Source organism: Schistocerca serialis, chromosome 6 (genome assembly GCF_023864345.2).
Source record: "Schistocerca serialis cubense isolate TAMUIC-IGC-003099 chromosome 6, iqSchSeri2.2, whole genome shotgun sequence".
Classification (NCBI taxonomy): Eukaryota; Metazoa; Arthropoda; class Insecta; order Orthoptera; family Acrididae; genus Schistocerca; species Schistocerca serialis.
Genome location: NC_064643.1, coordinates 400,915,537 through 400,987,625, shown reverse-complemented (window position 1 = coordinate 400,987,625; position 72,089 = coordinate 400,915,537).

Sequence of the window (72,089 nt, the reverse complement as noted above, 5' to 3'; positions counted from 1 at the left end):
AGGTCATCAGTCCCCTAGAACTTAGAACTACTTAAACCTAACTAACCTAAGGACATCACACACATCCATGCCCGAGGCAGGATTCGAACCTGCGACCGTAGCAGTCGCGCGGTTCCGGACTGAGCGCCTAGAACCGCTAGACCACCGCGGCCGGCTAAGTAAATGAATGTACTGAACACGCTGCAATCCACTATAGGGAGCCTGTGTGTCAGAATTCTCATCCAGTGTGGCGCAACGGCGTTACGATAGAAAAATGAGTCACAGAGAAAAGGATTTGATGGTCTGTTGGATTGATGATAGGTTCATATGCATATGGTGTGGGTTCGATTCCATCTTCGGCCGACCATTTTTGATAGGGAGAGAGAGAGATTCTATTCTCTTCTGACTACGTCAAGTGAAGAAGGTATAATAGCATTGTGGGCTGAAATTCACATTAGACACGATATTTCTTCTCTACCAAGTAGAAGTTAGGATGGCCCACAGTGAATTTAGGAGTGGTGACATGTAGAAACTCTATCTCCAGAAACCTTTCTTATACTAGTTATTCATTTCTAGTGACGAAACAAACGCAATGTAGGGTCACAGGACACATATTTCATCTTTTATTTGAGCTTCTGTGTGTCGATAAAACTGGTTCTGAACTGGGAATGCAACTCAGACCGCCCTTAACGCGGAATTTGATCCTTTAGTGACAATAAAGTTCGACTACAATTTGTTGTTTGTTTAAAACTGCGTATTCCTCACCATCTCCACATATTGCGCGTGAATAGGTTCGAACCCTGGCCCGGCACTAACGTTTTCATTATGTATTATCAAGCTCTAGCATGAGAACAGCTATCTGCTGGTGGATAATAATTTTGATTTTTAATGTACTTTCATTTGTAGTCAGTACTAACGATATCTGACGTTTTTAACTTCCAGTGAGACACAGAACTATTTGCGAGATCACTGTAAGTTCAAGGATGTTATTCCGAGCTGTTGATAGAGAAAAATTCTATAGCTGACGTCTCTTTGTGTGTAGTCAACAACGATATGAGTGGGGTTCGATTCCCAGTCAGCACTGAACTCTTCGTCATATTATTTCTAGTTCAAACATGCTGATCTGTCGCTGCTGGTATAACAAACCCATATTTAACGTTCGTTTTCTCTAGAATATAACAGCGATAGGTGCTGGCTGGAGTCCTGGAAAGGAAATAATTAATGTTTCGTCTCGTCATTTCAATTAAAACAGGTAGCTACTGCAGAGAAAATCCGATATGTCACAGTTGATTGTGCTTCGATATCAATCCGATTAGGTTCTGGGTTGGAATCCCTGTCCAACGCAAAGCTTTAACTCACGGCATTTCAAGAAAGTTACTTTTAAATAAGCAATATTTAACATCTCTCGTAGTTCGTTAACAGGAGTGGCGACATGTAGAAACTCTATCACCAGTAACCTGGTAGGAATTAGCGTCCCTTAAAAATGCTTATGTTATGTAATTTAAAGTTGATATTTGCTAATCGATACCGTCAAAAATCGAGGTATTTCACTGTCTGTATGCCTAGTCAGGAATGACAGTTAGTTTCCGTCAGTCACAAAACCTTTGCTTGCTCTGCATAACGTGGGTTTGAAACCATATGCAGAACGAGACGTTTGGTCGTGTCATTTGAAGTTCATACATATTCTCAACTAGGTGCTCGTGAATAACTTCAATTTTTAGTATCATTTTGTGTTAAATAATAAGTACGGTATGTTACTTTAAAGAGGAAATCATGAATACGACCTTTTCGTGCATTACCTATCTGATGAAATAATGAGAGTGGTAACATTTCAGGTATGTCACTTATTATAATAAATGTGAGCTTATAAGGCTTAAGGACAGTCTTATCTGTGATAAGGTGTTCCCTGATATTTGTAGTATCGTGGTATTACTTTAGATCTTGAATTCTTGCGATACAGAGCAGTGTTTTCTAGTGGCGACTTGTTGGAACCATTTTCAATAGTCAATCGACTGTACTGGGGAGTGATTAGAGGTCCTGCTAGACAGCTGCGTTATGAGGGTTGCATGGGAATCAGGTGAAATGCAATTCAAGTCGTTCGGATACTTTTGAGCATGATTGTACATTCCGAAGAGATCATGCTTCTCTGAGCTTAGCTAGCTTGTGTTACCGTGTTGCAGGTTCTGAAAAACAACGGCATCTGAATCGGCCGGCTATGAATAATCATTTGTAATGATATATTGTTTTCAACAGTATTCACTACCGGAGACGCTGCAACTTTTTTTGCGCCAGGGGGCAGCAGAAAAACAAAAAAGTCTATCCAAGCCATAGAGTCTACCTTAGCGAAGCAGTGGGCAATAAGCTAGTGATATGAAGTGAGGAAAAATGACAACTACGATGCAAATTTGTCATCGAACCAATTACGATTAATTGCATATTACAAATTCCACATAATATTTACTTATTTATTTGATTTACTATTTATTTATATGATTTATTTATTTATTTATCATAATCCACTTTCTTGGTTTCAATAACGGGTCATTACACAGAGTATTAAATTAGACTGCATTTGAATTTTCATGGTAATAATAATCTTGTCCTATGTTAATAATTTTATTTATCATACAATTCCATTTCCTTGTTGCAATTTCTACGTGCTCGGTGAACAGTGAACAGTGAACGACCATTGTTCGTCCAGGTGCACAGATAAATACCTTTTGGCGGTAATCCTTCGAATTATTTCCTGATTGATTTTAATCGATGGCCATTAAGTGTTTTTATATAAATATATATACTTATTTATTTATTGCGCTACCTTGAGACAAACCGGCGAGCACCACTCATCCAAGAGTCCAAGGAGTTTGCCACATTTATTTTCTAGCGAAACTCGACTGTTGGTGTACACTAACAGTAACACATCATCAGCATTTCTGAGAACTCCTAACAATATCTGAATGCTGGCTAATCTATCTAAAGGTTGTTCTAAGTTAACTTCCCACAATTCGGAACTGGAGTTAGAGCCCTGAAGGCATCCTTCCATAGTATATTTGGTACCGCTGACAATAATAACTTCAAGCATTAATGTTTTGTTCTTTAACTTTCTTTTAGTATAATTATTGTTCTGAGAGCCACTAGATCCTTGAGTGTCACCACATCAGTGTGAACGCACATTGCCTGGTATTTATATACGGATACACTCGCGACGTATTACCGCTGAGAATTTGCAATGAAAGGATGAAGCTCTGAATGTTCTGAAACTACGAGAACATCATCACTTTATCGTACAGTCGTCGTAATCTTCTTCAGCATGATCACCACCAGCAGCAATGTAATGTTCCCGTCAGAGTCGGAACTTATGTGATATTGATTAGGTGTGACAGTCATTAGGTATAAAGATTCATTTTACTTACATATCTGTTTTCTGCTGATAAATATTGCTAATATAACTGGCGACACTTGAGATCGGTTGAATGTTTAACTTAATGTATTCTGTGTGTTAAAGTCTAAAACTTTATTGTGAGATTGTAGGGAAATTTTAGTAACCTCAGCATTTGTACTTCTATGAATTTGTTTGAAAAATTTTAGAAGTGAAGCAAGAAATACAGCGTTTAAAAGAGTTTTATTTTCAAGGCGTTCGCATCACCCTCGATCTTCTTATATGGTTTTTCTAAAATACTTTTCAGTTCTTCTACACATTTTGTCTGTCGGGCCACCTTTCGGAAGCACTTATGAAATCTTGGGCAAATACCAGTGGTTTTAGGCCTGTCGTCTTCTCTACGTTCAGAGAACAAGAACTCTTTGAGCGAAGTTGGATAAAGTATAATAATATTCTGCCTGTTAATCACTACTCTACAAAATCATGAAGCCTACTGATAGTTATTTTAGAGTAAGTGGAGCTCTGCAAATGAAACTTTGCTTTTTTTCTCAGTTGATCCATTGTAATGTCTACGTCAGAGGAAGCACATCGGATAGGCTATGATCTTTCTTATAACTATCACATACCGGATAAAGCTACTCTGTTTTAATGGTCTCTACAACGAATGAGAGCCATATTGCCATCGGTAATTACACCAGTGACAAAGACATTACAATGAGACAGACCATATTAATTTCTTGAGACAATGCATTTTTTTATATATCGCCTAATAAATTTTCTCAGTGGATAAAGAATTCACACTCTAACATGTAACCAAGCAATTTAACCTCATTACTCTTCTGCACCAGGTCTGTATGTTACAGAATGGTGCTGACACCATGGTGGTCTTCGTTCTATTCCTACAAATTCCCCTCTCACTGTCGTAAAGGTGTGAGATAATCCTATTTTCATGATAACAGCTACAGTCTTCAATTGGCTGATTATTTATGTGAATCATAGATCACGCCTTTATCGTGAGTTATGTTGCCGAACATATCAACTGAATAAATTATGCACACAATTTTTGAGAATGTAGAATTTTATTTATACGACCACATGCTGGTCATACACAGATTTGTAACTAGCTAGTTTTTCTACTCTGGAATTCTTTTACAACAGGGAAGGGATAGTTAAGTTGAAACACATTTAATCTGAATTCATAAACACTATTGCTTTCTGACAGAAAAACAGTTTATTTCCTTGACAAAGTTATCGAAGTTTTATATGTGAGTATTTCTCTCTGTTCTGCTTTAAATTCTCTAGACCGTACCGCTAAGTGTTACTTTTTCTTCTGGTACTATGCTTGGATATATCTCTGTTACTCAAATGGATTGTGGATAACAAATTTTAATAATTAATAAACGCACTGTGAGGATACTTGTCCAGAGGCTTGCAAAATGTGCCCGTATGAGTATCTCACACAATGCGGATTACTTCCTTTTGCACAACTAATCCTTTTTGCTCAATGAATAATTGCTCATAATATCCCAGTTAGTTCAAAGAAAGAAGCCATACAAAACATATTACTCGTTTACCTACAATTTTAAAATGATCTTAGTGGAAAAAAAGTTATCGCTACCAGTTGACAGAAGGGAAATATAGCGTTCGCATGTTTCTGTAGCCGTACTGAAGAAACCACCTACGCATATGACTCAAATGATTTGGAACAGCATTGGCAGTTCAGGACATAGTAAGTAGCACTGTATCAGTCTTTCTGAACGTAATAAAGAACTGCAAGCTTGTGTTATACTTTATCTTCCGAATATAAATTGAAAATATTTCATTTGTATATGTTAATATGCTTCAAAGTAATGTTATAGAATTGTTACTTTCGAACTGCTAATGACATTACTATAAATACCTTCATCTCTTTAAAAGTGACTCACTTGGTTTAATAACATCCTTTAACGACATTCCGAATCTTATTAATTAATGGTAGGCACATTTATTTACGTGATATAATTTAAGGCTTAGGACAGCTGTAGCACGGAAACATTTAAGTAAACAATAATAAAAAGTGTTCTGTTAACCGAACGTCTTCCAACGACAGTATGTATACCTAATGGTAACAAAGAGAAGAACTGAAATACAGGATGTGTCAAGCAAAATTTAACACCCCTTTAATTTAGTGTTCAGAATGTCGAAGCGAAGTTTTAACTATATCTATAAGAATATTAAGCATGTAAAAGTGTTTTACAGAAGTGAATTTCACCCTCGTCTGAGTCGAAGTATATGGAGTGTAAGAAAACGACGAGATTAAAGTGTTTATTGGAGAAAAAAACATTTATTATGTGATAAAATGCTACGAGTGCAGCGTTTTCCCGCTAGGATTCCACGAAGACTTTGGTACTAGTGATGCTCAAACTAGGTGTTCAAACTGTGACAGATGTTGTTTTAGAAATGTCGTCCATACACATTAACGCCTATCTCGCATTTGCGTGCTAATGACTGTCTAAGACGCTCGCAACAACCACCTCTTTCACGAATGAGTGCTGGAGGTTCATCCAAAAGGCAATCAACTCTTCTGGAATGTCTATTGATGTGTCGTACATCAAACACTTCAGCTCCCCAAAATAAGAAATACATAGGTGTGAGATCGGGAGACGTGGTGACCACGGTGCTAGGCTTCCGTCCCAACAGAAGAACTGGGATACACTTTGTGTGAATGATTACTGATATCGGTGGCAACGTATGGTTGGGTCCCGTCAGATTAACACATTAATCGCTGCCTAATTGCTAGCAGGATATCCTCCAACGTTTCTGGTAGTGCCGCACGGAGAAAGATACGGTTAGACAGAATACACAGCCGAATCAGATAGCCGTCAGCAATACCAGGCACAAATCTATGATAAATTTCTCTGTATGGTGTAAAATTCGAGTTGCCCTAAAATTTTTCAACTCCCAGACGCGGCTCTTATGGATCTTCAACTGTAAACATGGCCTGAGGAAAATCCAGCATCATGCTCTCCAAGAACACCCGGCACACAAACGGTGCGCGTATCACATTTGTGTCATATAACGGAAGTATTTCTCGACAAGTGCTACAGGATATTGGTCCTGACAGTGGACACATTTCGGTCTTCTTTCCACCTTTCCGCGCTGTAGAATATAACGTGTACAGGCCCTCAGAAGTAACAGTGATGCTTTTGATTGTTAATGAGTGCTGCAAAGTCTCTCCTGCTTTAACATCCTGTTTAACTGCTGTTGCTGTAGTACGTTGTTTCTCACAGGATTCCATAATACGAATTTTATTTGTTAGGGGGTGTGTAATGAGCCCGCCATGGACGCAACTCGAGTGTGGTGTCAGAGGTATTTGGAATGAGAAGGGAAGCCGTTTGTGCAGACACGTTTCTGGCTGTAGTACAAAAAGCTCAGAATACTGTGCTGGATATAGAACATGCAAGTCGACACAGTAGTATCTCAACGCCAACTAGTGAGTTACGAATCGCATGCAGCAAGGCACATCGCATTCTGGATGGCTCAAAAATACACTTGTGCCGCTGGCCGGTACAAAAAAAGACTTTAAGAGGACGACTAGGTCAATCTGCTAATCTTTTCTGAGCGGGTATTAAACCAACCTATTGAATTTCCTAAAGAGGAGGAGGAGATTAGTGTTGAACGTCCCATCGACAACGATGTCATTAGAGACGGAGCACGAGCTCGGATTAGGGGAGGATAGGGAAGGAAATCGGCCGTGCTCTTTCAAAGGAACCATCCCGGAATTTTGCCTGAAACGATCCAGGGAAATCACGGAAAATCTAAATCGGGATTGCCGGACGTGGGTTTGACCCGTCGTCCTCCCGAATGCGAGTCCAATGTGCTAACCACTGCGCCACGTCGCTCGGTTTTCTTAAAGACATTCAGCTCACAGGCAAGTCAACATTTTGCAGAACTGGTGTGTCAGATCATACTTCTGAACACTATTGGGCTACCCTGCAACCTCGCCGGCTGTGTGAGGTAGAACATCAACCTCGATCCTTCATCAGTTGTTCGGATGGTGCACTGCCTTTGGATGGTGCACACAACCACCGCACTGCACGCGATTTCTTATCCAGTAAAACAATAAGCAGGTGTAAAGATGTTCATTGGCTAGATAGGTCACCCGATCTGTCTACCCCGACTTCCATTCGACCTGTCTATATTCGACTTCAACTTCTGGAGGCAAATAAAGAGTATTTTTTACGGAGAACAATGTGAAAAACGTGAAGACATGAAAAATCCCATCAGGCAGCCTTCTCTGTACTTTATAGGTCACTTGGTATATTGTATGTAACAGCCAGTGTTGTTTATGACTACGACGATGTTGAGAACAGAAAGTTGGTTTGCTTGAATACCTAGAATAAGCGACTGACGCAATTAAACAGTGATTAATTTTTGTTCACTCTTTTTATGCTACCTTTTTTTTACTTTTATGTTTTCTTTTAGTTATGATTTTTGGCTTCTTTAGTAACTGTGGAATAAAGAAATACTGTTCATGCAATATGGACTGTTGATAGATCACGTCTCCACAACGAAGAGTCAATAATAAAGTAGAAAAATAAGCTTACTGTTACTTATGGAATGAAAATCATTTATAGAACGCCGGCCGTGGTGACCGAGCGGTTCTAGGCACGTCAGTCTGGAACCGCGCGACCGCTACGGTCGCAGGTTCGAATCCTGTCTCGTGCTTGGATGTCTTTGATGTCCTTAGGTTAGTTAGGTTTAAGTAGTTCTAAGCTCTAGGGACTGATGACCTCAGAAGTTAAGTGCCATAGTGCTCAGAGCCATTTGAGCCATTTATAGAACTTCCCTTTGCTAATAGGTAAATAATTTTGTACGTTTTTAATAATTTCACTTGCACTCAAAATGCAGTAACTTAAGTAAATCTAAGGTGTTTCTTCTACTTTCTGATATGCTTCCTTAATGCCAGATCTTAAAGAGTAACAATAAATAATATCGTGTTAGGGATACGGAAATTGCAACACCAGACCGGTCCATCAGATTGTACAGAAAGTGATACTGCATTGTGCTGCGTTATTATGTGGCTACGTGGACTGCTCCCCACCAGTCTCTAACGCAGTATGCGGTCACAACAGAACCGGAAAGATGGATAAACATTTGTTCGCCGTGCCTTCCTTGCTCCACTTGCCCCGCCTCGTTTGCCGCCGTTTTCCGCACTGTGTGCTACCGTCACGAAAAACTACTCTAACGAAATTAGAATTATAGTAATACCTTCAGCTGCTGACGGGCGCTGATATATATCAGCGGGGACAGGTGAAAATATTTGCCCCCTCCGGGACTCAAACCTGGGATCTCCTGCTTACATGGCAGACACTCTATCCATCTTTTTTTTTTTTTTTTTTTTTTTTTATAAAAACGTTACAGTCAGTGAGACTGGAACTGCGAACCGTAACTGACGCTTTTTCACCGGTCAGCACGTTACCACAGAGCTCTCTTTTTTTTTTTTTTTTCCCGGACCTCTTCCACTTCAGGCGTTGGCCCCTATCATCCATATCACCCCCAAACTCCTATCTAACCTTAAAAAAAAAAAAAAATCTGTTGCCACCGCCACTTGCACCCTAACTTAACATACTTTTTTATTTATTTTTTTTTCATTATTTTTTTTAAATAATATATAAAGGAACTGAATACATCTTCTTGCCGTGACAATCTGTCCAATACCCGTGAAACAGAAGAACACGAAATCAATCAAGCACTTCTGATGTGTTTTATGTTACGGCTTCTGGCAAAATTAGTTTTCCTGAGGCACTTTCACCTGCTGTACTATAACAATAAATAAATAAATGCCAACTTAATTATAATGAAGCACAAGTAGTATCAACTCTCTGTAGTGTTGTGCACCAACCCAAAAAAAAAAAAAAAAAAAAAAAAAAAAAAAAAAAATTACCGCTTCATTATGGCAAAGTGTGAAGTAAGAAATTTTGAAACAAAGCTTTGTATTTCCGACTCGTTTTAAGGTTGTGGTGCTCTTCCATTATATACTGTATGTACTCGTCTATACTCGCATGTGTATTCGTAACTGCATAATATGCAAACTGGCCGATAATCCAAACATAGCTGTTGTGCTTTGTTGCAGGAAAGAAATGCCAGTCTGGTTGAAGTACATCTTTAAGTGTTATAGCAGAGTCTGTGGTTCTAGTAATTATTGCGAGTTTTTTTCTAGTCCAGTTCCATATGTGGTATTGGTCGCGGCAGATGAGAATGTGTGCCAAGGTATCTACAGTATGGCAATGATCGCAGTACGAACTGTGCTTCATTTTGATGTTGTGCAGCTTTTCACCTGTGGGGACCTTCTCGTTCACAATGTCATACCACGTGGACACTACTTTGGAGTGGAGGATGGGATTGTTAATGTTTTTCCAGACGTTACTCCAGTTGACCGCTGGATATTTCGCTTCAATTGGGTTTTGCCTATGGTGTCTCGTGAGGTGGTAATAGGTCCTTCTGGTGTTAAGCAGCTGTGAAGTGTCTTGAATATAGCTCATTTCCAGGTAATAAGTCCGGACGTGATCGAGTTGAGCGCTGATGCGACCAACATCGACTGGGGCCTTTTTGCTCGTTGGGGCTAACCTGTTGAATAACGTTTTCGTAATTGTCGGATGGGGTGACTGCAGTATTTTGCGGATTCGGTCCATATATACGGCAGTGCATTGGTTCTTGATGTCTTTGACGCCCAAACCACCAGCGGCGCGGGTTAACACTATGGTTGGCATAGCGACTTTAAAGATGTTTCCGCTCCATATGAACCAATACGCTGCAGCTAAAAGCTTTTGCGCTGTATCCTTGGGTACTGGTAACACTGCTGCGATGTGATATATTTTGCTTAGCGCATAGCTGTTAATCAATAGAGCTCTCTGTATCCGATTGAGCGTTCTAGTTTTGTGTTCACGGAGAGTAGCCCTGAATATATGCAGTTTATGGTCCCAGTTGGCAACTGTCATCTCTCTTGGGTTGGCCATTAGAATCATACCTAAGTGGTTCGTCTTCTCTGTTCTTTGTAGCCATGTTCTTGGAATGGTCTCCATATGGGGTCCGACAGGTAAAATTTTCGATTTTTGTTCATTGAGTTTGGCTCCGGAAGAAGTGGCGTAAGCGTGGATTATTTGTTGAACGACTTCCATTTCTGAGTGCGTGTTAACTACTACACTGACGTCATCAGCATAAGCGTGACACACGGTTTTTGTACCCAACACCTGTAGACCTTGTAACCTGTGATGCAGGTTTAACAGTAACGGTTCTACGGCGATTGCGTATAGTGCCATAGAAAGGGGGCAGCCTTGTCTCACTGATTGCTTGATCGGGACTGGTGAACTTAGCTGACCATTAATTTTGATTCGAGAGGAAGTGCCGACTATACATTTGCGTATGATCTGAATAAAATGAGCACTGAATCCCATCCGTTGCATTACAGTTAGTAGAAAGTGGTGGTTGATGCGGTCAAAAGCCTTATCGAAGTCTAAAAACATGAGACCAACATTGCATTTGCATAGCCACGACAAATATATTATGTCTCTATATTCACATAATGCATTCGACATTGATCTCCCTGGGACAGCACTCATTTGATAAGGGCCAAGTACTTTCGGCAGTACCGTCTTCAGTCTACAGTTTATGAGTCGGGTGAAGATTTTATAGTCGGAATTGAGGAGTGTTAGGGGTCGAAAATCCTTCAGCGTAGCGCTACGTGGTTTTTTGGGGATCAGTACAATCATTCCTTCGGTAAACTGAGATGGCATCTGCACGTCTCCCAATAATTCATTGCATATTTTGGTGAATTCCGGTCCTATGATGTGCCAAAAACAAGCATAAAATTCTATGGGTAGGCCATCTAAACCAGCAGATTTCTTTGTAGGCGAGTCTTCGATTATGGCACATACTTCTTCCTCAGGTATGTGGGCTACAAGGTCGGCGTTGTCAGTCGGATGGACCGTGGATTGAATATTGGATAAAAGCGGCTCACTTGCCGTCGCGTCAGTCGCCGATGCGGAGTAAAAATCTGTATAATGTTGCACCACGTAGTTTTTAACTGTGACTTGTTGATCGTATTCGTTCCCCTGTTCATCACTGAGAGTGTGGATTAACTTTTGTTTACCTCTCTTGGCTTCCCGTATCACGTGATATACGGACGTATTCTCCTGCGTCAGTTCAATCGGAGGACGCGATCGAACTTTTTTCCCCTCTAGTGATTGTCGTACCAACGCCGTTATTCTTGCTTTGGTGCGTTTTATTCTAGAGCTGTTTGCTACTAATCCCATGGGGTCATCATATAGTTCGCGGAGGCAAAGAAAGTGATACTCCAAGGTGCGTTTTCGCCAGTACGCTTTCATGCGACCATATCGTGCGATGCATTTTTTTATCTGCGGTTTCGCAGACTGTAGCCACCACATGATGCGTGTAGGATATCTGGATTGCATCCGAAGACAACGCTGCCATGTAGCATGGACCTCCTGTTTCAGTACTGCGTCCTCCAAAAGTGACACGTTTAGCTGCCATACGCCCCTTCCCAGGAATGTTTTTTGTTTAGTATGCTTCGCGGTTATATGAAATGCGCAGTGATCCGAGAAGTTAAGAGGCCAAATTTCACAGTCAGTTACATTATGGATAAAACCTTTCGTTACATACAGCCTGTCTAGTCTGCTTGCCGAAGTACTGGATACGTACGTGTATCCTCGGGTGTGCGGGCGAAGGTGGCACCAAGCATCTATCATATCGAGCCCGTTAATTAACAGCAACAGCTCCTCACAAAAGTTGAAGTTCGGGATTTGATCTTCTGGACGCAATACGCAGTTAAAATCGCCACCCAAAATTATGTGCAGTCGAGGATCCGTTATTAATGGGACAATTTCGTCCCGGAACAGGTTGCCCCTTGCTCGTTTTCCGCTGGATCCAGAGGGAGCATATATATTAACAAGAAGCAGATCAAATATTTGTGCAGTTATGCCTCGTCCAGATTCAAGTATTGCTTTTGCTGTACATGGTATGCCGTGTTTGAACAATATTCCTGTTCCACATTCATTGCCTATGTTTAAGATCGCCTCATATCCGTACACATCCGCTATTTTGGTTGTAACTACCTCTTGTAACATCGCTATGTCAATGTCGGCGGCATATAAGTAGTCCTTCACAGATTGTAACTTTACGTCCGAAACTATTCTGTTTACATTGAGCGTGGCGATTTTATACGCCTGCGTCATTCGGTAGTCCAACTAAGCGCATTCGGTGTCGTCAGACCATGCTGTCCCCGTATCAGTTCCGCAGCGGTCAACAGTGTCCATTGGTTCTTCAATTGGAGGGGCGAGGTTCATCTGTACGTCCTCATTCGGGTTGGGGATGTCTGGTTTTCCGATGTCTACCACGCCTTGCTTTCCGCTTCGATCTGTTTTAAGAATTTTTTTGGTACGGGAGAGTTTTTTCTCCAGTTCTTGAATCTCTTCAGGGCTCTGTTTTCGTGTTTGCCGTTTAGGTTTCACCGGCTGCTGTCTGATGTTGTCTTCCTCAGCATTCTTCAAATCTTCTAAGCGGGTGGTGTTTCGAGCTAAATTGTCGACCGTGCTGTTGGTGGATGATGGTGTCAATAGAGAAATCGGTTCACTATGAGGTTGCTCATTCCGGGATGGTTCTTGCATGTCATTCTCAACAGCGGAGGAATCGGATAATTTGCTGTGGCTCCCAATATCTTTCGGTGGCTGTTGTGTTGAAACCGTTACAGCTGCCACGATTTCCTTAGGTTCGGGTGGTCTAGCTTCTGTTGTGTCAGTGGTGGCAATCTGGGCTTCTATTCGAGTGGGATGGTTCTCCGAATTCACATCAGGGCTTGGGGTCAAGACTTGGCCGCGGGCAGCCGTAGCGTAAGTCGCTGGCAGCGCAGTCATAGCCGGCGGTCGCGGCGCCTCGCCAGCCGGCAGCTGCGCCACTCGCCGCTGTAAACACTCAGCGCGGACGTGGCCGGGAGAGTTGCACGCCGCGCACGTCCTCGGCTGGCCGTCGTATATAACGATACCTCGGTATCCACATACGCTGATGTATGACGGTACATGTTTGTGCAAATCGACCTTTAATTGCCTCACTCCGTTGAGAACTTGGAATTTGCGCGCGTTGGACCACCGTTCGGCAACATTGCTGAGAACTTTACCGTACGGCGCTATCACTGCGTTTATTTGTTCCGCCGGTACTTCGAATGGTAGTTCGAATATCCTGATAGTTCGTATTCCAAACCCTGCATGTGTTACGGTGACTTCGCCTACGTTTCCATCACAATGCTTAAATTTCATACTTCCTCCGCAAGACTCAACTATTTTGTCACATAAGTTAGCATTCCTCAATTTCACAAATACAACGCTGCTCACTATCGAAAGATGCATTCCAATGACATCCTCTGAATCAACTTTCACTTCGTATTCCAACCAATCTTCGATTTCGTGTAGTTTAGGTCGGGCGTAATTACGATCAAACGAGAATTTCAAAGTATCTTGTCTGTTCAAGTGGGCCATCACGGATTCATATTTCAAATTTCAATATGCGTAGAAGTTCTGCAACGATGCAAGACGCACTGCGACTTACCACGCCGAAGCACAGCAGACCGCGGCGCACGAAACTCAGCACACGTCCGCACAGCACGGCTGACGCGGCGAGACTGGGTATTAAACCAACCTATTGAATTTCCTAAAGAGGAGGAGGAGATTAGTGTTGAACGTCCCATCGACAACGATGTCATTAGAGACGGAGCACGAGCTCGGATTAGGGGAGGATAGGGAAGGAAATCGGCCGTGCTCTTTCAAAGGAACCATCCCGGAATTTTGCCTGAAACGATCCAGGGAAATCACGGAAAATCTAAATCGGGATTGCCGGACGTGGGTTTGACCCGTCGTCCTCCCGAATGCGAGTCCAATGTGCTAACCACTGCGCCACGTCGCTCGGTTTTCTTAAAGACATTCAGCTCACAGGCAAGTCAACATTTTGCAGAACTGGTGTGTCAGATCATACTTCTGAACACTATTGGGCTACCCTGCAACCTCGCCGGCTGTGTGAGGTAGAACATCAACCTCGATCCTTCATCAGTTGTTCGGATGGTGCACTGCCTTTGGATGGTGCACACAACCACCGCACTGCACGCGATTTCTTATCCAGTAAAACAATAAGCAGGTGTAAAGATGTTCATTGGCTAGATAGGTCACCCGATCTGTCTACCCCGACTTCCATTCGACCTGTCTATATTCGACTTCAACTTCTGGAGGCAAATAAAGAGTATTTTTTACGGAGAACAATGTGAAAAACGTGAAGACATGAAAAATCCCATCAGGCAGCCTTCTCTGTACTTTATAGGTCACTTGGTATATTGTATGTAACAGCCAGTGTTGTTTATGACTACGACGATGTTGAGAACAGAAAGTTGGTTTGCTTGAATACCTAGAATAAGCGACTGACGCAATTAAACAGTGATTAATTTTTGTTCACTCTTTTTATGCTACCTTTTTTTTACTTTTATGTTTTCTTTTAGTTATGATTTTTGGCTTCTTTAGTAACTGTGGAATAAAGAAATACTGTTCATGCAATATGGACTGTTGATAGATCACGTCTCCACAACGAAGAGTCAATAATAAAGTAGAAAAATAAGCTTACTGTTACTTATGGAATGAAAATCATTTATAGAACGCCGGCCGTGGTGACCGAGCGGTTCTAGGCACGTCAGTCTGGAACCGCGCGACCGCTACGGTCGCAGGTTCGAATCCTGTCTCGTGCTTGGATGTCTTTGATGTCCTTAGGTTAGTTAGGTTTAAGTAGTTCTAAGCTCTAGGGACTGATGACCTCAGAAGTTAAGTGCCATAGTGCTCAGAGCCATTTGAGCCATTTATAGAACTTCCCTTTGCTAATAGGTAAATAATTTTGTACGTTTTTAATAATTTCACTTGCACTCAAAATGCAGTAACTTAAGTAAATCTAAGGTGTTTCTTCTACTTTCTGATATGCTTCCTTAATGCCAGATCTTAAAGAGTAACAATAAATAATATCGTGTTAGGGATACGGAAATTGCAACACCAGACCGGTCCATCAGATTGTACAGAAAGTGATACTGCATTGTGCTGCGTTATTATGTGGCTACGTGGACTGCTCCCCACCAGTCTCTAACGCAGTATGCGGTCACAACAGAACCGGAAAGATGGATAAACATTTGTTCGCCGTGCCTTCCTTGCTCCACTTGCCCCGCCTCGTTTGCCGCCGTTTTCCGCACTGTGTGCTACCGTCACGAAAAACTACTCTAACGAAATTAGAATTATAGTAATACCTTCAGCTGCTGACGGGCGCTGATATATATCAGCGGGGACAGGTGAAAATATTTGCCCCCTCCGGGACTCAAACCTGGGATCTCCTGCTTACATGGCAGACACTCTATCCATCTGAGCCACCGAGGACACAGTGGATAGGACGACTCCAGGGACTATCTCACGCACGCCTCCTGTGAGATAGTCCCTGCAGTCGCCCTAATCACTGTGCCCTCGGTGGCTCAGATGGATAGAGTGTCTGCCATGTAAGCAGGAGATCCCAGGTTTGAGTCCCAGAGGGGGCAAATATTTTCACCTGTCCCCGCTGATATATACCAGCGCCCGTCAGCAGCTGAAGGTATTAATATAATTCTAATTTCGTTCTAGAAGGCTGCAGGTCATCAATGGTGTCTGTTCTTTCGGAAATATCTATATACGAATAAAAACTACTCAGTTCGCTGCTGTATTGGTTATTCTTTGTGTTTTACCGTCCCTGTTAATACATGGGGATAAAACGAGTATCGCAATAGACAAATTTGGAACCGCGCTACAGAATGGGATGGTAAAATTCTGATTTAAATATCATTTTCTTTGTAACGAAACACAAACTGACACATTTAGTTGAGAGTACAATTCGCATGAAAGACGTGATAAACAGTATCTATTTGGGCTGACTCTAGCTACAAGTTGCAAAAACTAGATTGCAAATATCTGCCGAAACACCACAGAAAATGCGCTGGCCAGCCTTAGGAGACAGACCATGTATATATTATATTCCTCTGCTATGGCACTTCAAGTTTTAGAATCTAATTATATCATCCACAGATTCATGTCTCCCTTCAGTATATGTCATCTAAATTTCGTTGCCAGACCTGTCATTTCATAACAGGGCGAGGAATTTTAGAAGGGATGAACGAATGAATAGCCGTGCTACTAGTATTTCGAGAAGAAAACCTTTACGGAGCTGCTACGAAGTACACTAACGAAAAAGAATGGAAATGGATGTGTGTTATTTCCCAAAGGTCACGTGACCTGAAACATTTTACGACGGGCATTACGGAAAACAATCTGCACTCTCGTTGTACATCACTGTAACGGTCGTCAACTTTTACAACAGGATCCTGAGCAGCCTTGACGGAGAACCGCTAATGAAGAGATAGTGCGGCCCGTAGCAGTGGAGAAGAGATTCCGGCGCGAGGAATCCGAGGCGCGCAGACTGGCGAAGTGGCGGCAGAAGTACAGAGAGGGGCGGAGGGCGCGGATGGCCGCCGGAATTGATATTTATGGTCGAGTGCTCCCGCCAAGAAAAAGGATAATAGGGCCGCTATGCAGATTTTCCATTATAGCAGGGGGAGGGCGAGCGGTACGAGACGTTGGCGGGTATGAGAAGGGATTAGACCGAGGGTGAGTGCCGAGACGGAATGTCGTCAAAGTGCGCCCTGAGAGGCGGAGGGGCGGCCCGCCCCCAGAGGCGCGCACAGTTCACGGCAGCCACAGTCAGTCGATAGGCGGCTCTTAATGCTGCGAATGTTGCCCCTGCAGTTGTAAGCTTCAAATTACACAGGAGCCCCTTGTACTGTCTGCAGAGCTCATGTCATAAACTCCTATCGTGGTGAAACCCCTGTCCTACGAGAGCCCTCGACCAAAACCATGTCTTATAGTTTTACAGCCACAACCGTATAAAATCGCTAGATTATAAGATCCTCAACCGGAAGAGGTGGCCAGTAACGGTAATAAAGTCACAGCTTTGCTAGGCTCCATTTCCGGTACGAAAAAAAAAGAAAAAAAGATGGTATTATCGCAATGGATATCATACTCAAAATTGGTAGTTCGGATTTGTCATTTTACTAATACCAAAGTGTTTATTTTCGGACATTTTGCGTGTAGCATTTTGTCTCCCAGCATTTTCAAAAAGTAAACAAATTCTTTGTAAATACGATTCCAACACCGCTGCTGAATGAAATTGTTTTATTCGGCACAGTAGTCCTATTTCGGCTAATCGACATCATCATGTTAATGGTATATAATTCTGGTATAGTATTTCTAGTATTATAGGTCAATATTAATTAGAAGACATTATTATATAAAAGAAATTACACACGTCTGTTGTGTTCGACATTCATACATTATCGTGGTTCTGCAGCTGTTCTTTTATTTTATTTACACTCCATTAGTATTCTTGGAGTAATAGCGGTTGGTTATACTATCGGGTTGTTGCGGAAGTTCCTAGCGTTTTTCCGTAAGTTTAATAAACAGATGCACATAACAGAGACCTTAATCATCAATAACATAGTCTCCTTCACTAATTACACTACTGGCCATTAAAATTGCTACACCAAGAACAAATACAGATGATAAACGGATGTTCATTGGACAAATATATTATACTAGAATTGACATGTGATTACATTTTCACGTAAATTGGGTACACAGAGCCTGGTAAATCAGTACCCAGAACAACCACCTCTGGCCGTAATAACGGCCTTGATACGCCTGGGCATTGAGTCAAACAGAGCTTGGATGGTGTGTACAGGTACAGCTGCCCATGCAGCTTCAACACGATACCACAGTTCATCAAGAGCAGTGAGTGGCGTATTGTGACGAGCCAGATGCTCGGCCACCATTGACCTGACGTTTTCAATTGGTGAGACATCTGGCAAATGCGCTGGCCTGTGCAGCAGTCGAACATTTTCTGTGTCCATAAAGGCCCGTACAGGACCTGCAACATGCGGTCTGGCATTATCCTGCTGAAATGTAGGTTTTCGCAACGATCGAATTAAGGGTAGAGCCACGGAACGCTTCTGGAATGTAACGTCCACTGTTCAAAGTACCGTCAATGCGAACAAGAGGTGACCGAGACGTGTAACCAATGGCATCCCATACCATCACGCCGGGTAATACGCCAGTATGGCGATGACGAATACACGCTTCCAATGTGCGTTCACCACGATGTCGCCAAACACAGATGCGACCATCATGACGCTGTAAACAGAACCTGGATTCATCCGAAAAAATGACGTTTTGCCATTTGTGTCCCCAGGTGCGTCGCTGAGTACACCATCGCAGGCGCTCCTATCTGTGATGCAGCGTCAAGGGTAACCGCAGCCATGTTCTCCGAGCTGATAGTCCATGCTGCTGCAAACGTCGTCGAACTGTTCGTGCAGATGGTTGTTGTCATGCAAATGTTCCCATCTGTTGACTCAGGGATCGAGACGTGGCTGCACGATCCGTTACAGCCATGCGGATAAGATGCCTGTCATCTCGACTGCTAGTGATGCGAGGCCGCTGGGATCCAGCACGGCGTTCCGTATTACCCTCCTGAACCCACCGATTCCATATTCTGCTAACAGTCATTGGATCTCGACCAACGCGAGCAGCAATGTCGCGATACGATAAACCGCAATCGCGATAGGCTACAATCCGATCTTTATCAAAGTCGGAAACGTGATGGTACGCATTTCTCCTTCTTTCACGAGGCATCACCAGGCAACGCCGGTCAACTGCTGTTTGTGTGTGAGAAATCGGTTGGAAACTTCCCGAATGTCAGCACGTTGTAGGTGTCGCCACCGGCGCCAACCTTGTGTGATTGCTCTGAAAAGCTAATCATTTGCATATCACAGCATCTTCTTCCTGTCGGTTAAATTTCGCGTCTGTAGCACGTCATCTTCGTGGCGTAGCAATTTTAACGGCTAGTAATGTACAACAGTCTGCCAACGTTGAGGTAACTTATCGATACCGTGACTGTAGAAATCACCTGGTTTTGAGGCTAAGAACTCGTCGAGCTATGTTCGAAGCTCATTTTCATCCGAAAAGGAAGTTCGTTGAAGGTTGTTCGATGGAGGGCGGGAAAGGTTAAAATCTTAAGATGCAAGGTCAGTTGGGTAGGTTGGTTGCGGAATGACTTCCCAATTCCCAACCAAACGCAACTTCTGTATAGTGATTTTTTGAGTCTAGCAGAATGCGATGAGGAGGGGGGGGGGGGGGGGGCGTTATCGTGAAACGGCATCACTTCACGCACGCCTCCTGGTCGTCGTTCTCAGTTGTTGATAGCAAATGTCAGCAGCGATGGTTACATCTCGGGGAAGGAATTCATAGTACACCACACCCTTTCGCTGTTCCACCAGATGCATAACATTATCTTTTTTGGATGAGAGCAGGCCTTTGTGCAGGAAGTTGCTGCTCTGTCTAGGGTCAACCATTCCCTTCTTTCCCTTGTGTTAGACTGAAGACATAATCTTTCGTCACCAGTAACGGTACAGGATTGGAATTGTCGCTGTTCTTCACGAGCCAATTGATGACGAGGAAGCAGTGGTACAGATATGGTCACCCGCTGTTTTTGTGGGTTTGGCTCAGAGAATCCGGTACCCATACACCCGATTTTTGAACCTTCGCCAATGCATGAATTGTGAAATGTGTTGCACTATGGTGGAACGATCACCGTTCGTCACACTTGCCGGTTTTCGAGCACAGTCACGTGGATCAGTGTGAATTAATGAGTTTAAAAAATGTTCATCAAACTCCGGAGGTCTTTCTGAACGTGGAAAATCATTAACGTCAAATTCAACCTCCTTAGAACGAGAAAACCATTTTCTTACTGTGACTTGCCCAATGACTTGCCTCCCTTGCTAATGTTCCTCCACTGCTCTCACGCCTCTATTGAACTGAAACAGAAGACTGTCGGAAATGTTCCGATTTCTCCACTTGGCACTCCATTTGTTAGCGTCCACAGCTCCGCTCACTATGTCCAAATCATAAAATAACAATATGTAAACTCAAATAGCAACAGTGAACTACAAATAAAAAAGTGACAACGATGAATAAACTCTAATTAATGGAAATACCATCATACGGAACAAAAATGCTACCAACGTATGCACCAACCTAATATATAGCTTGTTATCTGACATAATTTTCGGACTGTCTTCTTTTCCCTTAGAGCAATAATTGTGTGACAGCTGACAGATGTACCAGTGATATTGAATGGCCGTAGCCAGATTTGTTTATCATGTTGTGATTTCGTTAATCTTGTGTAATCTCTGGCTGTTTATTAATACCGAGTTTATCCGTTTTTTGACTGAAAATTTTAGTAAAATTTTCGATGTATTTTCTGTGCTCTAGGTCAGTTGGCTCATTAAGATTTTTTAATGGGTAGTTTTGTAAATGAATAGAGATTTCTATGTCTTCCAAAATGTTCGTTAGTGGTCTTTTGAATGGTAAGTACAGAATTTTGATAGCTTGTTCTAAATTATCAGCTGTGTGTTGTTCCCTAATTAAAGTTGATGGATTGTTGTTCATTGAATCTATCGTCTATTAATTGAATGTATGGATCGTCTTCATCTACTAGCATTATTGTATCATCAACATATATGCAGTAATATGATTTTTTTGGTCACAGTGTTTTTGTTGTTGAAACATTTTTCTTCTAGCGTACATACGAATATATCTGCTATTGTGGCAACTATACTGTATCCCATGACCACTCCATCTGTTTCTGTATAAATTTTGTTGTTTGATTAAAAGTAGTTCTGCTATAATACTAATTTTAATAGTAGTATAATTTCGTTAGTGTCTATGATGCACCCCTTTCTGGATGCAATAAGCTGTCTTCAGTTGTAGCAATTACTTCTTGAATCGGAATATTGGTATAAAGATTTATGATGTCAAACAATACGAATTTTAAATTTTTAAGTATTTTAATGTGTTAGTGTTTATACGACGGATGTTGGGTTTCCTTTTATGTATTTTCTATTACATGTATTGAATTTTGTTAGAAGGTTGTTCAATTTTCTACTAACTAGATATGTAAGGCTATCTATGCCATTGTATGGATCAGAGCTAGTAGTTTATTTATTTTGATTGTCCACGTAGTCTAGGTGTTCCAGGATTCATCGATATACATGTTCGTACGATATTTCAGTGCCTATGTTATTCTGATTACGGTGCAAAACATGTATGCCTGTCCAAAGGAACAGGCACTGTGGCGATCACAACCATTACAATTTTCTTTGTTTCGCCACTTATTTATTTGTAGCGTTTCTGTTCAGTTGTGTAATTTATTTGCTGTGAAAAAGTCGTTAAATATTGTACGTAGTCGTTTTGTTTTCACATGACAAATCTATTGCCTCTGTCTGCCTTTACTGCTATAGGCTTATTGGTTGTCAACTTATTGTAAAATTGTTTTAGTTTTAGACAGCTTGAATTTGTATTATTTTCTGTGTTTGTATGTTCTTTCTCTATTGCATTAACTGCTCTAATGGTTATTTCGTTCTGTTGTTTTACTAGTATTTTTACTAGGCCTACCGCTACCTTTGTTGTTGCTATAAGATGCTTCATAAATTTTGTGTGAAATTGCGGTTCAATATTATATTTCAGTCCTTTATCTAGTGTGTTTTGTTTCTGCTCTGTGAACACAATATCACTTAAATCTTCATTCCTCTTATAAAATTGAAATGGGGAGCTTTGGTTTCGTTTGCGATTTCTCATCTAATATTGTGTTTCTATGACGTGCCGAATTTTCTTTTTATGTGTGACTCTGACTTCATGGTTAATATAATCTACACCCATGTCTACAAATTTCGATATATGATGAAATATAAGTGGACCTGTACCATTACTAACTTTTATGTGAGCGAGATACATATCTCGATTGAGGTATATTTCGTGATTAAGTTTGCCTCTGATTTCTTGCTGCATTCACAATCTTCGTCCATATTCCTTGATGTTAAGCAGTAGTTTGAGTGTTGCGACGATCTTGATGTTGACGTATGCTAGACTAATGTTCTGCCTTATGTATAATTTTCTAAATTTCATGGTTTCAATTAACTTCACCATTTTTATTTTTAGGCATATAAAACGGAACATATTACCCATTTATACTGTAAGACATGAGAGTGAACAATTTATACTGTCTTGGGCCAGCTGCATTGTATAAGTATGTGTGTTTTAAAGACATTATGTAACTGCGATTCCAGAAACGCTGCTATGTCAGATCGTTTTATTAGTTGCAATAGGCCTGTTTTGGAAAACAGCCATCGTTAAGTTATCTGTAAGTAAACGGTACATAATTCTGATAGCGTACTTCTAATACTATACGTAAATACTAATTAGAGAACATTATTATACAATTTGTAACACACGTCGATGTGTTTGACATTAACGCGTTATCGTCGCTCTGTCATTGTCTCCATTAGTGTTTGTGGAGTAATAGCAGTTCTTTGACTTGTTATCTGATATAACTTTCAGATTTCTTTAGAACAACAATTATGCAGCAATTTGTTTGACAGATGTACCAGCTGTATTGTATGGTTACACTCAGTCTTGTGTAAAATTTGATTATATTTTCGCATTTTGTGTCTCCATTTGTTTTCTTGAATGATAATTTAAATAAAGTTTTCGATGTCCTTTTTTGTGTTTTAGATCAATTTGCTGATAGTATTTTAATGGCTAGTTCAGTGTATATAAAAAGATTTTCTTATCTATTTAAAAATGTTGCTTAGTGGTCCTTTGGATGTTATGTGTAGAAATTAGATGCCTTCTTCTATATTATCTGCTGTGTGTTACTTGATTTTTAAGTGGTGGAAAAAAGTAACGAATAAAAAGATCTGACTAAGTGCATTTTTGGAATCGTAATTACAGAATGTCCTTAAAAGACATATACAAAACAGCGGGCCTAAAAGACTACAAATAAACAAACTTTATGGAAAAGTCTTATAACAGCCTCGTTTAGTTTTTCAGTTTTTGAAACCTTTTGAATGATTATCAGGATTATCAAAATAGTGTTTCCAGACATTTTCGAAGTCATCCTTACTTCCAAAAACTAAATGAACCTACCGCTGCTTGTCATACTCGTGTCTTCAGAACTGCTGTTTACTTGTTCTCTTCCCCCTCGATATAAAATATCTAGCAGTCACCGTCCATTGCCATCTAAAGCAGGACGGCTGCATAAAGCTAGTTGCCGGGAATTACATGCCAGGGTGAACTTCAATGTAGGCATCTCAGAAGAGGTAATTGATCCACAAAGAATAAAGCTAACAAGACACTTATTTGACCTATAGTTGAGTGTTGTTTGTCAGGTTGTCATGGTACTCAGCTAAGATTAGTGATGGAAGTAAGTAGTATCCAAAGCAGAGCGGCACGGTTCGTCACGAGGTGAGATGGTCTGAGTCAATTGTCACACGGTATACGGCACGATTTACTATTAAAATTTTCGGAACTGACGGTCCAAGAAGAGCCAGACATCCTGCCACATACAACTTCCGAAATTCTCATGACGAGAAAGCAGGCACTGAATTCATTTGGACGTTTTCCGACAGTCTCTCTCCTCACGCACCATTCGCAATAAGAAAAGGAAGACAAGAAAGTAGTACGAGAAAAACTCTCCACCACACACCGAAAGATAACTTTTTGAGTGTGGATATAGATAAAGCATTATCATCATAAAGTCCGATACTCTACATCCCATCCCCAAATCTACTGCTGCTAAAGATACTTCATCCATAATGACCGCTCAATCTGAAAATGAAAAAAGTGTCATCTACTTGCCCTTTTTGTAACGTAAACTATTTTTTGAAGCGCTACCATAACTTAACTCGCCCGTCCCTTAATCCTCCCTTCTTTACATCCGTCTATTTGAAAATACAGGGGAACGGTGCTATATTAAATACTCTATATACTATCTGGTCAAAAATATCCTGACATCCCCATGAAATATGGAACTGAGCACTACATTTGACGAGAGGCGGACCTCCCATTACAAAAGAAGGACGGGGTCATTGTGTTGCCAGTAGACAGTCATTAACAACAGAATGAACTGGTCAGTACATGGAACTTGCCATAGTTCTGTGGTAGACGATACAGGCAAACTTGTCGCCTCAATTCATTACGGTAACTATTTACACGGCGATGTAGGAGTAAAGGAATGTTGTCATTTGTAAAATGTTTTGTTATTTTTACACGCAGGTAAGTATGGATTGTTGCAGAAAATCACTAGGGATGAGATGGACGCCGATAATTCGGTGGTGACGAATGCTCCAGCCAAGCAGTATCCTGAGAGGCAAAGATGTTATTGGCCGCTAACTGAAGTCTCGGTGACAAAGCATGACTTTTTGAAATTATTAAATGCGCTAATAAAGCTGTTCGTTTATTCGTTCCTCAATGGTTTTGATGATTTGAATAATAAGAACAGTTTTGGTAGGGAAACGTCTTGGATCAGGTCGGAGACGAACTATTTGACCGCGCTTGACCTCCAGTGTCAGGGGATAAGTCATCATCAAGGGAGAGATCTTATATTTATATAGAGTATTGACAGGTACAAACAGTTATAATGTAACGATAGCTATAAATAGTTCTACATCACGATTATTCATAGGGATATTCATATGGATGAAGTATTAACGCATTTTCTTTATAATACTTTGTACATAATATAACAAATCCAAGATATACTTTTAACGAACATAACGGAAAGTGTTGACCACTAATGAGAATTTGCAAAGTCACAGAGCATCCGTAACTTTCGCGTACCATCACATACACTTTAGTGACTTCGAACGTGGAGCAGTCATTGGATGACATCTCAATAATAAATCCGTTAGGGACATTTACACACTTCGAAAGCTACCCAGATCGATTGTTGGTGTTTTGATCGTGAAACAGAACCACGAAGGAACCAAAACAACTATATCAGAACAAGGGAGACTTCATGTGTTGACAGATAGCGACCATCAAGTATTGCGGAGGGTTGTACAACATACACGAAGTAAGCGGAACGAATCACTCTTGAGTTCCCAAGTGTTACCAAAGGTCAAACTAGCAAAATGAATGTGCTGCGACGGGGCGGGGTCGGTCTGTCGTTCTTTCGTCGCCTTACTCTCACTCAGTCATTTTCATCGAACAGTTCACCTACCTCTATATTTCTTCCTTCCGACGTCCCTTCACTCTGCAGTAGCAGATACACGCTAGCCAGTGTAAAGCAGCGATGATGAAACCCCTACCTAATACCTCCCACACAGAGGCCGCGCAACTCAAGTTGCAAATCAGTTCCTGTAAGTTTATTTTCACAAATTTCGGGCTGTAGGAGAATGCAGTTTAATTGCATTAAGCATTTGAAAATTCTATTAACGTCCTTTTATTCATAAGGAAGCACATGAAATGGCTATTAAGTCTGTACTTAATAATGCAACTCCTCAATCATTCCAAGTTCACTGTTTATCCATCATATTTAACACGTAAAAGCTGCCAGAATTCCTGCAAGTCCAACCAGATTAATTTTACGATCTAACAGTCACTGGCCCCCCCCCACTATTAGTGAGTTTAACTTTCGGTCGTTTCAAAGGTCTTCTATGTAAGAAGTGCTCGCCAAAACATTCCATCAAGAACACGGAATATTCCACGCGGAATTTTCTCTGCGACGAAAAGATCACAGGCTTATAAAACTTCAATTTATTAATTCATAAATATCACAGTTTCATCAAAATATTCGTAACTTAAGCCGTTTTAGCCACGACACGTTCTAAATGCAATGAACTCTCCAGTTCTTTATTTCACATACCATTTTCACGGCGACATCTAGCATGATCTTACCCGGAAGCAGGTTAGCGAGCGACTATCTCGATGCTGCTCTCCTCTCTGCCAACATAACAATTTTTGCGCGAGAACCACATAATTCTGATTGGCTATTGATCTGAATGATCAATCAGAATGATCCTTCCAGATCATTCTCGTAGCAAAACTTGCTTTATCCAACCATTGATCAGATAGTCATTTATGTCATTACAATTTCAGTTCTTAATATATTGTTTAATAAAGTAGAATGAAATGCAAAAAATTCTTTAAATTAGTACACAAACTTGTTCCGCTTCAGACTTTTATTCTTGTTGCTCTCTTACAAAAGCAAGCACACATCGACATACGTCATCGGCATCGCGGTTGCAACACAATTTTCCCACGGTTCAATTTTATAAGGTTTTACATAAAATGACATTAAGTCATACACTCTCTCATTCATTCCCATGTATTCAGACAGAGAGAACTGTATGAGTACGTTCAGTTTTGCTCACCTGTTTGAAAATCAAATAACGTAGAAGTGTACCAGCACAGTCATTCTTCATTTTCTAAGGGGACGTTTCATATGTTTCTGACGGCGTATCAGAAGACTCCAGGTTCGTATCCTGGCAGGGTCGACATATGAAACGTCCCCTTGGAAAATTAAGAATGATTGTGCTGGTATACTTCTACGTTATTTGATTTTCAAACAGCTGAGCAAAGCTGAACGTACTCAAACAGTTCTCTCTTTACTTATTCTGATCATCATTAAACTCATTAAACTGACACACAATATTTTGAGCGCAACACAATCTGACTTTCAATAATCCCTAAAAAAGAATGGCCCTGAATAACAATAACCTACACCTTTCACGAATCACTTATCTCTCAAAAATCTTCGTTACTCGAATTACTGCAATACAGCGAGCTCCAATACTGCCAGCTAAATAAAAGATTCTAACTACTGAAGGTACTAACTACTGATAGGCATAGTTAGCAAATGAAAGATTTTGATAGAGAACAAACAATGTATTTACCTTAATAGTGTTCAAACGTCAAAATATATGTATCAGTTGATGACATCGAGTCTTACAAATCTCCATTTTCTGACGGACACACGTCCAGTTCGTCCGGTCTCAAAACTCTGGCATTTCTCTCCCCACATCCACCACTGCTGGCGGCTCACCTCAAACTGTACAACGCTACGTGCTGTTCGCATCCAACTGCACAACACTACACAAGCGAATTTCCAAAAATGAGTGCAACCAGCCACAGACTGCACACAGCGCAGTCAGCGATTTTCATTCAGAGCACTACGTGGAATTAACAACATAAAAACCTGAACAGTCTACTTTCCTTCCTTACGTTAGTTTGGAGGTTCCTTATATTGTTGAGTTAGAGAAATTAAACCTTTCTACTGTCTTCTGTTCGGCGTTTTCTATCATGAATGAGATAATGTTTCCTAACATCTACATCATACTCCACAAGCCACCTAACGACGTGTGGCGGAGGGTGCTTCTGGTAACAGTAACTAAAATCTCTTTTCCTATCTCACTAGCAAAAGGCACATGAGAAGAATGACTGTCAGTAAGCTTCTGTATTAGCTCCAATTTCTAGAATTTTCACTTCGTCGTGATTTGCAAGATATTTGTGGGAGGAAGTAACATGTTGTCCGAATCTTCCCGAAAAATGCTCTCCAGGAATTTCAGTAGTAAACCTACCTGTGATGCATAATGCCTGTTGTATAACGTCTGGCATCAGAGTTTGTTTTCTACGTAACTCTCTCACGCTGACTGAAAGATACCTTGACGAAATGCACCATTCTTCGTAGGATCTTCTCCATGTCTTCTATCAGTCCTGTCTGGTAAGAGCCCTGGATTGAGGAACAATACTTAAGAATCGGTAGAAGAGACGCATTGTGAGCCACTTCTTCCGTGAATGAGCTTTTTTTCCAGACGATTCTCTCTAAGACAATGAAATAGTTAATTTTTCCATTTTTAGATAATTTATTATTATTTTTCTTAAAATTGGCACTTGACCCCGAAAGCCATAACTTCCGTTCTCTTTTAAGATACAATCAGATTATATATCTTAGCTATTGTGAATAAAATATGAACAGTTGTTTATTACAGCGAGGTTCAAATGGTTCAAATGGCTCTGAGCACTATGGGACTTAACATCTGAGGTCATCAGTCCCCTGGAACTTAGAACTACTTAAACCTAACTAACCTGAGGACATCTCACACATCCATGCCCGAGGCAGGATTCGATCCTGCGACCGTAGCGGGCGCGCAGTTCCAGACTGAAGCGCTTAGAACCGCTTGGTCACATCGGCCGGCTATTATAGCGTGTTCTCGGCTCCAAGGAAGTCACAACGCGGGACTTGCTGTTATAGTTTAAATGGATAAATATTTATCTGAGATATAATTGGCTAGAACCAGCGATCCCCTAAACTGTTGTGAAAACAGAAAATCGCTGTCCCCAACGCTGTACCAATTGATTCTTAAAATACTATGTATCCCAGCTACGTCAGTGTCTGTGAACACGTCTTTTCAAAAGTAGTTTAAACATGTACCAAGAAAAAAAAACTCACTTCGAAAAAAATAGGTCGAATTATATTTATAAATCATAAAATTGTGTAATTTTGCATTTTTTGGATGGCTATCTCTTTCTAGTGATTGTAAATTATGACGGTAGATAGAATTGTGTAATTTTTTTCTTATGTACTATTTTGACTCCAGCAAAATCATGAAAACATAACGAGTTTGTCTTAATTTTAAAATTTTTAGTTTCACGAAAAGTATTTAGAATTTCGTTGAAATATTTTTAATTTTTGCAGCAGACGAAATGTGTAAGTTTTTTATCTCAAAAGTACTAGGTAGTTACTACTCCCCTTCCAATGTTCTTCCAAAAGAGAACCAAATAAGATAAAAATGCATGTATAGTGACCAGAATTAAGTAGTCAAGACGTTTTCCTTTTATTCATGTTTGAGAATGAGTGTTGAGTTCTGATACGATCTCTGAAAGGAACTATTTTGCTGCTGCATGTGCAATGTAACTAGAAGCCCCGTACAAGTGATGTGTCCACATATATTACTCCTAAAACGAAAAATGCAGCCGTGTTTTATAAATGCAGTTGTGAGGATCACTTAACGATTTTCTACAATCTAAACGAAAATCTTGTTGCTATAAATTATAAAATACTGCTGTGAATAATATTGTTTCATAAGTAATGTTGGTACTGAGGGGGAATAAGTCATCACAAGCTGGTTTCTATCGATTATTCAGCTTCAAACACGCCTCAAACAAATTGACAAGTTGTTATTCAATGGGAAGTAGATAACTAGGTACGTCTTTCAAATAATACTGGTGTCAAATTGATGGAATGCGAACATTTTCCAGGTGATAAAAAGTACGGGTGATGGTGCCTGCTATTGTACCACTTATTTAGGGCTTCTTCCTGTTCCATTGACGTATGAAGCGGGAGATTACTTAAACACCTCTGTATGTACCTTGTTATCATGATATTGTTTTTGTGACCCCTATGGGAGTGATACGTAGCGGGTTGTAATATATTCGTTGATATTTCAATGTTGTCGTTTATCTTCATATGCGTGGTAAATTAAGTTTTTTCCTCTTTACGCTCTCCCATCGGTCAAAGAAACCTCTAATCAATCGAACTGCCCTTTTCCATATACGATAGTCCTTTAAAAATCTTCTAGAATGGGTCACACAATTTTATGAAAGCAATGTCAAATCATATCTCTACATGTTGCACGCAGGCACTTATATGAGTTCATATAACGTTATCAATGGGGCACGATTTGAGTCATGGGTTACGTTTTTCTCCCTTCATGAAGCAAAACTGACTCTCAGTTACACTACTGACCATTACAATTGCTACACCGTGAAGATGACGTGCTACAGACGCGAAATTTAACCTACAGGAAGAAGATGCTGTGATATGCAAATGATTAGCTTTTCAGAGCATTCACTCAAGGTTGGCGCCGGTGGCGACACCTAGAACGTGCTGACATGAGGAAAGTTTCAAACCGATTTCTCGTACACAAACAGCAGTTGACCGGCGTTGCCTTCTGAAACGTTGTTGTGATGTCTCGTGTAAGGAGGAGAAATGCGCACCATCACGTTCCCGACTTCGATAAAGGTCGGATAGTAGCCTATTGCGATTGCGGTTTATCGTATCGCGACATTGCTACTAGCTTTGGTCGAGATCCAATGACTGTTAGCAGAATATGGGATCGGTGGGTTCAGGAGGGCAATACGGAACGCCGTGCTGGATCCCAACGGCCTCGTATCACTAGCAGTCGAGATGACAGGCATCTTATCCGCATGGCTGTAACGGATCGTGCAGTCACGTCTCGATCACTGAGTCAGGAGATGGAGACGTTTGCAAGGCAAAAACCAGCTGCACGAACAGTTCGACGACGTTTGCAGCAGCATGGACTCATCAGCTCGGAAAAAAATGATTCAAATGGCTCTGAGCACTATGGGACTTCACTTCTGAGGTCATTAGCCCCCTACAACTTAGGACTACTTAAACCTAACTAACCTAAGGACATCACACACATCCATGGCAGAGGCAGGATTCGAACCTGCGACCGTAGCGGCCGCGCGGTTCCGGACTGAAGCGCCTAGAACCGCTCGGCCGCAACGGCCGGCTATCAGCTCGAAGTCAATGGCTGCGGTTACCCTTGACGCTGCATCACAGACAGGAGTGCCTTCGAATCCAGGTTCTGTTTACAGCATCATGATGGTCGCTTCCGTGTTTGGCGACATCGCGGTGAACGCACATTGGAAGCATGTATTCGTCATAGCCATACTGGCGTATCACCCGGTGTGATTGTATGGGGTGCCATTGGTTACACGTCTCGGTCACCTCTTGTTCGCATTGACGGCACTTTGAACAGTGGACGTTACATTTCAGATGTGTTACGAGCCGTGGCTCTACCCTTCATTCGATCCCTGCGAAACCTTACATTTCAGCATGATAATGCACGACCGCATGTTGCAGGTCCTGTACGGGCTTTCTGGATACAGAAAATGTTCGACTGCTGCCCTGGCCAGCACATTCTCCAGATCTCTCAGCAATTGAAAACGTCTGGTCAATGGTGGCCGAGCAACCAACTGGCTCGTGACAATACGCCACTCACTACTCTTGACGAACTGTGGTATCGTGTTGAAGCTGCATGGGCAGCTGTACCTGTACACGCCATCCAAGGTCTGTTTGACTCAATGCCCAGGCGTATCAAGGCCGTTATTATGGCCAGAGATGGTTGTTCTGGGTACTGATTTCTCAGGATCTATGCACCCAAACTGTGAGAAAATGTAATCACATGTCAGTTCTAGTATAATATATTTGTCGAATGAATACTCGTTTATCATCTGAATTTCTCTCTTGGTGTAACAATTTTAATGGCCAGTAGTGTATGTACATATTCTTTTGATTACCGTAATGATCAGTAGGTGACAAGCATTATTTGCCAAATTGGTCAAACGATATTTCACATTCGCCGACCTGTGTCTCCCTCAGCGTCACTCCGAACGCATAACTTCTTCAGGAAATACATATTCTGACGAGTAGGAAAATGATAGAATTCCACCACATTATTTTCCGTGCGCTGCTGAATCCCCGTCGCAGTCCCCGCTACATCAGAAAACCTAATTTTGCAGAGGAAATGGGCGCGCACGTCCCTGCGGAAAGTATTAAAAAGGAGTGGGGAGGCGCGTCAGTAGCGAGCGCGGGGCGTTTGTGGGCTGATGAGTTTGTCAGAGGTTCCGCCCCGAGGGCGCCGCCGCGATGACAGGCGCGGGGACGGCCCGCCAGAAATATGCGCGCGTCTGCGCGAGGCGACGCCGCACCGCACACTGCGCCACGCCCGCCGCGGACATACGTCACGGCGCCGCGCCAGGCGCCTCCTCGCTCAAGGCGTCGCCGCCGCCAACCGCGGAGCGCGCGACTCTTTGTGCGACAAAACAGCAAATTCCCGCGCAGAGCGGGAACGGTATCTCTAATCTTTCACTTGAAGCACCACGAATATTGTGAGGAGGGCGTTCAAGAAAGCGCATAACAGCAAGAAGGCTCACTGGAAGGAGGACGCCACAACACTCAACTACACCGAGCAGTACAATTAAAGGATAAATGTCTCGAAACCGCGCAATTCTCTCCCATTACGACGCATACGTTTGAAATTTGCCTCAAAGTTGTCTACAATCTTTCTCTGTAGCGCTGCAAAAGCATGACGGCCTTATATGTCATCCTCCGGCTCAGTGACGATTGAAACAGCAAGGCGTCGACACATTCCACAAAAAAGTCGGAACTCAGAAGTTCGTGTGAGCTGTAAGGTGGGTTAATGGTGTCAAATTGGCAACAAATTTCTCCATAATTCTCCCCAATGACACCGTGGCCGCATCTCATGATGGTAAGGTCGTCACCTCCGCCCCCCCCCCCCCCGCTCACATTTTACCCCTTCTTTTCAAATCTCTGTGATGGAAGTCATAAGCGCAAAGTGCAGCACTGAAATCACGCTGTATTCTTATGGGAGGCTAAGAACCATTTCACACATAAAGCCGCTGAGAAGAAATGCGAAAATGCCTTGGGCAGAGTGGCATAAAGGGCACTAACGAAACCACCACTTTCCTCGAGGCTCGATTCCCACACATTCTGCAATCGAAAACGACAGTTCGCAGTGCGGTGAGGAACGGGACCACTTCCTTGGCAACGTTTGACACTGTTGATATGCACAGAAGGTTCCACCTTTCGCTAACGACATCGTGTTCCAGCCAAACGTACGGAACAGGATACCACCACTTTTGAGCGCAGTGCGACCGTAAGGTTTGCTCCGGTATGTAGCTGGAAACACTGTGGACCATTCAAAACTATTTGACGAAATTTTAATGCGACGTCCAAAGCAGCAAACGCGCGTTTATGCTTTGCCGGCCGCTGTGGCCGAGCAGTTCTAGGAGCTTCAGTCCGGAACAGCGCTACTGCTACGGTTGCAGGTTCGAATCCTGCCTCGGGCATGGATGTGTGTGATGTCCTTAGGTTAGTTACGTTTAAGTAGTTTTAATTTCTAGGGGACTGGTGACCTCAGAAGTTAAGTCCCATATTGCTTAGAGCCATTTGAACCAAAGTTCTCCTATCCCTCCTGAGACTTGAAGGGTTGAACTGGCAGGAGGGGAACAGAGGGACTTGAGTTTCGGAGAGAGAGCCCGAGAATACAGATACATCTTAGGCAAGTCGTCCTGTAATTGAGAGAACCTAGGTTAAACTGGCCTCGAAGTAGTTTGCTGTGTACAATTCGAAACTCTTCGTTCACACTAAACGACATATGTGCAGGGTGGGGCAAATAAAAGTCGCCCGGACGAGTGGATACGATTGGAATGTATGCAGATAACCACACCCCGTTACGCGCACACCATGTGTACGCCAGGTACATGGACCGCACCGATTCAGAGCGTAGTGCAGGGTCAGTGTGAATGGAGCAGTGCAAAGGCGACTATACTACCCACAGTGGAGCAGCAGGTGTTAGTTGTGGAAAGTTACTTGATAACAAAGCCAGTTGTTTGCTGAAAAGTTTAATGGTGTCAAAGTGCCACCAAAGAATGCCATACATGGCGTTAGACATGATCTGTTTTCAACAAGTGGCTTATCGTTCCGAAACGTGCCTGCACACCAGAAAATGTGGCTGCGGTCCACTAGAAAATGATTAAGTCCTACAAAATCAACCCGACGCCAGTCGCCAGAAACCATCAATCACGTCGACGAAGCGGACGAATATTCCACGTGGACCGGAAAATGCATCCATACTGTCTGTTGTTCATGTATTAAAACCACAGATGATCCTCAGCGCCTCCAGTTTTGTGAGTGACTGTTCACTGAGATAACAATGAATGGCTTGGTCATGCATCTGTTCTTTATGTCTCATGAAGCCGTGTTTTACCTGAGTGGTTATGACAGCTCTCAGAATCACAGGTTCTGGACAGCGGATGATCTGCATAATTTCCACGAAATAACATTGCATGATCAGAAGGTTGGGATTTGGCGTGGAGTGTCTGCACGCCTCATTACTTGTCCCATCTGCTTTCATCAGACGCTGACCTCTGTGCGTTACATTGCCAACATTTTGAAACCATTTGTGGCAGCACTGACGAAGGAGGAAAAGACCTACAGTCATTCCCAACACCATAGAGCAACTGGCCATAAAGCCGGCAGAACCTTGGAATACATTTACACAATTTTCACGTCTGACAGAATTGCTAGCAGAGGTCATTCTAACCACTCAGATCGCCTGATCTGTCAGCGTGCGATTATTTAGTGTGAGGAGCCCACAAGTCTAAGATGTACCGCAACAACTCCAATAGTCTTCAAGAACTGCAGGAAAACATTTCGGATAAGACTGCAGCTATTCCAAGTTTCCAGCCGCTATCTGTCTTCAGCAACTTGCTGATAAAGGCCCAAAAGTGTCAACAGATGAATGGTGTTCACTTTCAACGTCTGCTATGGTCTGATTAGTACTGTATTTTCCTTCCTCTGCTGTGTTTTCTTTATATCCTGGAACTCTGTTTTTCGGGCCACTTCAATGTGCGTCACCCTGTGTGTCGCACGACGTCAATTGTGCAACCTGTACCTTGTTGGAAGTGTAGTTTTTCTGAGTCATGAGTTCTGCTGTTAGTAGTTGAAATTTGGCTGCGGATCAAGTTGCTACTGGTTCGTTACTTTTGGATGCAGGCAGTAATGGAGACAGAAATACCGTGTACTGTGCAACATCACCGCTGGAAGCTCAAAGCATTGTAAAAGTCCTATAATTTAGAGGAACTTTCAGATTCGAACGGTGCCTTCGTATAAACAGTATTACAAGATACTCTTCTCGTCCCCTATTATAGCTGGTGGCGAGCGCAAGCGCGCGGCTTTGTGTGTGTGTGTGTGTGTGTGTGTGTGTGTGTGTGTGTCTGGAACCGCGCGACCGCTACGGTCGCCGGTTCGAATCCTGCCTCGGGTATGGACGTGTGTGATGTCGTTAGGTTAGTTAGGTTTAAGTAGTTCTAAGTTCTAGGGGACTGATGGCCTCAGGAGTTAAGTCCCGTAGTGCTCAGAGCCATTTGAACCATTTTGTGTGTGTGTGTGTGTGTGTGTGTGTGTGTGTGTGTGTGTGTGTGTGTGTGCGAGATAGATAGAGAAAGAGATATAGAGACTGAAATCTGTATTCAACAAATATTCCGCATTGGAGAGTTCTTTCACTGGATTAGGAAACCATGCATGAACAAACTGGTCCTTAGCCGAGTAAGAAAGATTTCATCTTTCCCTAATGGTCGCAAAAAAGTACACCACGAAGAAATCCTTGATTTTACAAGCCACAGCATATTGTCTGTCTCTCCCAGACAATGTTATTGCCTTTGACACATGACCTTGTACCGCAATAACGAGAGTATAGCATGAGGAAGACATTACATGTGGCCCTCTTTCGTATTGCCACATCTCTAGTTCATTTCTTTGAGTATCCTTCTGCAATGGTACCTAGCAGAATGACGCCTCCTCCGACAGCGTTTGCAAATGGAACAGGGAGTTCTGTACATATTTCTCTGCTGGTTTCATAGGCTGTATAGATTTTAGGACATTCAGAGAGACTGAGCAGACGAGGAATTTCCCTGAGACACTGTGCCAGTCTGCACAAGTGGCCTCGGGAATGCGTATAATTGTACGTTATATACAGTTCATTTATTTGATAATGGATTTTGAGGACTTGCTCAGGGACAGCCACTGAGCAGTCAAGAGAGTCTCGCTGCTTGCACTCATATTTAAATACAGCTGTATAGTAAAGACTCATACATAGAATTTTTAAAAAAAGGAAAAACAAAAAAAAATCTTGTGGAAGACTGCTGTTTCTCCGGTACGTAGCTAAATTTATCTTTTCTCTGGGAGTCTTCTGTTTCCAAACTGACATTCATCCTCAACGATGGTTTACAGTTAATATACAGTATACCTCACACCAGTATATAAATAGTACTGACTACAGACACGAATAGACCTTCAACCATGAATACTGGGTTACATACATCAGATGCTGACATTTTTGTGCAAGACGACTAGCAAGGAAACAGCAATGTGATTGTGAACAACGGTAGGACAGAGCAGATAGTTTAATATTGGAGAGCTACAGTTGTAGGATAAAGGTACACAATAAGTTTTCTTCAAATCACAAGACTAAGAATGAACAATTGCATATATTGGTAACCATCTTAGAGAGCTTATAACGGCGACAGTTTGGCGGCAATTAGATGTTGCTGATCCATGAACAACACATCCATTGTCTTGCCGGGATCGTACGAAATCTTTAGAAACCTGGAACAGACGTGCTCTGTCCACTCCAGTAATATACATCTTCCAGTTCAACTTTCCAGCAATACGTACGTCCAAAGTTTTAGAATATTCTGTCCTATTTTCTGTCTCCTGTTTTGTTCAATACAACAAATACTGGTGTAACGCTGTTTAATTAGACAGCCTGCTCACAGTTGTCTGTTAAACAAACCAAATAACTTGTTTACATGCTAACGCTGGGGCCTATGACATGCCAGGTGGCGGCAGCTCCTCATGCTACGTCAGTCGTACAGGTACTTCTCGGATCGTTAATGGTGTTCTGTAAGTATTTATGTAGTGGTTCCCTGAAGAGCTCCACGGTAAGCCATCTTAATCTTATATTTCAGCTAGATAATGCCCGCTCCCTGACCGCTGGAGGTTCTACTGCTTTCCTTCATGATTGTCAAATATTACGTTGGAAAGCAAGGTCGCTGGATGTCTGCCCAATTGAGAACGTTTAGAGCCTTATAGCCACGGCCCTCCAACCAGTTCGGGATTTTGACGATCTAGCCCACCAGTTGTACAAAATTTATCATATCGCTCAGCATGACGTCCTGCAACTCTATCAATCAACTGCTTGCATCCGGGCCAGAGGTGGACCAACGTGTTATTTACTTTCGAAATTTTTGAATTTCTCCTGAATATATTATCCGACTTTTCCGAAATTGTAACCATTTGCTGTCCGTACGTGTTCATCACGTCTACCGATTCCCTTCCCATGCGCATAATTCCGCCCTAGAGCGCCTTCTTTTTTTTCTAGAGTGTATTAAGTTTAGGCGACGTTTCGGTAAATACTGCAGCACGTTCAGTCCTCTGTTTGAAAGGGAAACGGCAGAATTGTTTTACTCCTTGACATGTCAAGGCTGTACTTCGACCTATAGCAAATCAGTCAATATTCAGCTGTTCCACTTCTAAATCATAATATTTCATTTGACGAAGCTATGGGTCTGATTTTCGAGACGTACATTCTTGAGATTTCGTTTCTACATAGAACTGATACTGCATAATATCAGCGCCCTCATAGTAGTATAAACATTATGCTTCCTTCCTTATGACGCCCGTACCTCAGCAGTAAACTAATGAAGCACATTGAAACTTCCTGGCAGATTAAAACTGTGTGCCCGACCGAGACTCGAACTCGGGACCTTTGCCTTTCGCGGGCAAGTGCTCTACCAATTGAGCTACCGAAGCACGACTCACGCCCGGTACTCACAGCTTTACTTCTGCCAGTATCTCGTCTCCCACCTTCCAAACTTTACAGAAGCTCTCCTGCGAATGAAGCATTACTTTTTCTACCATTTTGTGCTTTTTTCTTATCGTGATATTCGACTTTTCTTGCTATAGAATGCCACTGACCGTTTTTAATTAATTATAAATGAAACACGTCAAATACGGCAAGTTTCTTAACCCCGAATGGCGTCACTGCAAAACAGTTCTCTGCAATCTTTTCATGCTTCTCCGTTCCTAATAGAGGTGGTATAGGACTATCGTACTGACCACTCTGCTGAATGTGAAGTACACCACCTCAAACTATTACCGTCAGATTGCTCAACAGGCAGCTTGTGACGTGTTTAAGAACACGATACGATACTACAGTGCCCTCGCTATTCTGATTACGATATAAAGTCTCTTTGGACATGCATAACACAGGCCCTGCAATATCGTATTTATCTGCTGATACCGGGCAAGCGACTTTCAAGTACAAAGTTTGACCCGCACGGGCATGTAAATAACGGATGTACGAGTTCAGGTCGTAGACGCATGGTCGACGACATATGGAAGTTTGGGTCTGGCCGTGAGTCATGCACGGATAGCCAAATGGTAAGGCGACCGCTCGCAATAAGCGAGAAATCCGGCTTCTAGTCCCCGTCCGGCACAAGTTTTTATTGTCGTCATTCCATTCTTCAGCTGATGGTAGTCCTTATTCGAAACTGCGCTTTCATTTGATGTATCTGACAACAGGTGACAGTAGTTACCAAGTTTTGTTACTTAATTTTTTTTCTTCTAAAGGCGAGGAAGAATGAAATGTAAACCAAGACGCTTTTCGTAGAGTTTATAACGAGTAGGCCTAATGTTGCCTGATAAGTCCCTTGGATAGTAAAACTATTCACCGCGCAGAAAATTATATCTGTGGCTCTCAAAGCAATAACAGTAGATATAACGACGGAAATTAAAAAAAGTTACAATAAAAAACAGTTAATTTCCTACAGTCAGCTTCCCATTACCTCAGAGCTTTATAAAGGAAAAGTAGTACTTGCAAAGGAATAGGTCGTACATTTTAAGTCTCGGAAAAAATACAGCTTGCCATAATTCCCCTCCCCCTCCCGTTTGTTGCGTGCTTTCTTTCAGCATAACAGCGGCATACCGATTGCATCTTATAAATGCTGTAAAAGAGCTACGAGGATCAAACGTGGAGTGGACGTCAGCTAAAAATGAGTGTTAAACACGCAGAAATGTTCTCTCATATAGGTGAGAACAGTGCAGAAATGTGTATAGTGAACTTACCTTCGAGATATACGAGTATTTCAGCATTAGTTAATCATGTGGCTGTGGAAAGCGCGTATTTTCTATCAAATCAGGTGTCGCATTTTAATAAGAGCTCTACATTACTCATTCTTGACATTGCCGATCTAAAGTGAAGAAGGTGAGTGCTTGTTAGTTCCACGACTATTTCGAGAGTAATATACCACAACACTTTATCATATTGTATTCAGTAATATTTGAAGGGTGTGTATGCCTGGTATTTGTTACACATCTCCATGTAATATGATTGTAGTAGGGTAAAGAGGCTCTGGAACACTTTTCATATCAAATTGATATGCCAATTAACTAAACTGATCAATTAAACCCTCCTACCACTCCACTTAACCTATTGTTCTGCTAAGTGGTTTATGACCCTCTGAGGGTTGATACATAAGCCCCTGGGGATAATCCATCCTCCTGAGCAACCCCATACCCCATCTCCCTCCTCCTGCTCCTCCTCTTCCCCCACCCCTCTAGGAAAATGAACACTTGTTCAATTCTGAGCCACTTTTCCACCTCCTGAGAAATCCCCCTACCCTCCCTTCCTCTTCCCCATTTCTTCCCTCCTCTCTCCAATCTGGAAGTTGGCAGGAAAAAGACTCACTCTGTGCTGGACAGGAAGAATCCCACTACATCAAATTCAAATCAGTGCCAATAATATACAGGGTGAGTCACCTAACGTTACCGCTGGATGTATTTCGTAAACCACATCAACTACTGACGAATCGATTCCACAGCCCGAACGTGAGGAGAGGGGCTAGTGTAATTGGTTAATACAAACCATAAAAAATGCACGGAAGTATGTTTCTCAACACAAACCTACGTTTTTTTAAATGGAACCACGTTAGTTTTGTTAGCACATCTGAACATGTAAACAAATACGTAATCAGTGCCGTTTGTTGCATTGTAAAATGTTAATTACATCCGGAGATATTGTAACCTAAAGTTGACGCTTGAGTACCACTCCTCCGCTGTTCGATCGCGTGTATCGAAGAGCACCGAATTACGTAGTGATCCAAAGGGAACGGTGATGGACCTTAGGTACAGAAGAGACTGGAACAGCACATTACGTCCACATGCTAACACCTTTTATTGGTCTTTTTCACTGACGCACATGTACATCACCATGAGGGGTGAGGTAAACGTACACACGTGGTTTCCGTTTTCAATTACGGAGTGGAATAGAGTGTGTCCCGACATGCCAGGCCAATAGATGTTCAATGTGGTGGCCATCATTTGCTGCACACAATTGCAATCTCTGGCGTAATGAATGTCGCACACGACGCAGTACATCTGGTATAAGGTCGCCGCAGGCTGCCACAATACGTTGTTTCATATCCTCTGGGGTTGTAGGCACATCACGGTACACATTCTCCTTTACCGTACCCCACAGAAAGAAGTCTAGAGGTGTAAGATCAGGAGAACGGGCTGGCCAATTTATGCGTCCTACACGTCCTATGAAAAGCCCGTCGAACATCCTGTCAAGAGTCAGCCTAGTGTTAATTGCGGAATGTGCAGGTGCACCACCATGCTGATACCACATCCGTCGACGCGTTTCCAGTGGGACACACTCTATTGCACTTCGTAATTGAAAACGGAAACCACGTGTGTACGTGTACCTCACCCCTCATGGTAATGTACATGTGCGTCAGTGAAAAAGACCAATAAAGAGGTGTTAACATGTGGACGTAATGTGCTGTTCCAGTCTCTTCTGTACCTAAGGTCCATCACCGTCCCCTTTGGATCATTACGTAATTCGGTGCTCTCCGATACACACGATCGAACAGCGGAGGAGTGGTACTCAAGCGTCAACTTTAGGTTACAATATCTCCGGATGTAATTAACATTTTACAATGCAACAAACGTCACTGATTACGTATTTGTTTATATGTTCAGATGTCCTAACAAAACTAACGGGGTTCCATTTAAAAAAACGTAGGTTTGTGTTAAAAAACATACTTCCGTGCATTTTTTTATGGTTTGTATTAACCAATTACACTAGCCCCTCTCCTCACGTTCGGTGGGTGGAATCGATTCGTCAGTATTTGATGTGGTTTACGAAATATATCCAGCGGTAACGTTAGGTGACTCACCCTGTATAGCTGTATACTCTTCATTTAATCAGTTTGTAGGAGATAAGGCTCCTCCCTGCTGGGAAATAGCTCAATTATGGTACATCCATTATTATGATGTTAGGTTCTCTGGAAATAATGATGCCCTTTTGATTGAGTGCTTGCATATTTGACGGGAAATATCTCATAAAATTGATTGATTATATGGAATATTGCAATTTGTGGCAGAAATACTCATCATGTGTTCGAGGTCCTGTATGCACAAACATGTGATTACACAAGCATCCTCCTCCACCACCACAACCCATACCCAGTGAAAACACCCTTCTGAGCATATATTCCCACCAACCACAGGGCAAACATTCTCGGAGCCGCTTTGCATACTCAGGTGTGTGAGTCGGGAGGGAGGCCTGTATGCACGGCTGACTCATGTGGTTCTCAGACTGAGAGTTGTGCTAATCCTCAAACAAAGCATCAGATGATGGCAACCCTTTGCGTGATTGAGCCAACAGATAAGAGGTGGTAGGAAGCATTGGCTTTCATGTGCCACAAACATCAGACGTGATATCCTGCCTTGCTTACAGTGCTACAGACTTTCCATAGGAATAAAACATTACAATAAAACATCACTAATAAAGACCTAAATATTCCACAAAGATTGCCAAAAGCCACGCCTAACAGATATACAACAAATGGACTATATAAAACATGACCTGTTAACAGCTCTACGCCGATACATGATGGTAGAAAAATAACTCCTTTACTACACTTTGCTAGGACTGTCGCTACAACACGACTGCTTCCCATGGTGTCTGGTAGACTTGCACCAAGGCCCATGGACAACTAGCAGGCAATGCCAGTGCCCCAAGCAACGTCGCTGAAAACTACTGATTGGTGATCACATCACAAAGAGTGACATGGTCCATCCCTCAACTATGTGGAGATTCTTAACACTAATTCCAACGAAGACAATATAAGTATTACAAAGAAGTGCTTCTCTCAATCCATGAAACTATTCTCCAGAATACCGTCAGATACAGACATCGCCGAATCAGGACTGTTACCCACAGACAATGTTATTCCACAAGTCGTAAGAAAAAGATTTAAAGTCTCAGACAGACTTAAGCCATTCCTCATTAAAGAAATTACATCTTTAGGTGCATTTTATGTGGTGTATGTATGAAAATGAAAACAGAAATAGAAGAGATCAAAGACAACAAAAAAATCTTGAGTTACAGAGAAGAAAACTCCCATAAAGGAAGAATGTAAAAGGCAATTTGAAAAAGAGGAAGCTACTGCAAATGTGCAGGCAAGGCTTACATATTGTTTTAAACACAGTGTGCGGCGACATCTGGCTACCGTTGGCGAATATAAAATACCTTCACTTACGGTTAATAGCGCTGGTAAGTGGCCATATTTTGGAGCCCTGGCCGAAAAGGATGGATTACAGCACGTTCCCTACACATGGAAAACGGGTTTGTAAAGCTTCAGTCTCACCTGGATCTACTTAAAAAGGATGGTTTCATTGTCTCTAAATATCCTGAACCGGAAGTTGTGCGTTTAGTAGCAGAACAGCCTTTTACAGAGTTTAAAACCGATGGCATTTCACTTAATGACAACTCGTTTGCAAAAGCTGTAAGCATAAAGCTCTATAACGAAATTTTACAAGAATGACTGGCAGAAGAACAGATAGCGTGCATCCAGGAAGATGTGGAGTGTTATAACAATAGTATTACGCATTAGATAACAGGCAAGATTAAAATCACCGAATGATCTCGTCTAGAAAAACTGCTGGAAGGAACAGGATTATTTGTTAAAGCCATAAAAGATACAGTTTACAAGAAAAAATTAGATATGTTTTTAGAATTCGAAAACATGCCTTCTTTGTACCCATCAAATTACTGGCTGGAGAAAAAATTGGAAAAGTCCAAATTACATTTAAATTATAAGGTAAAAATTGATGTCGATATTATTAAAACTACACCATCTATAAGTAACGAAAGGGTTGTTTTCTGTGTGTAAACGTACATGTAGAAATTAATAAAGATTTTTAAGAGAATATTTTCTTGTCTTATTCACTAACCTTCTAAAAATACGAAGAATTTTCCTATTTACGATGATCTAAGTACATGTATTTCAGTTGCAGATAGTGGGTATTTGGGTGACCTTGAAAAAGAGGTGAAACTAGTAACTGAAGGCAAGGCAATCCTCGTTCCGTGCCTATATGCCGTAACAAGTCGTGGAGAGTAGTGCTTTGGACCTCGAGTAATTGGGTAAAATGCGTTGAAATTATGTAACAACTGCTACAATTGCGAAAATTGATGGAAAATACGTAAAACTAATGAGAATACGACAAAAATGTGAAGGAATGAGGATTATTACAGTATTTCCTAGGTGTACGAAAATCATTCCATTTCTCCATCAGTGGGATTGATAACTGATTGTGCATACTATCTGTACTCTATGGGTTTAATTTTGCAGAATACTACCTTATTACAGGTGTGGTTATGTACTGTAATCCATAAAAACGAAATGTCCATAGGTTTGGAGGTCAGGATGACCACCACTTAGGACAATGAAAAACTGATAATATACCTGAGTGCTATAAGCACCGCCAATAGGAGGAATCATTGTCTTGGTCTCTTCGAAAACAGAACACCAAGACCTTTGCAACCCATGATTTTGGAAGATGTGATTAAATGTAGAGTTCAACGGCTTCAGACAGCTGTTTGGAAACACTCCACAATGCCACAAACACTTCCAGTTTCCATATGGTGCGATGTCTTCCACATTTTTGTCAATAAGAAACGCCTCTTTTTTTTACTTCAACCGTCGTGCGTGTTGTGGGAGTAGCTTAGGTTACACCATGCAATGTTCAGCTTTCTGTGAGAGCTAATGGATCGAAACGTATTAATGTCGCTTTAGCACCTGACAAAAGCGTCAAAACCATGGTATAAAAAAAAGATGTATGTCTGTGTACCCGGCAGTAGCCACACACTGCTTTTGTATATTATGGCAAAAAAACAATGTATCCAACTGCTTATGAAACAACAATAAAAGAACCCTCTACAGCGATTGATAGTCTGTGGTGTACGGTCTTCCTCCACTCCAGGAGACAAAACTTTACACACGTCCATGGAAACGACCTCGATTGTTGGACATCTACTCCAATGGACAGATACGTTCATATTTAATGCGGTCAGCATGTATGGTTAATGTCAACATGCAGACTATTTGTTTCGGATGTATCTGAAGAGAAAGACGCAGTAAAATTTTATTGAGTTCTGTACCAGATGACATTAGGAAGTCCACTGGACATAACAAAAATAATGAGGAGAGGGACAGGAATGGAGGGAGGGACAGAGATAGGGACAGAGAGAAGGAGAGAGAGAGTGAGAGTGAGAGTGAGAGTGAGAGTGAAGGACTGTGCTGTCAACGAAGACTCTTACACCATTACACTGCCTGTCGTATTTCTGGGGTGGTAAGCATAGGAGTACGATAAAGGGGATTAGAACATGTACAGGGGGATATTTAGAGACCGTCATTCAATATCAATGAATTGTATGTATCATGCTTCCACATTTCTTTGAGCAGTTCACATACACTCTGCATGGTTGTGAGTCTCCTCCTATACGTTAGTGTGATTTTTTTCTTGTTGTGATAGTTCTCTATCGAGTCAGCGATGGGTGGAGTACTGGACAGTCTTCTAATGGAACAATGCTGTCGGAACGTGATGGGTTTTCGAAGGAATTAGCATGGGTCTGAGACTTGGATGGGGACATCACTTATGTGTCAAAATCAAATGGATTCACATCCTATATACATCGAAGACTGGAAGATTCATCAGAATACAGCAGGTAAGCGATCCTCTGACGAAAGGGGACTGAGCTCTGTATCATCTCTTCTAAGCATTGTGGACAAATATCTTTACAACCTCTCACATACCTCTCGCAAAGTGACTACAGTGAGAAAGTTAGGGGTTAATACAAAGGTTTTTGCCGAGAGACATTCAGCAGCAAAAGTTCCATCTTTTGTTTTCTTGATAAATAAGAGATAGCTTCTGCCAGTTTTTTATGTTTATAAATGGAGGAGCTGAGACGTTAATAGGTAGAGTACATTTACAGCTATCTACATACATGGAAATCTGTCGTAGGGTGCATGAGGGAGGAACCCCCGTATCACAAATAGTAATTTCCTATCCTGTTCTGCTCAGAAATAGAGCAAGGGGAAGAAAGAATATTTTACCTGTATATAGCTCCATATGAGCGTTATTTTCTCGTAGCTTATCTTCATGGTCCTTATGTGAAACAAATATTGGTGGCAGTACAATTCTTCTGTAGTTAGCTTAAAATGTCGGCTCTTAATAGTGTTCTTCGAAAAGAACGTAGCCTCTCCACAAGGGGTACATATTTGAGTTACCTGGTGAGTGTAATCCGAGTGCAAGAAAAAAATTATTTACCATACAAAGGGGCTCTGATGATCATTTATATTGTCAATCTATCTGATATCAACGACATGCGGCTAGTTGGGTTGAAGTGAGGACGAGAGTAGTACTGTTTGATTTGAGAATTGGAATGGTAATCAGGCGTTTTTCTTTGCGGCGATATCTTTTATCGAAATTTCTACCTTCCACCTACACCGGAAAAAATAACCATCTTAATAAAATCAGCTATATTACTGAATTGACGAAGTGATATGTAGTATTAACTTGATATTTACAATTCCTCTGTGCTGCTACCTGAAGAGACTTTGTAGGTGCCGAGGCATCTGGCTACTTTAAGAGAGGTCGAAACGGAGGAGGCATTCTATGACAGGGGTAGACCATCCTCTTAGCACTATGTCATGAGCCAAAAATGAGCTTAATAATTTAGTTTTGTGATGCTGAATGTACAGGCATTAAGCTGATAAGAACAGATATTTTCTACCTGGTGAAAGAATACTTAAGGGAAATAAGACCCACACCACACTCCTGTACAGGATTTTCACAAGTGACGATACATTAGCAGCGTGATTATACGTTTACGCCACAATGTCTTCTGTCTTTGAAAATAACTCATATAAAAGGGAGAATCTACATTTCGCCTGAGAAATTCAAGGCGTATGGACAACAAATTCCCGTTTCAGATTGGTAAAGCGAATTTTTTAAAATGAGAAGCCCATGTCGGGCTCGAATTCCAGTTAAAACTATACATCCAAAGCACACATGCTTGTCTCACAGTGTCCATGGCCAGCGATCTACCTGAAGCCATAACCTAGCATCATGCGAGCAGTGGGTACATTAACCTCAAATTCTTCACCAGCATTTGAGCACAGACTGACCGTTTCCCACCATTTTCTGGGGTGGGGTGGTGGCGTTCTCAAACGTTGGTGCATACAAGACCTCGAATGTATTTTGTGCTACGAAGCATTTGTGGCAGAAATTTAATTACTTGGTTTGCATAATGTTTGCACGTGACTCTGAAACGTTGAAAACATGTTTTATTGTGAAGGATCATCTTAAGGTGGTGGTGAGTGTTTAAGTGATCTATTTCACTTCCATAAATTGTTAAAAAACTAATTTGATAGGGTAGTACAAATTGACTATTTCCCTTAATTTTAGATATCTCTATTGCGCAAGTTCTCTCTTTGTCCCTTGCATTAGCCAACAGGAAAACAGTATTCTCAGGAGGGATGAAAACCTCTACCTTCATGTTTAGAGAAATTTGTTCGCAACAAACAGGAAATAACCACTAGAGAGAGAGCAGAGGTGGTTTCCCAAGTATCAAGTATCACAGGATGCCAGCTTCTGCTCCACGGTCGCCGAACTGTCCAGGTGAGAACGTTTGAGACGCTCTCTAGGTGGGTGAACGGCAAACTACTGCTCAATATGTGTTTGGCTGTCTTTGTGATCAAGTGGGTTATGGGTAACATGTGGAGGAAGGTGCTTGTATTCTCAAACGTCTCTGCATACAAGACCCCCAATATATGGTGAGTGTTCTCGAAATTTAATCACTTTTTTTTGTCTGTCTATCCACATGGCGAAGGACCGCATCACTCTTTGTGATTTGATCACCAGTCAGAAGTTCCCGCCGACGTCGTTTGGGGTGCTGGATAGCTCTCTAGTTGTCCACAGCACAGGGTTTTGAGACACCATGGGAAGCTGATGTGTTGCTGCGATGGTCCCAGCAAATTGTAGTAAGAGAGTTACCTTTCTAGCATCATGCAACTGCTCAGAGCTGTTGGCAAGTGCATATTTCATAGAGTCTCTTTGCAGTATGTGTGTCTGGCAGAGCTCGTCACAATTTCTGTGGAATGTTTATATCTTTGTTAGCGATGTTTCTTTTGTGATATATTATTTTTCTACCATCAGTCTGTAGCACTGCAATCAGAGAAATGCATCATGTCTAATTAAAACACATTTAACTACTTGATTTGCATAATGTTTGCATGTGATTCCCAAACGCTGAAAATATGTTTTATTATGAAGAAGGATCCTCGTAACGTGGTGGTAGTATTTTAAGCGATCTATTTCACATCTGTACGTTGTTAAAGGGTTAATTTGATAGTCTAGTGTGAATGGATTATTACACACCTTTTTCGATATCGCAACTGCGTGAGATCTCCATTTCCGCCCATCACTAGCCAAAAGGAACATTGTATTCTGAGGTGGGATGAAAACCTCTGCCTAAATGTTTAGAGATGTTGCTTCACAAAAAACAGGTAGTAGCTACTTGAGAGAGAGGAGAGGTGGTTTCTCAGGCTCTGTTCGAGGATTAGCATGACTTCTGGTCTGCACGCCATATGGGCCAGCCCTGTGTACTGGCCTCTTTCCCGGCTTGCACATGAGGAAATATGTGAGGTGGCTTGCGTGGCTGTGGTTCTCAGCGCGTCTGCCCTGATATCAATGTGAAGACATGGTCGGAATTTTTTTTCTCTGTATACGGGTTATGGTAATGGCCGGGTGACCGTTTGGTCTGCTGACAACTGTTGGCAAGGGGGCGCACTCAGTCCATGTGAGTCAATTGAGGAGCTTCTTGTTGGGGAAGTAGTGGCTCCAGTCACAAAAACTGAGGGTGATTGCAAGAGTGGTATGCTGATCATATGCCCCTCCATATCCACATCCAGTGACATCTGTGGGCTGAGGATGACATGGCAGTTGGTTAGTACCATTGGGCTTTCAGGGCCTGTTCGGAAGGAGCTTAGTTTATGAGTTGTGGTGGTGGAGAAGGGTGCTTGTGCAATCATATGTTGGTGCATACAAGACCTCAGATGTATGATGATTGTTTTTTCCACAAATTGCAGTATTCCACACAATAAAACAATTTGATGAGATATTTTCTGCCAACTAAGTAACAGATGAGTCAAAAGTGCCTCAATATTTCTAGGAGACCACTGGGTTGTGGGATCGATGCAGTAAGGATTTTGACTTAACTCTAGCAGTATCCACTAACTGAATGTGAGGTGATGTCATAAGAGTGTAGATATCTCACACCAAGGAGGAGCCTTGTCTCCTGCAACCTGATTAAATAAAGAATGTGCAGCAATATATTATTGGTACTGATTTCAATTTGATGTCTTGAGGTCCTTCTTTTCCAGCACAAACTGAGTCTTTTTTCCACCAATTTCCGGATGGGGGTAGAGAGGGATTAAGTGGGGGGTGGGAAGCTAGGGAGATTTCCCAAGAGGGGAAAAATGTCTCAGAACTGAAAATGTGTCCCTTTTTCCAGAGGGGGGCAGGAATGGGGTGAGGGGTTGGGGTGATTGTTACTCAGAAGTATGGATTATCCCCAGGGGGTCATAAATCAACCCTCAGTGAGCCATAAACCACTAATCAGAACACTAGGTTAAGGTGAGGGGATAGGGGGGTTTAATTGATCAATTTAATTAATTAGGATGTCAACTTGATATGAAAAGTTTGACACAACTCTCTTTACCCTACTACTTATGATTATAAAGAAGCAGCGACGAGAATCTCAAGAGACTCTAATAGACCTCTGTTCAGGGAGAGACCTGACAACAAATCAGCAATACCATGACGAAGTCTGGGAATTGTTCATTTCCTACAGCCAGCTTTCCCTTACACCAGACAAAAATAAATTACCTTCCAACGCGATGAGTCTTCCTTAATCACCTCTGTACTTGTTTCTTGCAGTATGAATGTGTGTTTATGATAATATCTAAGTACAATAATGTCATGGCTGAGTAGTACGCTGATGGACTGTAACTAAAACGTCTAGTAATGTTGTTTGTTATTCTGTGATCATGATTGATTACCACGATCGACAATGGAGAGACTGCAGATAGCTGTGGTGTAGAGAGGCGTTGTCTCCTATCAGTACAAAGCTCTATTGCCTCAGCAGTTGATGGATTTGCACGCAGCTTTCCTCCACAGTTTATTTTTTTCCTGGGACCCTCTAAAATCTCCATTGTTTTTCGGTGTACAGGATGAAAATCAACTGCAGATGAAAACCTGTGTCCGAAACCGTCATCCACGGGATGATATTGCTTTCATAGGATACGAAGTCTCTTTACGCAGCAGTTAGCTCCACATTCTACATTGACGGTCGTGGCAATCCGTCACGATCGCTGAATAACTAACAACACTGTGAGACGTTCCACTTACAGTCCGTCAGCATACAAAGTCACGTTTCCTGCCGAAGGGATGGCCTATTGATAGGGCGTTTGATGGTATTTCTCCACATGGGTTCCTACCCTCGACTTTTTTCCTCAGGTCACACTCTACAGCCCCTCGAAGTTTGTAGAAACATTTCTGAGACACCGTGGGTATGCGACACAAAATGTGAAATACACACGTTGAGCAGTCCGCCTTATGCACCAAGGTCGCTTTGTGACAGTAGTGACATGCTAGTGGAGGTTGACCTTGACGATAGCGTGCAGTATTGCGTCTTATGAGCCACTGTTGCACAGCCAACTCCCGGTTATGTTTGCCTTGTTACCAGGGAGCAACAGGAAATGTTCAAAGTATGGTGCGTAGTACTGTAAGCTAACCAGTTATTACGAAAGGCTGTCTAACCTTCCTTTATATACGTCTGTTCACCGTTGTTAGATGACTCAATGTTCACGCGCATTTTTCATGTTTTAATCAACGGTTCACACTAGCTAACAATGTTTCTGTTAGAACTGATATAATCTTACAGATTAAAGTACTTTTCACATTTCACAGTCATTCAGCACTCTGCACATGATATACTATTAAATACATGAGAACAGGATTAGATTACATCACTTCACATAAATCCTTTATTATTCACTTTCAGCAACACAAATGCACGTTATAAAACATAATTGGAACAGTTCAGTTTCTGACAAAACTTTCCTCAACAGATCAAGCCATCACACATTACAATTAGTTCTACTATTAGCACTCAGCTACTGACAACACCACCCACACACAGGAGGCGTGCAAATGAGAAAAAGCAGTGTCGGAACTTATCGACTTCAAAGATATTCCAACACATACATCTTAAAGAACAATGCAGCAAATATCTATACTGATGGCAGCAGTCTGCTATGTTTCACTACTCCAGAATTACTTTTACCCCTGATTACTGCAAATACACTGCTCTGCAAAACTTAATGGCTAGATAAATAAAGTAACGTACCATAGGAACTAGTTGGTGGAAGCGAGTGAAAGTGCGGGAGCATGTCGCCAGAGATTTAGTCATTCACCAAAACTGGACGTCACATGCCGTGAGGTCAGCGTGGCTATAGCGCCAGACGGGCTCGTCTCCTTCACACGAGGGAGTTCAAGGAGCGGGAGAAGACAATATGTATCTATCAGCAAGCAGTTAGGGTACGCTGTGGTGGTGTTCTTCATTACGACGTGGGCAGGAGACAACATTTGGATGACTTCACATGGGGAAGGATCATCGAGTAACTAGAAGAAGGACTAAGTGTAACGACTTTAGCCAAAGAGTTTGGTATTGCTTACAACATTGTCTCACATACATGGGGAGCGTTCCAAACCGCAGGCATCGTTCCAAACCACAGGCAATGGTGCCTAAAAGAGGAGATAGTCGGTCTCGGTTAACTACAGCAGCAGTTGACCGCTACATTATGTAACAGGCAAGGAAGGACCCAAGTCAACCAGTGAGTGCAATTGTAACTATGAGGACTGTAAGGCACGTAGTCACACATTCCACAGTGACATGGCGAGCCACCCGCACGTCGGAGGCACCGCTTGTGATGATGCCAAAAGCACAGGAACTGGACCAACGAAGATGGGGGCGTGTACTCTTTTCAGATGAGAGCAGTCAGAGTAGTGAATGTGGACACTTAAAGCGAGAGGTAGGAACAGTAAATGCACCTAGCAACATCGTCGAACATTATCGCTTTAGTGGTCCAGGTGTTATGGTGTGGGAGGCGTAATGTTGGATGACCGTACTGACCCCCAAATCACGTGTGAGATGCGATGCGGATCCAGCGCGTCCGTATGTACCAAAGGCCATCCAGCAGTTTTCAACAGCGCTAGTAGAGGAATCCAACGACCTACAACGAGAAATAAATACCAGGCTTGTGTGCAGCATGGGAGCTCTGTTGTCTATGGTGATCACACACAATATTAAGAACCATATCTCACCTTTTTGTAATGTCCTGTGGCCCTTCAGAAATCACCGAGACTTCATCATAATTACTATCTTTGAATAAAAGTGTCATTTTTCTTCATTGCATTGCGTATTTCTTTGAGTTTTATTTTATACTGTATATAGCATTTCTTTCTAAGTTCATCCAAGCCTCATCGAGCTATGTTACTTGGCCGTGAATGACAGTGGCAGTGACAGTGAAAGTTATTTCCATCGTTAAGTTTCGGGCAGAACTATAATACATTAAAAAAGAGTATTCTCTAAGTATCATGAAACAAACCTACAATGAAAAAAAAAGGAAAGAGTCCGCATAAGACATGTCACACTACACTGCAACACCACAAAATATTTGAAATTTCTAAATATTTACACGCATTCTCTGTAAACCAGCTATTTAACGGTAACACATATCAAAAGAAAAAGAAAGAAGTAAAAAAAAGCATTCATGCTTTCAATAAACAACAATTTATGACAAAAGTGATAAAGCCTTTCGTTCTATTATTATCTTCGCTCAATACGTTGAAAGGTTTTGTCTGGCACACACACACAAGTTCTTGGTTCATTTCACTGTGTCATCAGCATTGTGGTACATGCTTGCTTCCCATTGAGCTCTTATCTCGTAACACTCCGAGCACGCAAAGAACATGAAGTAACGCCAGCGAAGAAAAACACAGGCATTTGTACTCCCTCCACGGTTCAATCTACTAACACAGATGAATAGAAGCAACCCAGTGCAGTTCCAAAGGTAAACAATATACCTACCAGAATGTATGTTTTGCATTATACACCAGACACTTAATGAACCAAACGTAGTGTTCATCTCATCAAAGAAGCTTGGTAATCATATACGCAAGAAATCCCACTCCAAAATAATTGAGGCATTATTTTAACCTTTCTCAAGATAGAACAAACACAAATAAATGTGTTTCTGTCAATGATAATCACAAAATGTCTTATGATTTACCCACAACAATATCGTTCATCCAGTTAGGCAAATGCTTACTCACTCATTCTAGAAAGATTGTACTAGAAAGATTTTTTTAATATAAAAGTGAAACATAAATAAAATATACACTTCAGCACTTGGTAGACAGTCCTTTCTACTGACTATTCATAAATTCCATTCCCTGGGCATTCCTTGGTTCATTCTGCGTTATCTCACTAATAAATAAGCATGCTCCTCATACCTCCTAGTTAACATGCTTGATTTACATTTTAAAAGGAAAACTGTCATACGAGGGGCGTTCAACAAGTAATGTAACACTTTTTTCTGCCAATTTCGGTTGAAAAATTTGTGGAATTTGTTGTTGGATAATATGGAGTCCCGGCAGCTGTGGCCGAACTGTTCTAGGCACTTCAGTCTGGAACCGCGTGACAGCTACGGTCGCAGGTTCGAATCCTGCCTCTGGCATGGATGTCCTTAGGTTAGTTAGGTTTAAGTAGTTCTAAGTTCTAGGGGACCGATGACCTCAGATGTTAAGTCCCATAGTGCTCAGAGCCATTTGAACCATTTTTTTTAACCATTTTTAATATGGAATATTTCCACTTCAGCCCCTGCAGTTTCATAACGTTTCGATAGGTGGCAGCGCTATACTTAGCCTTCCAAATAGCCTCTGTAATGAAGGTGCATTCCAAGCAGAGAAATGTCATTGAGTTTCTTTTGGCGGAAAACCAAAACACCACAGATATTCACAGGCACTTGCAGAATGTCTACGGAGACCTGGCAGTGCACAAAAATTCGGTGGGTCGTTGGGTGAGGCGTCTGTCATCATCGCAACGAGGCCACACAAATCCGTCCGATCTCATTCTGTTGATATCCACAATATCCTTCTTAAGCTGGTCTCTGACGGAATTCAGATCCAGAATAACAAATTTCACCTCAGATTTAACTGAGTCCACAGCAGTTTTCATATCAGTTTTAACTGCTGTTCCTTAAGATTTAATTGAGGCTATCTACTGCCCAATATTATCAAGCATCTGTATCAACATATCCCAGTTGGATACCACTTGTACCTACACACGGCACTAAAACCGTGACTTCACATTACTACACCCCGCCGTTCATCTTTAGACACCTGCAGCCTCGCTGAAACACTAAAATTTCCATTACGCATGTCATAGTTGTCTTCTACTACATTTTCGCTTAATTGCCTCCTGTACTAGGTCCGTTCCGCCCGTACAACATCAGCGACTTTCACTCCATATTGGCCAATTTCACGTCCCAGGAGCAACCACACACCGCTAAGCTGCGCCGCTTCTTACCTGTTGTTTCTTTATTGTGTGGTGCCCATCAATGTCATGATAGATGAAATTGACCAGAAGTCCTCCTTGCGTTCCTAACAGTTACAGAATTTGAAACCTTCATCATACTACGTACAGTAAGCAGGCTACAACCCGAAATAAACAGCAGCGAAATTTTTGGGGTGAAGCTAATTGTATATCGAAAGGATTGGATTGCTGCTGTTGAGTTTTTCGCACTAGAAAAGATACTCAAATCCAACACGTTAGAAACATTTAGCGTCAGACAAGTGCAAGCAGAAGAGCTGTGGCTCAAATTTAAAGAAACACCTGTACCTAGTTGGACAGTTCATGATAGGAGGGACCCTTCATGGTCCGCAGTCACTTTAAACAAGCTTCAGAAGAAACAGGGGCTGATCTATAATAAGTGTACCAAAAAGAGTAGGTCCATAGATTGAGAGATGATGATAGACTCGTACCTTGCTGTCAAGAGATGTACAAAGCCTTCAGTGACTACGGTAGAAGAATATTATAGAAATATCTGTCACAAAATCCAACGCAATTCTCATATGCTATGGCTGTAAATAGCACCAAAGAGTGTGTCCAAACACTAACGGATGACACAGGAACTGAAATTGAAAGTAACAAAGCGAAAGGAGAAATGCTGGCCACGATTTTCGAATGTTCCGTTACGAAAACTAATTCAGCGATAGTACCCCAATTCAATTCTTCCTGAAAGATGAATGATAGCGGTAGTAGTATATAGTAGTGTCAGTGGCGGAAATCTGTAATTTCTACAGGTTTCCAAGCCACCATGAAATCTCTGTCAGATTCTACATGAAATTGTCGGCTGAGTTAGCCCCTCCTTTAACCATAATACACTGCAGATCCATAGAACAAAAAACAAATTCCCAGCCGATATAAATTAGTGTGGCCTGTACACGTTTATACAATAAGTGTACCAAAAGTGATTCACAAAACTATCATTCCATATCCTTGACATTTCTTTTTTCTAGAAGCTTATAGGAGCTTATTTAGAATGTATCTGAGCTCAAATCTACGAAGACCGAGCGAGGTGGCGCAGTGGTTAACACACTGGACTCACTTTCGGGAAGACGATGGTTCAAATCGCCGTTGCGTCATCCACATCAAAGTTTTTCTACGGTTTCAAAACTCGTTCGAGAAAAAGGCTGGGAACATACATTTGAAAAGGCCACGGGTAATTTCCTTCCCAATCTTTCGTACTGCGAGTTTGTGCTCCGTCTCTAATAACCGCGCTGTTGACGAGATGTTAAAATCTAATCTTCCTGCCTTCCTTCGGAATAAGGTACCTGTAAAAGATGTCTTCCACACCAGCTAGTATGGATTCCGAAAGGACTGATCATGTGCAACCCAACACGCTCTAATGTCAAGTGAGAGCCTGAAAGGCATGGTGAAAGGCCGTCAAATAGATGCAGTATATGTTGACTTTCGAAAAGCATTCAACACAGCATCACACCTTTGCTTATCATAGAAAGTACGATCGTATTGGGTATGAAGTGAAATCAGTAATTGGAGTGAAGGCTTACTGGTGTAGGAGATACAATATTTTATCTTGGATGGAGAGTCATCGACAGTCCTATGGAAATGTGTTGGGGCTCTTGCTGTTAACGATCTTTCAGACCACGTTCATAGAATCTTTAGACTTATCGAAGATGATGCAGTTATATACAGGGTTATTACAAATGATTGAAGCGATTTCACAGCTCTACAGTAACTTTATTATTTGAGATATTTTCACAATGCTTTGCACACACATACAAAAACTCAAAAAGTTTTTTTAGGCATTCACAAATGTTCGATATGTGCCCCTTTAGTGATTCGGCAGACATCAAGCCGATAATCAAGTTCCTCCCACACTCGGCGCAGCATGTCCCCATCAATGAGTTCGAAAGCATCGTTGATGCGAGCTCGCAGTTCTGGCACGTTTCTTGGTAGAGGAGGTTTAAACGCGGAATCTTTCACGTAACCCCACAGAAAGAAATCGCATGGGGTTAAGTCGGGAGAGCGTGGAGGCCATGACATGAATTGCTGATCATGATCTCCACCGCGCAGAAAATTCAAAGCGTTTGACTTTGTCATCGGGTGTCAGGGCTTGTAGCAATTGTAAACGGTAAGGCTTCTGCTTTAGCCTTTTCCGTAAGATTTTCCAAACCGTCGGCTGTGGTACGTTTAACTCCCTGCTTGCTTTATTCGTCGACTTCCGCGGGCTACGCGTGAAACTTGCCCGCACGCGTTCAACCGTTTCTTCGCTCACTGCAGACTGACCCGTTGATTTCCCCTTACAGAGGCATCCAGAAGCTTTAAACTGCGCATACCATCGCCGTATGGAGTTAGCAGTTGGTGGATCTTTGTTGAACATCGTCCTGAAGTGTCGTTGCACTGGTATGACTGACTGATGTGAGTGCATTTCAAGCACGACATACGCTTTCTCGGCTCCTGTCGCCATTTTGTCTCACTGCGCTCTCGAGCGCTCTGGCGGCAGAATCCTGAAGTGCGGCTTCAGCCGAACAAAACTTTATGAGTTTTTCTACGTATCTGTAGTATGTCGTGACCATATGTCAATGAATGGAGCTACAGTGAATTTATGAAATCGCTTCAATCATTTGTAATAGCCCTGTATAATTAATTAGAGTCTGCCAAAAGCTGCAAAAATCTAGGGCCTGATGTTGACAACATTTCTGAGTAGCGCAACGGCTGTTTTAAATGTTCAAAAGCGTAAAATTGTGCACTTCACGAAATGAAGACAGTTAGTGTCCTATTGCTGCAATATAAAGGAGCAACAACTGGAATCCGTCAATCAGTCAACTCAGACAAATATTAAGATGTAATAAATTGTAGGTACACGAAATGGAATTATCACAGATGATCAATACATTTAAAGCAGGTGGCGGATTTTGATTCATTGGAAAGACACTATAAAAACACTAACAATCTACATAGGAGATTGCTTACGAACCATTCAAACCATCTATCCTCGATTATTGCTCAACCGTCTGTGATCCCTACCAAATAAGACTAACTGGGGTTCTTTGACCGTATAAAAAGAGAGGCAGTACGAATGTCACAAGTTTGCTTACACATGGTAGGGTGCTACAGAGTTGCCGGGAAAGCAGACGTGGCGGATGTTTGAAGGTAGACACCAATTATCCTGTGGTGTTGGTGGTGGTGGTATGTGTAGCATGCTCAACAGCGAGGTCATCAGCGCCCGTACTCAACTAGCAGCATATAAACTATCCGTGAACAGGTACTCGCAAAGACTCAAGAACCAACTTTAATCGGGGGAACTAGCTAGTAATATACTACAGCCTCCAACGTATCGATCCCGTGGAGGTGCCAAAGAAAAGAGTAGACTAATAACAGCTCGCGTAGAGGCGTTTAAGCGGTCATCTTTCCCGCGTTCCACACGTCAGTGGAGCTGTAAGACGCCCCAAGAACTTGTACGTTGGGAAGTACCCTCTACTGAGCATTTCACAGCAGTTTGCAGCGTATAGAAGTAAATGAGTCCACTGTTACACAGGCAACTACCTTGGGAGAATAAGGCCAACTTTGTTTCATATGTCAGTCATTCTTTCCAATGATGCTGCGTTTCCTCGTTTTCTTTGGTTTAACACGTGTACTTGTTCATGTTTCGTTTTCTGAAGCCATATGTATTCGTATCACTTCCCAGATATTTTCCATATCAAGATTAGCGATACACTGAGCGTGTTTCAATCTGTTTGTAGTAACCAGCATTACGCCCAGGCCATGTACTCAGCTGAATATCTTAAGCATACACGAAACCTATACAAATTAATTTTTTAGAAACCCATGATACAATGTGTATTTTATTAAATGAGAATATAAGTACACGTTTATAAGATTCCTCAAAAGGCACGTCATCCTTTTGCCAGCTGGTAGCTATGTAAAACAGTGGACTCGCTATCGAAGGATAAAATAATCACATCACCATCCAGCAAACATGAATTAAAAATGTTTCCTAAGTATCTCATGACGAATTTCCCAACATGGTTCCTTTGGGAAGATAAGAGCTCTTTTTCTTTCCCAGTCTTGTTCTCGCTGTCGTCGACGGAAAGGGAAAGCGGAAGATGCACGAACCAACCGTCTAATCTTGTGTGTTCGATTTTTGTTTTTCTTTCTTTCTTTCCTTTTTTTGTTAGCAGGTTGTCATCATTCTATTACTTCTGAATCTTGTGAAAATGGTTCGAAATACACACAAAGATGCTTTGACTCCCCTACTATACTCTCCTTCGTTTTTGACATCAGTCTCACTGAGAATATCAAGGACGCCGACGAGTGTAATGATATCGCCTTGGACTGAACTTGATACTATTTGCTAGAATTGTTGAAGATGGTTAAATGAGAGGCCATGGATCAGGATAGCTTCCTGATGTTTTCGGTGTCTCATGGGGTTCATTACGCGACATAATATCACCGTCCTGAGTACGAAAGATTTGCTACACCTTACTAAGTAAGTGTCTCTATATCAGTTAGTCATGGCTGCATGTTGGTGGCAAAGATATGGCCATCATACTGCCCGTGGGTAATGGGGTAGAAAAGGGAGTACCAGTACATCCTGAATTTTTGCCGAATCTCCCTCCCCTCCCTTCAAATCCAGTTGGGTAATATATGAATGCTGAGCTGATTTTCTATTGGCTAAGGCACACCGGCACAGCCTACGTGTTTGGTAGACTTCTGGGACTTAGCACTGTAATATGTTACCCTCCCTATTTTAATCAAGGCAATTTATGTTTGCGGTGTGAAACGTGAGCGTCATGGTATCCTGGTCAGAGTCGACTGGAAATGTACACATCGTTTGTTTCTGTCTGGTGCATTTTATATGCTAGCATACTTTTCTTACGATATAATCAATCGCATTCCAGAAAAGTGAGTGTAATGCTCATTATGCGTCAGTTAAACAACTTATCACAATATCTGTGTATAAACTGAACGATCAGAAGGTTTGTCCACTATGTTGAAACGGGACGCCATAACAAATAGACAAACAAATTAGAAGTGCAGATAGCTATACTAATTTTTACAGGCTCGCCTAACCATGGTCAGTCGTAGGACAATAGTTTGGTTCTGAGATTAAACTCAAGTTTGAATTTAATTTATTTGCTCTAAAATCTCAATATGTACCATTTTAAAATGACAAAGAGTAAGTTTCCAATGAAATGAACATAACGTCTCGTAAAACTGGCTGAGAAATTGCTCCAACACAACTAGTACAAAACCACCTAAAATAATGAAATACAAAGTTCTCTAGAATCTCGGATTACTCAAGAATGTATTTTCATCTCACCTAGCAGTACGTTTTTTTTAAAAAATGACTTATTGTATACAGTATCCCGGTACCCTATATGCAGTATTGATAGAGTCTTTCTAACGTTTTCTTACATAATTGGGTTTTATACATCCCAGAAGGCAATGATCTGAATGCAGCTACTTTGTATTTTAAGGAATGGTTAGAAGTGTTATGAATAACAGTAATCATTTCTTACCATACAAAATGGCTCCATTCAGGTTTTTTGCTTTATAGGATGTGTAACATTCACTTATCGCTAAGTCTAAGAAAGAGAATACGACTCATTCAGTACGATATATAACGTACAGCAATACATACGGTGCTAATTTTGTAAATGATATCAAAAAAGGCATTTTTAAAAAGAGTTGAAGACTCCCTCGTTCTTGGCTCCGGGAGCGATGACATAACCCTGGTGAATTCAGACCGTACTTTGGTAAAATGTCGAAGAAGATAGACTCCAATCTTGGTGCTAAAACTATAAAGGGCGCCAGATTTATACCCAATAACATTGGTAGCAGACACAGACACAAACAATGTACCACCAGTCAAAAATATTGTGCCACAGGTCTCTATTGCAATGGATGTGACTACTGTCTCACGTGTACATGGGCCAAACCAGGAGGAGTGGCGAAATTAGATTTCGAGAACCTCTAAATTTAACCAGTTCAAAATCAGTTTTGAGTACACATCTTCGTGAACAAGGTCATTCCATCATTAATTTATTGAATAATTTAAATATTTTAACCTGTGAAAATAAAGGTCAAACCCTAAATATTTTTGAATAAATTGAGATAATGCGTTGTAAGAACCGTCTCCCACAACATGCATTACGTGATCCAAGTGAAATAATGTATCATAGTCTTCCTGCAAATTTTACTGTCTAAATAGTGTTGCTTAGTTTTATGCATATTTTTACTGTCACAGTACTATAATTTTTATGTCACATATTATCACCTCATTTCCTTTTTCCTTCTGTTTTCCTCCCACTTACGTTTGGGTTACGTCTCTTTCCCTGTTATCTAATCACTTTTTTTAGTTTTCCCCGCCCCCTCGCTTCTTAAAACTGTCTTTACATTTTTCTACTTCTTTAGCTAAAAGTTTTCATTATTATTCGAAGCTGATGATTACTGGCTGTATTTAATGTATTATTTTCTATCAAGATTACTTCATGTTTCAGGCTTGATTATTTTTTGCCATCTTTGTATAAATCAGCTATGTAAGGACACCACCCACCTTTCTCTGTCCCGTCCTTTTTTGGCGTTTATCGTTCCTGTCATTCTCACGTGTGTCGCTTGTCACCTATTCCGTGTGCACTGGCCTTTCTGTTCAGTTCCTGGCCCCTGCACACTCAATGTTCCACCAGCTCTCGTTTGTGTTTGTTCCGACTATGTTACCACTGAGTTTCAAATTATGGTAATTACCTTAATATCGCCCTTCTTCCATATTTCAGTGTCTTTGGTTACTCTCTTTCTTTATAATATAAATATAGATGTTATCTATTTTCCCTCAATCTGTCTTCATCCGCTATTACGTTTCCTATTTCAATGTGATTTTCATTCGAGCTGTTTTTCCGCATGCATGACATGGTATGCTACTGACACACGAGTCTATTCCCCTTTATGCTGCTTTCCCCAATGGTCAAATCATCTAATCACAATCCCATTTTATTAATTACTCATATTTTCAAACTTCGAATTTTAGATCCCGTTAACTCTGTTTGACGCTTTTATTGTAGGGTTCCTTGCAATTTGTATTGGTGGCTCTATCGTTCTGCTAATTTTATTACCAGATCACCACTCCTTTGACTGAAATTTTATTTTTACAGTACTCAGTTACTGTAACTGTATCTGTATTGGAACTCTCTCGAGTAACTGTATCGAGTCATCCATTTAATCCTGGTCTGGACTGGTTGTGATTACTCTTATCCATTAATTACTACTTACTTTCTAAGTTGGGGTACAGACAATATTTTTCCATGATTTTTCTACTCTGATGTTTACCGGAGGATGCAGCTAGAATCTTTAAAATCCATCGTTTCAATAAAGGATCATTTGACAGCTGTTTCAGTGCTTCGTTTATCAAGAAGTATTTTCGTAGCTGTGGCTGCCTGGAGTGTAGACTGTAGAGTAACATACAAGAGGTTGGATTGGGCTGCTACACAAGATACTTTCACGCTGAGGCACGATGGCGGGTAAAATGCATTTGATAGGATAACGAAATCTGGAATGTAAGGCTAAGAATTTCCCACGGTGGCCGAGCAGAGCTGTGATGGTCCGTTCTTAGATCTATTGTCACGCATAATGATACTTTAGGGAGAAGGTTCCCGATCCATTCCGCTAACGGAAAAATTGGAGAATCCTGTTACTTTGATAGAACACCTTGTATATTTTGAAGATTAATAAAATTCATTAAATTTATATAATGGAAAAGAAACTTTTTTAATTCACTAATTAATTTTAAATCATAACTAATACCACTGAAATCAATAACCTGTTTTTTGTTTTACAAAAAGAAGCAAATGTTGAAAAAATCACCATGTTAAATTTTTGACAGAGCAATTATCCAGCCCCCCCCCCCCCCCCCCCCCCGGTTGGAACACTCTAGTGTTCCACGTAACACAGTTTGGGAAACCATGTACTAGGGCACAGTACACATCTTCACAAGCATTCCCTGTTTAGGTACAGCACCACAAAAGTTCATACGTTATTCAGAAAAACCAATACAAAAATATCTTTCTCCACAAGCAACAAACTTGGACACCACTTTCCTCACACAGTAAACATAAACACCCCAGGAACAGTACAGAGTGGAATTATATTACAGTGAAACAGTTACCCTGCAATTTGCGTAGAGAAACAGTAAGAGCTTTCCATACACCCTACAAAGAACATACTAATGCTTTCAGACTAAACCACTTTGACAAATCTGCAACTGATAACCACATGCAACTTAACAGCCGTCCACAACAGCCTAACTGTACTGCACACTGCACGTAATGGTAGAAAACATGACGTAATAGAATAGGTACAAGTACACATAGAAAAATATTCTGAAAACATTTTGAATGGACAGTCAGAGGTTAGTAGCCACAGTTTCTACAGTAATTTGAAAAATATATTTAATAATGCAACCATTTCAAAGTATATAGTCACATCTGATATTTATACAAATAATTGCATTACGAATGGCACCTGTGTGTAATTTCTAATGCAAAATCTCTGTTTTTTAATAACAACATCTTTGTATATATTACCTGATTTGAAGGTGGAGGGGGGGGGGGGGGGGGGGAGAAAGGAAAAGAAAGGAAAGGAACAGATCTTGTCAGTTGCATCAGGACTTTATGTAGAATCGGCGGTGATGAATGAAAATGTGTGCTGGAGCAGGACCTGAGGCCCGGATCTCTTACTGACTATAGGCAGTTGCGTTAACCTCTGTGCCACCCAGACACCGTGTTTATCGCAAATGAGCGGACTGTCTCATTACGCTGCCTAGCCGACCCGCACTCTCATCCAGCACCACCTGTCCACAGTCCCTGTCCTTGTACTCCATGCTCGCTAATTTTAGATTCCGATAGGAGGTTGGACATAAATGTGCAATCACACTGAAGATTGTGAGCTAATTGTCCATCGACGTGAACCAGTTATACGAATGGATGTTTCTGTTCTTTCGCACATGTCCGATATAATAGAAACAACACATTTACTTAACATGTGTATATGTAGAAATGTAGCAACTTTACATTTTAATATTGTTTGACTTGTTTAAATTTTGTTTGCAAATGTGCTGTAGGACGAAAAGCGTGTATACAAACATAAATACAACTACTGATACCGTATTTCAAAACCATGTAACCACCACCAGTAACACGAAGTAATTTTTTGATGTTGTCTTAGTTTTATAAAAACGTGTATTCACAATATGCCACTTTGTAATTATGCCAATGTCATCCTAAGGGAACGAGCATTAACCCGAAATTGAAAACTGATGTAGACTAATCAGACTCCTGAAGATATGCTTCCAGGGCTCAAAATGCAGCGTGCACTTAGTAAAATCACGATTAGTGAATGAAGGCGGATTGTTCTTCATTTTACGAAAATAATAGGGTCACGAAAGAAACTCTGATAGCACTGGATAAAATGAAGATACACTGTGGACATGCAGTGGCGTAGCGGCAGACTGACTTCAAAGGGGAAAATCGAGTCTGTCGAAAAATCGCGGAGCAGGGGTTGACCGCAACCAGCTTCTGCAAACTGTAGTGGACTAGGGACCCATGTCCTTCCCTTCTCTAGACCCACTGCGACTGACGTCCTGCGGTCAAGGTAGACCACGGGACAGATACTTGGGCCCGCTTGCTTCTAAAAAAAAAAGGCGAAGAAGCCTTTTCCCCCAGTTTGCGAGACTTGTGCTCTCCTCAAAATGGCGAAAAATAAGCAGCAAAGTAGTCAAATATACTCGTAGCATAGGAATATGTGACTGACGTGCTACAAATGTTTTCCAAGATTCTTTGCCTTACCGCTATAATCACTACCTTATCACTGATTTTTATTATCCAGTTAGCACAAAATATTATCTAAGATGGTGGACCCATGACATCACAAATTAAATATGGGTACTTCCGTGAACTGTGGTATGAATCCACCCCTATGACGTTATAGTGGATACAATATTTATGAACGTTTCTGAAGCCCTCCAGATATGTCTGAAGCAGTATTACATTACACGAGGTCTGTTCAAAAAAACTCCGGAATATTGTCGGCAAATTTTTTCTACCTGTACCTTTTACTTATCGTGCATGGTCCCATTTGAAATACTCTCCTCCACAATTGATACGCCGGTCCCCACGCCTCTTCCACTTCCGAAAAGAAATCATGATAAACCTCTTGTTGGACAGCGCGAAGCACTGTGTGCAGATTTTATTTTATCTCGTGTATCGTTGCAAATCTTCGTCCCTTCCTGGGTATTTCCAACTTTGGAAATAAAAGAAATCCGCAGGAGCCCATGTCTTGAGAGTACTGAGGATGAGGCAGCGCAGTGATTTCGATTTTTGTGCAATTGTCACGCACCAACAGGGACGAATGTGTGGGTGCGTTGTCGCGATGCAAGAGCCTTGAATTGTCTCACCACATTTCAAGCCATTTCCTTCTCAAATTTTTTCGCAGGCGTCGTGACACATCCTGATAGTACAATGGATTAACAGTTTTTCTGTCTGGCACGAATTCATGGTGAACTAATCTTTCAGAGTCAAAGAAAACTATCAGTATGGCTTTGATATTTGACCTGACCGGACGAGCTTTCTTGGTCTTGGAGAATCTTTCCCGACCCATTGTGAAGGCTGAACCTTGGTATTAATACCATAGTCGTAGACCCGTATCTCACCACTAGTTACGATTCTCTTAAGGAACAACTTGTTCTCATTTTCGCGATACAAAACCTTTTCACAGATGCCAGGCAGCGATCTGTCTGGTCTTGACTGATGAGCCGTGGGACGACCTTGGCAGCAACGCGTTGCATTCCAAGATCTCTGTCAGGGTTTCATGACAGGATCCGTCTGAAACGTTACATTCTCCTGCAATCTCTCGGAGAGGCAGTCTTCGATTGGAAAGCAAAATATATTGAGTTCCTGACAATGCTTCGTCGGTAGTGGAAGTGCGTCCTGAACGATGGTCATCTTTAGCTTCCCTCCGGCCACTTTTAAACTGCGTGAATCATTAGTAACACCGAACACGGGTTAAGAGCTCATCACCGTTGGCTTCCTGCATCGTTTCGTATGTCTTACAAAGTTCTTTTTGGTTTTACGCAAAATTTAATGCAGAATCGTTGTTGCTCTAACTCTGCCATCTCGAAATTCGCCAACTATGCGACACGACGCTGTACTCAATACAGCACTGAATAATGACTAACAGACAACAACAATGAAACTTCCGGAAGGTACATATTAAACAAAGGAACGTGCAGGGATGCCAACAGCATTTCGCTCCAAGACACCATTGGTGCGAAATTACTAACCTTTCGGAATTTTATGAAGAGAACTCCTAAACACACCACTGGTCACAGAAAGGATGTCACCAGCGCTGTGATAAGCTTAAAATTAGGACAAGAAAACCACATGAGGTAGCTTGCTTAGCAGTTGTATACTGCGTGGGATAATTTATTTTTATTCAAATTTTGATGCAATGTAACACATTGCACATTTCAAGGGTTTGTGTGGTAGCTGTCTTTCTCAAATAAATTACACATTTTCTATGTTATAAATACATTGTGGAGGTGCGGTGAGCTTTATTTAATAATAAAATGCTTAAGCAAACGTAGGGTTACTTGAAAAACAATTACCATCAGGCCACAAATGACGGAGCGCAGTACCTTCCATGAGATTTGCGCAGCCTGGGCGCGATCATCAGTCTCAAATCGCAGCACACCATCCTCCTCCATCGTGTCCTATTCGCCATGCTCTGGCTGCCATGTGTTTGTGACACCCAGATAACCCCAGTGCCAAGCTTGTGTTGTGTCCTGAGACCATCCCGCACCTTGCGCCAGAGGGGGAACATTTTTTGCCTCCATACTTGCACAGCGTCCGGCACGACGTCTTCCAGCAGAGAATATCATGTAGTATCTCTTATTCGAAGAAAAGTTTCAAGAAATTCAATTTTCGGATTTGTCATTCAGGCTGCGGATGTATTTTTAAATCATACTCTTGTCACGTGTAATATGGCAAACATGTCGGAACACCTAGTGTTTAACATCCCTCACACCATCACCCTCGCGGTTACGAGGTAGCAGACTAAATTGCACACCACGCAATGCTACTAATCGTTTTGTTTTGTAACAGTGTGCTAATTTTACAAATCACTTACACACAGTAAAGGTCTATAGCATTGGCTGCACAATCTGAGATATTACAATCAGCGGCGGCATGGCACTAATCTCACCTGTTTTTGTTTTTTGTGTTTTTTTTTTCTGGCACAAATGCAGACAGATCTTTCAACTGCAATAATTACACTGAAGAGCCAAAGAAACTGGTACATCTGGTCCCCCGCGAGCACGCACAAGTGCCACAACAGGACGTGTAATGGACTCAACTAAAGTCAGAAGTTGTGCTGCATTGGACTGACTCCATGAATCCTGCAGGGCTGTCCATAAATCCGTAAGAGTACGAGGGGGTGGAGACCTCTCTGAACAGCAAGTTGCAAGGCATCCCAGATATGCTCAATAATGTTCATCTCTGGGGTGTTTGGTTGCCAGCGGCAGTGTTTAAACTCAGAAGACTGTTTCTGGAGCCACTCCGTGGCAATTCTGGACGTGTGGGTTATCGCATTGTCCTGCTGGAATTGCCCAAGTCCGTCGGAATGCACAATGGACACGAACGGATGCAGGTGATCAGACAGAACGCCAACGTACGTGTCACCTGCCAGAATCGTATCTAGAGTATCAGGGGTCCCATATCACTCCAACTGCACACGCCGCACACAATTACAGAGCCTTCACCAGCTTGAACAGTCTCCTGCTGTCATACAGCGTCCATGGATTCGTGAGGTTGTATCCATACCCATACAGGTCCCTCCACTCAATGCAATTTGAAACGAGACTCGTCCGACCAGGCAATATGTTTCCAGTCATCAGCAGTCCAGTGTTGATGGGACAGGCGAGGCGTAAAGCTTTGTGTTGTGCTGTCAGCAAGGGTACACGAGTTGATCTTCGGCTGCGAAAGCCAATATCGATGATGTTTGGTTGAATGGTTCGCACGCTGACGCTTGTTGATGGACCAGCACTGAAATCTGCAGCAATTTGCGGAAGGGCTGCACTTCTGTCACGTTGAACGATTCTCTTCGGTCGTCGTTGGTCCCGTTGGTGCAGAATCTTTTTCCGGCCGCTGCGATGTCGGAGATTTGGTGCATTACCGCATTCCTGATATTCACGCTACACTCGTGAAACGATCGTACAGGAATATCACCACTTCATCACTACCTCGGAGATGCTGTGTACCATCGCTCGTGCGCCGACTATAACACCACGTTCAGACTCTCTGAAATCTTGCTACCACTATAGCTAACAATGCGCCAGATACTTATTGTCTTCTGCAGGCGTTGCTGACCGCGGCGCCGTATTCTGCATGTTCACACATGTGTGTGTTTGAATACGCATGGCTATATGAGTTTCTTTGGCGTTTCATTGTGCAATTTTTTGTGTTCACCAACCGACACTGGTAGAGAGATAGGAAACCAGCATATGGTGCGTAACATGGATTTCTTCTGTTCCGTTAGAGCAACGATAAGGCCGTTTAATACAGACTCGCTCCAACTGTAGACTAAAAGATATATAACAAATTCATATGTCAAATCAAAAACCCACATGTGAACAAAGTTTTTAGTAACCATCTTACCGATTTTATAAAGTGCCCTGATATGCATCTACGAGAAAATTTTACATCTTTTTTGGCTGACATAGGACATAGGATTACCAGAATTCACAGTGTGTTTTGTTGTACTGTATCGCTTCTATGTGGTGTAAATTAACAGTTAGTTTACAAAACAGCTGTTTTGTTGTATTTAACGGTAGTCTACTGTCTATATACTGGGGCAAGATAAACGCGTGGAAGTTGACTGGGTTACATTAAACATTTAACTTTAAACTACACAATAATTATTGATACTGACTCGAAAAAGGCGGTATGCAAGTGTTTCATTAAAGCTGGAGAAACGTGTTTCCTTCAAGCCAGAGCACTATTTTCCCCAACATCATCCAATATAACTATTACCGCATCAGGATTTGTGTTGTTATGTCATCAAGCAGTATCATTGCTGGCCACCACTGTGTTAAATATTCTAAGATTTTACTACACAATTCGCATCCGTTATCAGAACGCAAAATACTTGGAGTGTCATAAAGGAGAAACATACAGTATCAAGCAAGCTGTAGGCTACATCATTCGCCCATTTTGATGTGAATGGCCTCAATTCAACAAATTTTGTTTGTCTTGGTATACGAGAAGAAACTTAAACTTTCCAAATAGTTGAAACTGGTAACCGATGAGATCCACCTGATGTCCATTACTGAAATGCGATGATATAATCAATTTCACAACAGTCCCTTTTTTCGCACATTTTTTCTTGATAACGTTTGCATAAATCCAAAAAAACCATGGTCTTGGGTTATGTTTTTATAAAGTGTACAAGGTGACAGTTATTGAACTATATGAAAAAAATTTAAATTAGTCACAAAATAGGGTATGCTGACACTTTATTCAACATGTAGACGTCACAACAGACTTTGGTTTAGATTATGACGTGTTGAAGATTCCTGCCATCATTGGTGATGATGTGGCGCAGACGAATGGCGAAATTCTGCATGACCCGCTGAAGTTTCGGAAAATCGATGCTGCCGATGACATCCTGAATAGCTGTTTTCAACTCATCAATGGTTTTTTAATATAGACTCAGAAAAAGGAGTCGCATATGTTCAGATCCGGCGAATTTGAATGTTTGCTGGAGAGGTTTGCAAAGAATCTTTTCTGCATTTTAATCAGCAATTTGGTGCTTGCTCACATACTAGGTGCTGAATTTATCTTCTTTAAAAGATATCACTTCACAGATTCATGCACTGGTAGCCGATGCAGACTATAAGAATTAAAACCAAACACTGAAGACAAGACGCTGGCGAAATCGAACTAAAAATGGCGGGTGGAGGGTGGGGGGGGGGGGGGGGGGGGGGGAAGATGCAGGGAAAGGAAATGAGAAAAACAAACTTTTGAACTTCAACGACATGGAAGTTGTTAATGTGTACATGACGCAGGTAAAATGCGGAAAACTCTTGATTCTGCACGTTAACAGAGCAATTCAGTTACTCTGCAGATTAGCTAGGTAAATGTGCGCATTGATGGTTTTAGAGATTTAGCGGTAACATATAGATATTGCTACGTGACAGTTCTCCAAAACTGCTCTGTAACCTCATTTATCAATCATTTTTTCAGATGACGTCATCCAATTCATTAAAATTTTTGAAGCTACATGGAACTATGAACACGATTTATACTAATACCAATGATAGTAGATATAAGTAGTAATTATTTCCTCTAACTCTGTACGATGATTATCCCTCACTGTGTTTTTCTGCAGCTTGAGATGGCCGGCTGGTCATGAGAAGAGACATGGGTGCCGAAAGGAGTACAACAGCATACAATAAAAGTTTTTTTGCTGAAAGCCAGAGGTCAGGCAGGTACTGCACGCAAGGGCCAGGAACAGAGCACTGCCATTTTTCCGCCAGATGCGAAAACACCATGGGGTTGCCGAGTGGGCAGCAGTCAGAGGAAAAACTTTCATAAAGTGTGGAGCTTACAGAGTGCTCCTTAGAAAAAATAAAATTTGCTACAGCAGGAGAAAAACACGAAACACTTGGTGTGGCAGACGACCGTTGTGGGACGAAGGAGGTCACAGGCATCGATTTTTAAATTTGATAAGGAAGCCGACGACTGGTTCATAACAACTAATTTGGTAGCAGGGATGAGAACTCGAAAGTGTGTAAGTGCAGCTGTTTTGATTGGGGGCATGCGCGAAAACACACTTGTCGTGGGACACCATTTCTGTCTTTTTCCCCTCTCTAAGAGAGAACTGCACAACATTGGTTAACCATGGCAGTTTCTTTATGAGAGAGGAGAGTGTTGCAACTATTATGAACTTTTCAGTGGGCAGAACTCGGTAGGTATACTGCGACTGGCTACCAACATTCCATCTCTGGCAGAACGAGACAGATTTTTAGGAAAAGAAGAGAAGGATACGTCATATCAAGGCATGAGAGAGCGAACCTTTTCTCTCATCTCGCCATAGGGGAAGACTTTGTAGCATGACGCCAGAGAGAGAACAGATATATCTTAACTGTAGAGCTGACCTCAGACACTGGGTCTTAACTATTAATTCTCAGTCACTATTGCAGCTGTGCTCTGCACCTGAATATCAACAGAGTAGTAACCATGGGCTGCATCTTCGTACATTGTGACTACATATAAAAGTCCCAGTCCCTCCTCACCACATTTGTTGTCTACTAATCATGGAAGCCCCCCCAAGAACCATGGACCTTGCCGTTGGTGGGGAGGCTTGCGTGCCTCAGCGATACAGATAGTCGTACCGTAGGTGCATCCACAACGAAGGGGTATCTGTTGAGAGGCCAGACAAACGTGTGGTTCCTGAAGAGGGGCAGCAGCCTTTTCAGTAGTTGCAGGGGCAACAGTCTGGATGATTGACTGATCTGGCCTTGTAACACTAACCAAAGCAGCATTGCTGTGCTGGTACTGCGAACGGTTGAAAGCAAGGGGAAACTACGGCCGTAATTTTTCCCGAGGGCATGCAGCTTTACTGTATGATTAAATGATGATGGCGTCCTCTTGGGTAAAATATTCCGGAGGTAAAATAGTCCCTCATTCGCATCTCCGGGCGGGGACTACTCAGGAGGACGTCGTTATCAGGAGAAAGAAAACTGGCATTCTACGGATCGGAGCGTGGAATGTCAGATCCCTCAATCAGGCAGGTAGGTTAGAAAATTTAAAAAGGGAAATGTATAGATTAAAGTTAGGTATAGTGGGAATTAGTGAAGTTCGGTGGCAGGAGGGATAAGACTTCTGGTCAGGCGAATACAGGGTTATAAATACAAAATCAAACAGGGGTAATGCAGGAGTCGGTTTAATAATGAATAAAAAAAATAGGAGTGCGGGTAAGCTACTACAAACAGCATAGTGAACGCATTATTGTGGCCAAGATAGACACGAAGCCCACGCCTACTACAGTAGTACAAGTTTATATGCCAACTAGCTCTGAAGATGACGAAGAAATTGAAGAAATGTATGATGAAATAAAAGAAATTATTCAGATAGTGAAGGGAGACGAAAATTTAATAGTCATGGGTGACTGGAATTCGGTAGTAGGAAAAGGGAGAGAAGGAAACATAGTAGGTGAATATGGATTGGGGCTAAGAAATGAAAGAAGAAGCCGCCTGATAGAATTTTGCACAGAGCATAACTTAATCATAGCTAACACTTGGTTCAAGAATCATAAAAGAAGGTTATATACATGGAAGAAGCCTGGAGATACTGACAGGTTTCAGATAGATTACATAATGGGAATCCAGAGATTTAGGAACCAGGTTTTAAATTGTAAAATATTTCCAGGGTCAGATGTGGACTCTGATCACAAACTATTGGTTATGAATTGTAGATTAAGACTGAAGAAACTGCAAAAAGGTGGGAATTTAAGGAGATGGGACCTGGATAAACTGAAAGAACCAGAGGTTGTACAGAGTTTCAGGGAGAGCATAAGGGAACAATTGACAGGAATGGGGGAAAGAAATACAATAGAAGAAGAATGGGTAGCTTTGAGAGATGAAGTAGTGAAGGCAGCAGAGGACCTAGTAGGTAAAAAGACGAGGACTAGTAGAAATCCTTGGGTAACAGAAGAAATACTGAATTTAATTGATGAAAGGAGAAAATATAAAAATGCAATAAATGAAGCAGGCAAAAAGGAATACAAACGTCTCAAAAACGAGATCGACAGGAAGTGCAAAATGGCTAAGCAGGGATGGCTAGAGGACAAATGTAAGGATGTAGAGGGTTATCACACTAGGGGTAAGATAGATACTGCCTACAGGAAAATTAAAGAGACCTTTGGAGAAAAGAGAACCACTTGTATGAATATCAAGAGCTCAGATGGAAACCCAGTTCTAAGCAAAGAAGGGAAGGTAGAAAGGTAGAGGGAGCATATAGAGGGCCTATA